Source organism: Microcaecilia unicolor, unplaced genomic scaffold (genome assembly GCF_901765095.1).
Source record: "Microcaecilia unicolor unplaced genomic scaffold, aMicUni1.1, whole genome shotgun sequence".
Lineage (NCBI taxonomy): Eukaryota > Metazoa > Chordata > Amphibia > Gymnophiona > Siphonopidae > Microcaecilia > Microcaecilia unicolor.
Window position 1 is genome coordinate 60443 of NW_021963093.1, and position 71870 is coordinate 132312.

General features: G+C 44.9%; 1 protein-coding gene across 2 annotated transcripts; it reads left to right on the top strand.

The window, feature by feature from the left end:
- The first annotated feature begins 3805 nt into the window (after positions 1-3805).
- On the top strand, positions 3806-44382 carry LOC115458925 (protein C3orf33 homolog). Of its 2 annotated transcripts, XM_030188781.1 has the most exons (6): positions 3806-3908; positions 11487-11546; positions 29112-29265; positions 36443-36603; positions 36763-36823; positions 43602-43723. In XM_030188781.1, exons 1-6 carry the CDS (start codon positions 3828-3830, stop codon positions 43628-43630), a joined length of 546 nt encoding a protein of 181 aa, XP_030044641.1. In that variant the 5' UTR covers positions 3806-3827; the 3' UTR covers positions 43631-43723. The 2 variants fall into 2 exon arrangements, with proteins under 2 accessions (XP_030044641.1, XP_030044640.1); XM_030188780.1 differs by lacking the exon at positions 36763-36823 and having other exon boundaries at positions 43602-44382.
- Positions 44383-71870: the final 27488 nt, after the last annotated feature.

The window sequence follows — 71870 nt, forward strand, 5'->3', positions numbered from 1 at the left end:
TTAATCAGGTAGGATCAATGATGCATCTAATTGTTCCAAAAGGTCACGACCCCATAAATTAAAGGGTACTTGTAAAATACAGGGCTTAATATGTCCTAGAACCTTGGTATCGTTAGGATATGTAATAGATAACCATTGAGAACTTTGGGAGGCTGACTGAGTTCCCCCTATTCCTGTCACATGTGAAGTATCTTCAATGGGCCATTCCACAGGCCATTGTTTATAAGCTATGACAGAAACATCCGCCCCGGTATCTAATATACCAACAAAGGGCTTTTGTTGCAATAAAAATTGAGCAGTGGGTCGTGCATTAGAAACCGGTTTTAAAACTGCACTTACCTGTCGCGTAGATCCAAAGCCCCCTGTACGAGAGACAGTAGAAGGAATAGGTGCTGTAAAATATGGTAAAATAATTAATTGTGCCCACGAGTCCCCGGGAGAAATTGTTAAAGGTGATGAGGACCATACTTGAATTTTAACAATGCCTGTGTAATCAGCATCAATAACTCCAGGGATAACATGAATACCTGCCTTCGATGCAGAGGAGCGAGGTAATACTAAACCTACAGTAGCCGCTGGAATGGGTCCTTTAAAGGTAGTATTATATACCAAAACTTCATGAGGTAAGATGGCAGTTTTACATTCCGCTGCAATAAGGTCAATTCCTGCACTACCTTGTGTAGCAGTAGTACTATGAGCAAAAGACCCTTGCACTCCCTTTGGACCGAGGTTAGGAGTTAACCCGGAGCAAAGTTTTTTGGGGGTGGCGGTGTGGAATTAATTGGATTAGAGCGACATTGATTGGCCCAATGATATCCTTTTTGACATCGAGGACATTTTCGAGAAGGTCGAGAAGGTCCTTTTGCAAAGTTGGCACCCCCTCCTGGGGCTCTACACTGAGCTCGAAAATGTCCTGGTTTCTTACAATTAAAACACGTCCCCTGTGGCTTATTACCTTTTTGTATAGCTCCTGCTAACAAATTCATAGAATAACCATGAGTCCCCACATCTGCACATGCGCTCAATAAATCTGCTAAAGTAATTCCTGGGCGATGAGCTACAGTCTGCAATGCCTTTTTGCAATCTGAATTTGCATTTTCTTGGGCTAATTTAATCAATAACTCTGTTTGCGCATCAAGATTATCAATTTGCCTAGTTACAGCTTCCTGCAATCGATTAACAAATTGAAGGTAAGATTCGGTTGCACCCTGTTTAATTGATGCAAAAGATTTTGTTGGTTTATTCCCTTCTGGTGTTCTTTTAAATGCTCGCAAGATACAAGTGCCTATGGCTTGAAAACAGGTATCGTTTTGTTGAATTTGCATATCAAGGGTTGAAAATGGTCCCGATCCATAAATTTGATCAGGCACCAAATTAGTCCCAGTGATAAGTTGTGCTGCTTGCTTATATTCATTATCCCACACTACATATTGCGCAGGAGTTAACAGCATACGGAAAAGGTCTTTCCAATCTTTTGGAGTCATTAAGTAACCGTTACTAATCCCTTCTATCATGCCTTGAACAAATGAACTTTTTAAACCTGATTCTACGATAGCTCTACGTAATTCTCTCAAAACTTGATAAGGTAGAGCAGTCCATTCTGCATGATGTGTTTCGTTCCCTGCCTCTATTGTTGTAGTTCTAGTAACTGGGTATAAATTAGGATTAGGTTCCGAATTATCCCATAGATCATCGTTCCAAATGAATTCACCATTTTTTCGTGCTTGCTGTATACCTAATTGAATTAAACTAGGTCGTTCTACGCTCTTTGGTGTTTTGGTAATAATAACGCTATCATTAGCGTTGTTGTTTTGGATATTTTCAATTGGTTTATTAGGGGTAGTAGTAGTAAAGTCAGGAGTTTTGTTTTGCTCTTCCCTTCCCATATCGGTGGCCAGCCGACAAGAAGGAGGAGAAGGTGTAGGTCCAAGAGTCGCGGGAGGTAAAAGAGACCAGGTCTTGCCTGGCAATTTGTTGGATATATTTTCGTTAGTAATGCCTGTCAATCCAGAAGAGAGAATTACTATAGTAGAATATATCTCTCTCCAAGTCAATAATATAGGAGTCGAAACTCTAGGCTCTAAACGAAACTGCTGCCCTATCTTTTCCCATGTTTGAGGATCGAATGATCCCTTCTCTGGATACCAGGGACATTGACAAACTATTTCCTCAATTAAACGCTCTATATCTTTAAGAGTTATTGGATTTCGGGAGGAACCATATCTTTGCGTTATAGTATATAGCTCCTGTGCATGTTGTTTATGTGATGATGTTAAATTTCCCCCCATACTTACAGTGTTCCGTAGAAGGAATGGCGCGCTGACTGTTCCAGTCGTAGTAAGTACGTCACGTTTTCACCGATCACGTCGGGGATCACCAGATGTTGCAAAATAACTCTCCTCTCGTGTGTCTGGGCAAAAAACCCTTTATTTGGGAGTCAATCCCCTTCTTATATACTCTATGAATATTCATGGATATTACATGTATTATCATTACTATTGGTTACATTTTGCTTACACAACCATGATCATGCATTGCTTACAAGAACAACTCTACATGAACAGCTCGTGAACCTGCTCAGGAATGTACAAACATCACCTGCTATTCTGCTACTTTCTCAGGAAAGAACAAAAACATCACATGCTAGATTCTCAGGAATATACAAAACATCATCTGCTGCCTGTATCCAAATACATTCTATCTACAGTTTTCCACCTAATTATGGGGTGTGTGAGAGGCCACAAATCAGTGTAACACTGTATTTTCACAGTGCAGATATTAATGCTTACAGTTCCAACTGGCTTCAGATTGCCTGACAAGTTCAGCCAGTTTTGTCCAGCATTGTTCCAAAAATCCAGAGCCAGTTGGTAATCTTTATTTTCCGGTTAATTAAAATGCCTGGCTTCTAATGTTGTTCAAAATGATGCAACTGAGCTTCTGGCTTTCTGGGCTCCATTTCTTAGTTTGCATCCTACAACCAGCGTGTGTTAACATGAGTCCTGCTTTGGAGAAAATATAAAATAAGTGGAAAAAGAATCCCTAGGATGTAGCTGTAAACGAAAGTCCATGGCAGATAATCCCAGCCCCTGTTCTTATTAATCAAGCTGATCAAATCAACAGAGCGGGCAGAAATTGACCGCAGTCAAAACAGCTCCGCTCCAAACCACACGGCAGCGTATAGTGTTTGGTCCAGGATCAACAGCTACTACTACTACTTGACATTTCTAGAGCGCTACTAGGGTTATGCAGCGCTGTACAGTTTAACAAAGGAGGACAGTCCCTGCTCAAAGGAGCTTACAATCTAAAGGACGAAATGTCAAATTGGGGCAGTGTAGATTTCCTGAATAGAGGTAAGTGGTTAGGTGCCGAAGGCGATATTGAAGAGGTGGGCTTTGAGCAAGGAGTTGAAGATGGGCAGGGAGGGGGCCTGGCGTATGGGCTAAGGGAGTTTATTCCAAGCATAGGGTGAGGCAAGGCAGAGAGAGCGAAGCCTGTGCTGCTGGTGTTCCGAAGAATTATCCTTGTCTGTAGAAAAGCTTGGTGCCTTTTTCTCTGTTCGTTATAGTATGTTTTTGTAAAATTGATTTTTTTTCTTGTTTCTGTTTGTTAATAAAATGTTTTGAGGAACAAAAGCTCAGTGCAAGGCAGGAAAGCTATACGTTTCTCTTCAGTGTTCAGGCAGGGGGAAGGGGGGCCACGCCTCCTACCATTACCGTGGTAACCAAGCTCCTCCTTGGCGGTGTTAAATTTCCCCGAAGTCCCATCTCCCCCGCCTTTCGGACGTGGTAACGTGACGTCACGGACGGTTAGGAGCGAGCCGCAAGGCTATGGCGCAGCGGTCCAGAGGTTCTGAGAACTTAGCCGCTCGGGTGTCCGAGTTTGTGGACGAGCACTTACAGTTATTAAGGGTACGGCCGTGGCTCTGAGGCTGCTTTCTTTTTTTCTGACTGGCGGAATCGCTTATTAGTGTCAAATGTTTCAGTTGTTTTGTTTGTTTATCGCGTGGCCTACCGCCAGATGTTGTTTCTGGGACAGACAGCGGTTAATGCGATTCTTTGAGGATGGTGCGCGACGACGTGAATCATCATCATTTGTGTCTGATTCCAGCTCTTTTTGACTTCTGTTTGCTGCTCATCGGCTTTTGATAGAGGGTGCACCCCATTACTGGTCTCTTAATTACGATGCCTGGTACTAACTACAATACTGGCAGCAGAATACAGACACTTCATTTTTTTCTCTTGCTCCACTTCTGATGCGCATACAATTTTTGGATATGTCTTCATTTGGCTATAATGATAATATACAAATTCTCACTCGTATAGATGCCTCTGATCCACATAATATAAGCTCTGTTAACCTGAAGTTAAATACAATTGCAGAATGGTTTTCCTCTAATTAGATGATTCCAAACCCAACCAAATCTAAAGCAGTTATTATTACAGAAGATGACACAAGAGAAACCCATTATTTCACTTAGTCTTAAACAACACTAACATACCAACTGTATCGGTTAAGAATCCAAGGTTTTACATTGGATAACATTCTCATATGTCGTACATAAATATCTTCGGTTGTGCAACGTTGTTTCTACAGACTAAAAATGTGCTCTGTTTGCACATTACTCTATCCACATATTCTTTGAATTCTAGTGCATGCTTTGCTGTTCAGCACAATGGATTTTTGTAATCCTTTATACCAAGGACTCTGGCTCTCAGGTGCTTGACATCTCCAGAATACCGCAATCAAACTCCTCTGTGGGGCTAGAAAATACAGCCATCAGGGCAATGTAACCACTTTGCGCAAACACGAGCATTGGCTACCATTCCCACATTATATCACATATAAAGTCTTGCTGTTGACCTATAAAATACAGCATGCTGGATAATCACTCTTTTTATCGCACCCTATATTACTCTACACCCCAGGCAGACCAATAAGATCTAGTCAATATTAGCTGTTTGTAGTGCCTACTTTTAGGCAGATAAGATTTTTATTTTGGTTGTCCCCAGGTTGTGAAATGCCCTTCCCACTGAGTTGAGATCTGAAACTAGTTAAAAAAAATTCCAAGCTTGTCTAAAAGCATTCTTATTTAGGGGTCTTTTTTTTACAAAGGCGTGTGCCAAATTGGCCCTACTGCTGGGGTAGCACAGGAGCCCGGTGGTAGTTCCAAAGTTGGCATGTGCAGTTTTCCGTGGGAAAAAAATATAGTTTTCTACAATAGGGGACGTTCCCAGCAGTAATCGACAGCATGGCCAGATTGCTGCATGCTTCCCAATTACTGCAGTGTTAGTACATGAGCCCTTACCACCAACTAATAGGAGTCTGTAAGGGCTCATGTAAATGGCCAGCACCTAATTTTGTACTTAGCGCCTGGCCATTATTGCCAAAAATAGAAATTTGGCTTTATAGCAGATGCGCTATAATGTGGCCTGAATGTGCAGAAAAATCACCCGCTAAAAGTAGCGCAGGCCACTTTTTAGCATGCCTTGCAAAAGGGCCCCTTAGAGATGCCTATTCAGATTAGTACAACTATCATCCTTTTCTTTTTTACATGTTTTATTTAGTAACTTTCATCCTTTTCTTTTTAAATTTTTTTATTTAGTAACTTTCAAATTATACAATCCCATTAAATAAATGCAATTCTTAGTAAATTGAAAAGCTCAGGAAATAGTAATCACCCATAAATGGGGAAGAAGAAAAGAAACAATCAAATAACATCGCCAACATTCAAAGGAAATGGATTCAAGAACAGGAAAAGAAAAAAATACTAAAAACACTTTACACAAAGTCATCATACAATCACTCTTAACCCTTCCTTGGAAACCACAAAATCTATTAATTGCTCAGATTCACTAAAGACATAGGATTTACCCTCAAAGGAAATACAGCATAAACAAGGAAATCATAATGGAAAAGACATTCCTAGAGCCTGCACTCTAGGGCGCAGTGCCAGAAACTCCTGGTGATGCTTCGGGGTACTCTTTGAATATCAGGAAGTATTCTAATGTTGGAACCTAAGAACATCTTATCCATATAACGAAAAAAATTTTGAACAACATTCCTGTCTGATTCCAAGGCACTACTGCGGAACTATTGTTAGTAATATGTAATTTATCTTTAAAATCGAACGTGGGACCGGAAGATTGGAGGGTGGCCAATGTAACGTCGATTTTTAAAAAAGGTTCCAGAGGAGATCCAGGAAATTATAAACCGGTGAGCCTGACGTCTTTGCTGGGCAAAATGGTAGAGACTATTATAAAGAACAAAATTACAGAGCATATTCAAAGGCATGGATTAATGAGACAAAGCCAACATGGATTTAGTGAAGGGAAATTTTGCCTCGCCAGTCTATTACATTTCTTTGAAGGGGTGAACAAACATGTGGATAAAGGTGAGCCGGTTGATACTTTGTATCTGGATTTTCAAAAGACGTTTGACAAAGTACCTCATGAAAGACTCGAGAGGAAATTGGAGAGTCATGGGATAGGAAGTAGTGTCCTATTGTGGGTTAAAAACTGTTTAAAAGATAGAAAACAGAGAGTGGGGTTAAATGGTCAGTATTCTCACTGGAGAAGGCTAGATAGTGGGGTTCCCCAGGGGTTTGTGCTGGGACCGCTGCTTTTTAACATACTTATAAATGATCTAGAGATGGCAGTAACTAGTGAGATATTCCAAAAATACTAGGACTAGGGGGCATGCGATGAAGCTATAATGTACTAAATTTAAAACGAATCGGAGAAAATGTTTCTTCATTCAACGTGTAATTAAACTCTGGAATTCGTTGCCAGAGAATGTGGTAAAGGCGGTTAGCTTAGCGGAGTTTAAAAAAGGTTTGGATAGCTTCCTAAAGGAAAAGTCCATAGACCATTATTAAATGGACTTGGGGAAAATCCACTATTTCTGGGATAAGCACTATAAAATGTTTTGTACTTTTTTGGGGACCTTGCCAGGTATTTGTGACCTGGATTGGCCAATGTTGGAAACAGGATACTGGGCTTGATGGACCTTTGGTCTTTCCCAGTATGGCAATACTTATGTACTTAAATTTGCTGAAGACACAAAGTTATTCAAAGTTGTTAAATCGCAAGAGGATTGTGAGAAATTACAAGAGGACCTTACGAGACTGGGAGTCTAAATGGCAGATGAAGTTTAATGAGAGCAAGTGCAAAGTGATGCACATGGGAAAGAGGAACCCGAATTATAGATGCAAGGTTCCATGTTAGGAGTCACCGACCAGGAAAAGGATCTAGGAATCATCGTTGGCGATACTTTGAAACCCTCTGCTCAGTGTGCTACGGTGACTAAGAAAGCAGATAGAATGTTAGGCATTATTAGGAAAGGAATGGGAAACAAAAATGAGGATGTTATATTGCCTTTGTATCGGTCCATGGTGCGACTACACCTTGAATATTCTATTCAGTTCTGCTCACTGCATCTCAAAAAAGATATAGTGAAATTAGAAAAGGTACAGAGAAGGGCTACGAAAAGGATAAAGGGGATGGGACTACTTCCCTTTGAGAAAAGGCTGAAGTGGGCTAGGGCTCTTCAGCTTGGAGAAAAGACGGCTGAGGGGATATATGATAGAGGTCTATAAAATGAGTGGAATGGAACGCATAGACGTGAATCGTTTGTTTACTCTTTCCAAAAATACTAAGACTAGGGGGCATGCAATGAAGCTACAAAGTAGTAAATTTAAAACGAATCAGAGAAAAGTTTTCTTCACTCAATATGTAATTAAACTCTGGATTTCGTTGCCAGAGAATGTAGTAAAGACAGTTAGCGGGGTTTAAAAAAGGTTTGGACAGCTTCCTAAAGGAAAAGTCCATAGATAAATTATTAAAATGGACTTGGGGAAAATCCTTATTTCTGGGATAAGCTGTATAAAATGTATTGAGCTTTTTTGGGATCTTGCCAGGTATTTGTGACCTGGATTCCACTGTTGGAAACAGGATGCTGGGCTTGATGGACCTTTGGTCTGTCCCAGTGTATCAACACTTATGTACCTAGGTACTTATTTTACAAGCAAGGTGGTTCTCTGGGTCACTATCCAACTCATTTTTGAAGGAGATCGCTGGCCATCTTCCGACACAAATCGGGAGATTGCTGGCGATCTGCTAAAGCTGGCCAAATCGGTATAATCGAAAGCTGATTTTGGCTGGCTTCAACTGTGTTCCGTCGCAGGGCAGGCGAAAGTTCAAGGGGGCGTGTCGGCACGGTAGCGAAGACGGGACGGGGGCGTGTGTTGAGATGGCCAGCTTCGCCCGATAATGGAAAAAAGAAAGCCGGCCTTGACGAGCATTTCGCCGGCTTCACTTGGTCCCTTTTTTTGTTTAGTTCAGAGTCCCAAAAAAGTGCCCGAACTGACCAGATGACCACCGGAGGGAATCGGGGATCACCTCCCCTGACTCCCCCAGTGGTCAGTAACCCCCTCCCACCCTCAAAAAAACAACTTTAAAAACTTTTTTTGCCAGCCTCAAATGTCATACTCAGGTCCAACGCAGCAGTATATAGGTCCCTGGAGCAGTTTTATTTATTTATTTGTTCGTTTGTTACATTTGTACCCCACATTTTCCCACCTATTTGCAGGCTCAATGTAGCTTAAATGGTACCGTATAGGCTGTTGCCAGTTCGGTTGGTAACAGATACAAAGTTGTGTTGTGAACAGATGAGGTAGGTTTGGATCAAGTATCATGGGGTCAAAAGAGGTGAAGATTATAAATTGTCCGGTACGATCAATTAGTTATGTTGTGTCACTGGGTGCTGGGATTTTATGTTGGATCGTTGGGATAGGCTTTTTTGAATAGGTGAGTCTTGAGTGATTTTCTGAAATTTAGGTGGTCATGGATTGTTCTCACTGTACTGTTTTAGTGGGTGCAGTGGACTTCAGGCAGGCAGACCCAGGCCCATTCCCCCCCCCCACCTGTTACACTTGTGGTGGAAAATGGGAGCCCTTCAAAACTCACCCGAAACCCACTGTACCCACATGTAGGTGCCCCCCTTCACCACTTAGGGCTATGGTAGTAATATATAGTTGTGGGGAGTGGGTTTTGGGGGGGCTCAGCACCCAAGGAAAGGGAGCTATGTACCTGAAAGCTATTTAAAATTTTTTTTAAAACTTTTTAAAAGTGCCCCCTAGGGTGCCCGGTTGGTGTCCTGGCATGTGAGGGGGACCAGTGCACTACGAATCCTGGCCCCTCCCATGACCAAATGCCTTGGATTTGGCCGGGTTTGAGATGGCTGGCTTCGGTTTCCATTATGGGCAAAAACCGAGGCCGGCCATCTCAAACCCGGCCATCTCTGACATTTGGGCGGCCCCAACCGTATTATCGAAAAAAAGATGGCTGGCTCTGCCCACTTGCGGAGCCGGCCATGGAGATGGCCGGTGCCGTTGGAAAATGCATCTAATGATGATTCCAAAAACTCAGTTAAATTAAGTCCAGATGCAGATATTCCATGCAAATTTCTCCTTCCTTAGGTCTTGATAGGGACAAATACTGAGCCCTCACAATTGGTGCCATTGGCTTCAGGTGGCATTAACAAAACTTACTTCAGATATTTTCTTACCATATCTATTGGTGTTACTAGTGGCGGTTTGGGGAAGTTAAAAAAAATCTCAGGGTATTTGTCCTTGACTGGTTTTCCAAATACCCCATTTTCCTTGCCATATCTGTTACTAAAGCATTGCACACTTGAAACTCAGAACTTAAGAGTGCAGAGCAGTCACCTTAAGACTTTCCTGACTTGTAGAAAAATTATTAACCACTTTAGACAACGAAGAGTTTAAAATTTGCATGGCATCCCAGAGTGAGTCTAAAGTCACTTTAGCTGGCCTCAGGAGCACAGCCACCGCATCGAAAGAAGATCCTTCTCTCAAAGATTGAGAAGTTCTCACTGTTTGATGACTGTGCTCTCATCTCTTCCCCGCTCATATGACAAATTTCAGGGGAGTATTCCAGGGCTAGCACGTGAAACTGAGACCCAACAACTTTCATACATGTATGAACAAGTGTCTACATACATCAGCACCTGTTCATCTGCCTCGCAAAAATTTTCAGTGCACAAAAAATCGTGTGAGGCTGATATTTATGCACAGAAAGATAGGCATTGATGTATGCTAATACTTTCATTTTTGTTCCAATATGTGCAGAAGCTCAGTTATTTTTAAACTTGCAGGCATTTCTGGCTACAGAGGAAAACAAAGCTGGCAATTACATCTTTAAACCTGACATTAAATCCTTTGTTAACTCTTCCTCACTTCCTTGAACCTGGTGAAAAATTTCTTGTGTTGTCCATGCGACACAAAAACACTGCTTACTTCTCTGCCTGCCACAGAATACTTTTAAGAACCTCATTACCACACATTGTAATACAATCTGCACCCATGTCTTCCACTTGAGTTAACATTTGTGCTTACTCTGTGTATGCATTGCTTGGCCCTTAACATGCACATACAATCCTGTGGCTAGGCTTACTGCAGCTTTCTGCATCAGCCTTTCAGTAAAGCTGGCTCATAGGATTCTAGTGTTAACATTTTTTTCTGAACAGAGGCCTCTAGGTGCATGGATCCTTATGGGGCACCTATCTTTAACTAAGAGATATGGCTTTTGATAAGTTACATCTACTGCTCTGGATTACAAAATTGCAGATAAAGATAATAGAAGATGCTCAATAGTTTAAAGAGAAAAAGAGGTTTTAAGTTTTATTAGGAGATATTTTTGTAATTTTGTATTGTAAGTCCAGAAATATTACATAACAAAATTATCACCAGTCACTATGTGGAAGTAAAAAAGTCTTACTGTCTTTACAGTATGTCTTAACAGATACAAACCAGTTGATATTGATAATTTGTTGTATTATGTAGTTTTCTTGTAAATTGTTAGCCACATTGAGCCCACAAAAGCTGGGAAAATGTGGGATACAAGTGGACCAAATAAATACATTTTTTTGAAGACTTCTGACACAAAAAATACATTTTAAAGAAGGATTATATATACACACTAGAATAGGTGTCTTAGTGGTCCTTATACTAAGCTAAAGCATGCTTACAGCAGCTTAAAATGTCTGAGGGATGCGCCGAGGCATCCTATGGTAAGTTCCAAATCGGCGCATTCTAAAAAAGATGTTCCTTTTTGGAGGGGACATGTCTGGGGAGGTGAGCAGGCGTTTCTGCGCTAATCAGCACTGTGCATTAACTGGGTAGCATAGGATTACCACATGAGCCCTTTTTAATGGCTGCGTGTTAATGGCAACATTAGAGCATGGCCATTAATAGAAAATTGGCCATTTTCCGGCTATGGTAAAAATGGTCTTGGCATATGGGAAAAACCCGCATAAGAGTTTGCTAAGACTACCTTTTACTCAGCTTAGTAAAAGAACCCCTTAGTTTCCAGTTGTCTCAGAGTGTTTTCCAGCAGTGAAATAAGTGTACTAGATAAGTTTCTAGCACTGCATGACCATGATCAAAAGCATTTCTTTTTTTTCTGTAGAATGTCAGCACTGGACTAGTAGTGGCTGGAGCCATTCTGTTTGCAAGAAGTATTAAAATGGTAAGTTGCAAAGTGGGCATGAGAATTAAACTAATTTCTGTATTTTCATAAGATGCATGGTTACGTTACATAGTAATGGTGCAAAACCAGATAGATTCCAAGCAAAGAAGTCTTTAGAAGAGACTTTTACTCATGCTTGGAAATTAGCAGGTAAGATCTAATTTCTCCTTGGTGCAGGGGAGGGATCCTGACTCCCTGCTTAGGACACATGCTGTGCTTGTGACAGGGTGAATGGTGACCCTGCGAAAGAAATTAAGTGGGGTTCCTGCTGTGGGATACACCAGTCAGTGTTGGGACATTGCAATGCGTACAAGCTGGGAATCCTGGGGATACAGAGGGAACGTGGCAGCACATCTTCAGATTTGGGGGAGCATCCGAATATCCTGGGGTCTTCGGATTCTCTGGCAGGGCCGATACGCAGTTTGATGTAGGAAAGTGTAGGAACAGGTGCCATTTTGTTGGGGCCGACTGGCAGTGAGGAGCTTCCTCTGTCTGATCATTTGTGGAGCACAGCCAGCATTTTACTGCCTCAGGGCCTGAGAGAGCATTCAATTGCATTGGGATCTTTGTTTTCTCTGAAGCAGGGACAGTCAGAGTTGCTGCTAGGTGCTTTAGTTTCTCACCCCGTTGCACCTTCGGCTCCTAAGCGATCTCCATCAGTGGGCAGATGAGGCTATCTCTGCTTCTCTTTCCTTATCTGGGCCTAGGTCTATTCAGAGGAGCCATCATTGAAGGAGCCATTAGACGAGGGAGAGCTCCCTCCTGAGAAGGGGGATGATCCGAAAGTACTGAGGTGGTTTAATAAAATACTCTTATTTCTGAGAAACTGGCAGTTCTTTCTAGTGAGCCTTCTGCTCGGTGTCAGGAGTTCCATCTTTCTTGATCATGAGGGGGCTTAGAGGTCCTTCTAAGACCTTCCTCATGCATCCAGATATTCAGGATGTGATTACAGTAGAATGGGTCTCACCAAATGAGGGCCTAATAGTTCCGGAGGAGAAAGATAAATTACAGCTTCCTGGTTACAGCAGTGACTAAGAAGTCCACCTTGCCGGTGGAAAGGGGCATTGCCCTAAATAACCTACAGGATAAGAAGCTAGAAGGCTCACTGAAACAAGCCTTTGAAGTGGCCTCTTTGAGCCTTCAAGCGACAGTATGCAGCTCATTCATGGCAAGACATGCCTGAAGTGACATCAGTAGTTAGCAACACAAGATGGGTTCCATGACTCCCTGCTGAAAGTGGGGTTGGCCTACTTGTTGGATGTTATTTGTGACATGTTATGGGTTACGGCCCACAGCATGTCTTTGGTTGCAGCATTGGATACAACGTTAAAGCCATGTCTAGTTAAATTGCTGTTTCTGTTTGGAGAAGATCTCAGTAACTTGATGAAAGAACTGGGGGAAACTAAGACACAGCAGTTGTCAGAGGATAAGCTGAGAGCCTCTAGTTGTCTGTCCTCAGGGGGCTCTCGATCTTGAGACAGCAGACAGTACTGGTCTGGTCGTCAGCAATATGATCAGAAGTTCTGCTTTCAGGCACACCAGTCTCCCTTTTGTGTGGACCAGAATTCCTCCTCTCAGCTAGAGTGCCCAGTGCCTCCAGAACTTCACAATGATGCGAAGCTGGTCCATTCTTCTCTTCCTCTGTCTTCAGGAGTTTTGGGAGGAGTGGGCCAAAATCACATCAGACCAGTGGGTTCTGGATATTCTTAAGAGAAGGTTACAAGTTTTTCTCCCCCCTAGTTGCTTCTCTCTTCTTGCAGTCTCCTTGTCGAAAGGGAACCAAGGTGATTGAGGTTCAGGTCACCGTAGATTTCTTGCTGGTGCTCCAGGCTACTGTTCTAGTACCGAAGGCCGAACAGGGACAAGGCAGTTACTCTATCTACTTCATTTCCCAAAGAAGGAAGATACCTTTTGTGTGGTCTTAAATTTCAAAGGTCTAAACTGCTACCTCCAAGTGTCCCGCTTTTGCATGGAGACACTAAAAGCAGTTATAGCCTTGATTCAAGTGGGAGAATTTCTCACTGCCCTCGATCTCAAGGAGGCACACTTTCATATACCCATATGGCCGCTGCATCAGAGGTTTCTACGTTTTGTGGTGCTGGCCATCACTTCAAGTTCAGAGCTTTGCCCCACAGCTCCAAGAATGTTTACCTAGGTTATGGTGGTGGTGGTGGTGGTGTTCTTCCTTCGGCGCCAGGGAAAAAGAGTTCACCTGTACCTCAATGACTGGCTCATTTGTGCTTCATCCTGTTTGGACAGCGTGGTGGTGAAGGACAAAGTTGTCAGTCTTCTGCAGTTGTTGTGTTGGGTGATCAATTTCAAGAAGAGCAGACTAACTCCATCGCAGACGCTGAAGTATCTGGGCGTTTTAGTAGACACAGCATGGGAGAGGATCTTTCTCACAGGAGCACAGGTTGAAGCTGGTTCAACAGATTAGCCGTCTTCTCAGTCAATGCCCAGGGTCTGGGACTACATTCAGGTTCTGGGGTCAGTGACAGAGGCGATGGAAGTGGTGCCAAGGGCAAGAACTCGTATGTGGCTATTACAGGAATTTCTCCGAGGACAAGCAGGCTGCTTGTTCTCACTGATGGGTGACGTCCACGGCAGCCCCTCCAATCGGAAACTTCACTAGCAAAGTCCTTTGCTAGCCCTCGCGCGCCCGCGCGCACCGCGCATGCGCGGCCGTCTTCCCGCCCGAAACCGGCTCGAGCCGGCCAGTCTTCTTTTGTCCGCACTCGGTACGGTCGTGTTTTCGCCGTGTCGAGCCCCGGAAAGTCGACCTCGCGCGTCCAATTTGTTTTGAACGTGTTTTTTTCCTTCGGGAAAGCTTTGTCCTAGTCGGGAAGTGCTCCGGAAACCCCCCGCCGGGTTTCGTGTAAATCCTCCCCGTACTTCCAGCTTTTTTGCCCCGGTAAGTTTTCTTTCGTCGTCGGGGTAGGCCTCTTTTCGGCCTCGGTCGAGATTTTTTCTCCCTCTAAATTTGGTGCTTCAAATTTCGCCATTTCGGCTTTTGATTTCGCCGGCGTGATTTTTCCGCCCATGACATCGAAGCCTTCCAGCGGCTTCAAGAAGTGCACCCAGTGCGCCCGGGTTATCTCGCTCACTGATCGACACTCGTCGTGTCTTCAGTGTCTGGGGGCCGAGCACCGCCCTCAGAACTGCAGTCTGTGTTCCCTGCTTCAAAGGCGGACTCAGGTAGCGAGACTAGCCCAGTGGAACGTGTTGTTCTCGGGCTCTTCGTCGGCATCGGCACCGGGATCTTCGAGTGCATCGACGTCGTCAGCGTCCAGACCATCTTCCTCGGCCGCCCCTGCATCGAGTGCATCGAGGCATCGGGCCTCTGCATCGGCGCCGAGACATCGGATAGCTGCATCGACGTCGGTGGTACCAGGACCTCGTCTGCTGATGTCGTCGGACGGTGGTGCATCGGGTGGAGTGCAGGTGAGGGCTGTCCATTCCCCTGCTGGTGGCGGTGAGCCCTCGGGTGGGTCTCCGCCTACCCTGAGGGCTCCTGCGGTACAGCCCCCCCGAGATCGACCTCCTTCAGTCTCGGCCCCGAGGAAGCGACGGATGGATTCGACGTCCTCCTCGTCGGTGCCGGGGAGCTCCGGTGACATGCTTCGGAAGAAATCGAAGAAGCATCGACACCGGTCTCCTCCCCGTGTCGGCACCGAGAGCTCTGGGTCGCCGAGGGATTCGGCACCCAGCAGGCATCGGCACCGAGAGGACCGCTCACCCTCTGTTCAGGAGGTGTCGATGCGCTCCGCTCTGGACAGCCCGGAACAGCCTCCACGCCCGGAACAGGTACTGACGTCGACGCCTGCATCGACCTCTCAGCCTTTCTCTGCAGCCGCTCTAAACGAGAGCCTCCGGGCCGTTCTCCCAGAGATTCTGGGAGAGCTGTTGCGCCCTACCCCTCCGGTACCGGCGGTGCTTGCGCCACCGGTACCGTCGAGCGTGGCGCCGGCTGGCCCATCGCCCAGGTTGAGGTCCCCGACGTCGGTACCGCGTGCGGTACCGACCGCGGCCACCTCCCAGGAAGGCTCCCCGACTACGTCGGCGGAGGGAGCTTCGCCGATGCGGGCGAGGGAGTCTACCTCTCGACGCCCCCATCATGGACGGGGTTCCACGGAGTCGAGCAGGGCGAGGTTGCAGACACAGGTCCGTGAACTTGTGTCTGACACCGAGGGTGAGGCCTCGTGGGAGGAAGAGGAAGATCCCAGATATTTCTCTGACGAGGAGTCTGAGGGTCTTCCGTCTGATCCCACTCCCTCTCCTGAGAGACAGCTTTCTCCTCCCGAGAGTCTGTCTTTTGCCTCCTTTGTCCGGGAGATGTCTACGGCCATCCCCTTCCCGGTGGTTGTGGAGGACGAGCCCAGGGCTGAAATGTTTGAGCTCCTGGACTATCCTTCTCCACCTAAGGAAGCGTCCACTGTTCCCTTGCACCATGTCCTGAAGAAGACATTGCTTGCGAACTGGACCAAGCCATTAACTAATCCCCACATTCCCAAGAAGATCGAGTCCCAGTACCGGATCCATGGGGACCCAGAGCTGATGCGCACTCAGTTGCCTCATGACTCTGGAGTTGTGGATTTGGCCCTAAAGAAGGCTAAGAGTTCTAGGGAACATGCTTCGGCGCCCCCGGGCAAGGACGCTAGAACCTTAGACTCCTTTGGGAGGAAGGCCTACCATTCCTCTATGCTCGTGTCCAAGATCCAGTCTTACCAGCTCTACACGAGCATACAGATGCGGAATAATGTGCGGCAGTTGGCGGGCTTGGTTGATGCTCTTCCCCCTGAGCAAGCCAAGCCTTTTCAGGAGGTGGTCAGGCAGCTGAAGGCGTGCAGAAAATTCCTGGCCAGAGGAGTTTATGACACTTTTGATGTTGCGTCCAGGGCCGCTGCTCAAGGTGTGGTGATGCGCAGGCTCTCATGGCTGCGTGCCGCCGACCTGGAGAATAGAATCCAGCAGCGGATTACGGACTTGCCTTGCCGTGCGGATAACATTTTTGGCGAAAAAGTCGAGCAGGTGGTAGAGTCTCTCCACCAGCGGGACACCGCATTCGACAAGTTCGCCCGCCGGCAGCCTTCAGCTTCTACCTCTACAGGTAGACGATTTTTCGGGGGAAGGAAGACTGTTCCCTATACTTCTGGCAAGCGTAGGTACAATCCTCCTTCCCGACAGCCTGCGGCCCAGGCTAAGCCCCAGCGCGCTCGCTCTCGTCAGCAGCGTGCGAATCAGCAAGGCCCCGCGGCTCCCCAGCAAAAGCAAGGGGCGAGCTTTTGACTGGCTCCAGCAGAGCATAGCCGACATCCAAGTGTCAGTGCCGGGCGACCTGCCTGTCGGAGGGAGGTTGAAAGCTTTTCACCAAAGGTGGCCTCTTATAACCTCCGATCAGTGGGTTCTCCAAATAGTCCGGCAAGGATACACCCTCAATTTGGCCTCTCAACCTCCAAATTGTCCACCGGGAGCTCAGTCCTACAGCTTCCAGCACAAGCAGGTACTTGCAGAGGAACTCTCCGCCCTTCTCAGCGCCAATGCGGTCGAGCCCGTGCCATCCGGGCAAGAAGGGCTGGGGTTCTATTCCAGGTACTTCCTTGTGGAAAAGAAAACAGGGGGGATGCGTCCCATCCTAGACCTAAGGGCCCTGAACAAATATCTCGTAAAAGAAAAGTTCAGGATGCTTTCCCTGGGCACCCTTCTCCCCATGATTCAGCAAAACGATTGGCTATGCTCTCTGGACTTGAAGGATGCCTACACACACATCCCGATACTGCCAGCTCACAGACAGTATCTGCGATTTCAGCTGGGCGCACGCCACTTCCAGTACTGTGTGCTACCCTTTGGGCTCGCCTCTGCGCCCAGGGTGTTCACAAAGTGCCTAGCTGTGGTAGCAGCGGCGCTTCGCAGGCTGGGGGTGCACGTGTTCCCATATCTCGACGATTGGCTGGTGAAGAACACATCCGAGGCAGGAGCCCTGCAGTCCATGCAGATGACTATTCGCCTCCTGGAGCTACTGGGGTTTGTGATAAATTACCCAAAGTCCCATCTTCTCCCAGTGCAGAAACTCGAATTCATCGGAGCCCTGCTGGATTCTCGGACGGCTCGCGCCTATCTCCCAGAGGCGAGGGCCAACAACTTGTTGTCCCTCGTCTCGCGGGTGCGAGCGTCCCAGCAGATCACAGCTCGGCAGATGTTGAGATTGCTGGGCCACATGGCTTCCACAGTTCATGTGACTCCCATGGCCCGCCTTCACATGAGATCTGCTCAATGGACCCTAGCCTCCCAGTGGTATCAGGCCGCCGGGGGTCTAGAGGACGTGATCCACCTGTCCACGAGTTTTCTCGAATCCCTGTATTGGTGGACGATTTGCTCCAATTTGACTCTGGGACGTCCCTTCCAAATTCCTCAGCCTCAAAAAGTGCTGACCACGGATGCGTCTCTCCTGGGATGGGGAGCTCATGTCGATGGGCTTCACACCCAAGGAAGGTGGTCCCTCCAAGAAAGCGATCTACAGATCAATCTTCTGGAGTTGCGAGCGATCTGGAACGCTCTGAAGGCTTTCAGAGATCGGCTGTCCCACCAAATTATCCAAATTCAGACAGACAATCAGGTTGCCATGTACTATGTCAACAAGCAGGGGGGCACCGGATCTCGCCCCCTGTGTCAGGAAGCCGTCAGCATGTGGCTCTGGGCTCGCCGTCAAGGCATGGTGCTCCAAGCCACATATCTGGCAGGCGTAAACAACAGTCTGGCCGACAGGTTGAGCAGGATTATGCAACCTCACGAGTGGTCGCTCAATTCCCGTGTGGTGCGACAGATCTTCCAGGCGTGGGGCACCCCCCTGGTGGATCTCTTCGCATCTCAAGTGAACCACAAGGTCCCTCAGTTCTGTTCCAGGCTTCAGGCCCACGGCAGACTGGCGTCGGATGCCTTCCTCCTGGATTGGGGGGAAGGTCTGCTGTATGCTTATCCTCCCATTCCTCTGGTGGGGAAGACTTTGTTGAAACTCAAGCAAGACCGAGGCACCATGATTCTGATTGCTCCCTTTTGGCCGCGTCAGATCTGGTTCCCTCTTCTTCTGGAGTTATCCTCCGAAGAACCGTGGAGATTGGAGTGTTTTCCGACCCTCATCACGCAGGACGAAGGGGCTCTGCTGCATCCCAACCTCCAGTCCCTGGCTCTCACGGCCTGGATGTTGAGGGCGTAGACTTTGCCTCTTTGGGTCTGCCAGAGGGTGTCTCCCGCATCTTGCTTGCTTCCAGGAAAGACTCCACTAAGAGAAGTTACTTCTTTCATTGGAGGAGGTTTGCCGTCTGGTGTGACAGCAAGGCCCTAGATCCTCGCTCTTGTCCTACACAGACCCTGCTTGAATACCTTCTCCACTTGTCTGAGTCTGGTCTGAAGACCAACTCCGTAAGGGTTCACCTTAGTGCAATCAGTGCATACCATTACCAAGTGGAAGGTAAGCCGATCTCAGGACAGCCTTTAGTTGTTCGCTTCATGAGAGGTTTGCTTTTGTCAAAGCCCCCTGTCAAGCCTCCTACAGTGTCATGGGATCTCAATGTCGTTCTCACCCAGCTGATGAAACCTCCTTTCGAGCCACTGAATTCCTGCCATCCGAAGTACTTGACCTGGAAGGTCATTTTCTTGGTGGCAGTTACCTCGGCTCGTAGAGTCAGTGAGCTTCAGGCCCTGGTAGCCCAGGCCCCTTACACCAAATTTCATCACAACAGAGTAGTCCTCCGCACTCACCCTAAGTTTCTGCCAAAGGTTGTGTCGGAGTTCCATCTGAACCAGTCAATTGTCTTGCCAACATTCTTTCCCCGTCCTCATTCCTGCCCTGCTGAACGTCAGCTGCACACATTGGACTGCAAGAGAGCATTGGCCTTCTATCTGGAGCGGACACAGCCCCACAGACAGTCCGCCCAATTGTTTGTTTCTTTTGATCCCAACAAGAGGGGAGTGGCTGTAGGGAAACGCACCATATCCAATTGGCTAGCAGATTGCATTTCCTTCACTTACGCCCAGGCTGGGCTGGCTCTTGAGGGTCATGTCACGGCTCATAATGTTAGAGCCATGGCAGCGTCGGTAGCCCACTTGAAGTCAGCCACCATGGAGGAAATTTGCAAAGCTGCGACGTGGTCATCTGTCCACACATTCACATCTCATTACTGCCTGCAGCAGGATACCCGACGTGACAGTCGGTTCGGGCAGTCAGTTCTTCAGAACCTGTTTGGGCTTTAGGATCCAACTCCACCCCCCGAGGGCCCTGTTTGTTCTGTTCCAGGCTACACTCTCAGTTAGTTGGTAAATTTTTTAGGTCAATCTCAGTTATGTCCTCGCCGTTGCGAGGCCCAATTGACCAATGTTGTTGTTTTGAGTGAGCCTGGGGGCTAGGGATACCCCATCAGTGAGAACAAGCAGCCTGCTTGTCCTCGGAGAAAGCGAATGCTACATACCTGTAGAAGGTATTCTCCGAGGACAGCAGGCTGATTGTTCTCACAAACCCGCCCGCCTCCCCTTTGGAGTTGTGTCTTCCCTTGAAGTGTATTGTCTTGCTACATACTGGACTGGCCGGCTCGAGCCGGTTTCGGGCGGGAAGACGGCCGCGCATGCGCGGTGCGCGCGGGCGCGCGAGGGCTAGCAAAGGACTTTGCTAGTGAAGTTTCCGATTGGAGGGGCTGCCGTGGACGTCACCCATCAGTGAGAACAATCAGCCTGCTGTCCTCGGAGAATACCTTCTACAGGTATGTAGCATTCGCTCTCTTCTCAGCCGCTGGATTCCGGTGTCACAAAGTATGACCTTTATCTTCCTTGGACACTGGTTGCCAGGCAGAGTATTCATTAGTGGTTGTCGCCCAGGAATTTGACCATTGGATCTCCCTTTCCAATAACACAAAGGGAGGTGGTAACAACAGACAGCAGCAAGTCAGGTTGGGGAGCACATTACAAGTTCCATCTGGCACAGGGCACCTGGATGGAGCAGGTGTCTGTGGTCGATGTCACGGAGCTCAGGATAGTGCAGAATGCCTTATGTGATTTAACTTCCTTTCTGGTGGGGTCCTGATCCATGTTTCCTCTAACAATGTGGTGGTGGTGGCTTATATCAACAAGCAAGATGGGACCTGCAGTCATCTGATAGTGGTAGAGGTGCCTCCCTCATGAGTTGGGCGGAGAAAAATCTCTGCTTGTCTGCAGCTCACATCGTTGGGTCCTTGAATGTGGAGGTGGGCTCTCAGCAGGCACTTCATGGACACATGAGAATGGGAGCTATCTAGCCATGGTTTTCAGCTGATAGTGGACTGATTAGGTTTCTCCACTTCTTGACTTGATGGCAATGAAAAGGAATGCCAAAGTGTCCAAGTTCTTCAACCGTTGGAAAGAATGGGCTCGATGGTGATTGATGCCCTACTGCAGCCCTGGCCAGAGGCATATCTACTGTATGCCTTCCCTCGGCCCATGGTGTGTTGAAAAGGATCACATTGCACTGGAGTCGAATAATTCTCATAACCACAGATTGGCTGTGGTAGGCGAACCTGATTTGACTGGTGGCTGGGGGTTGTTTCCGTCTTCTGCAGGTATATGGCCTACTGAAGGAAGGGCCAGTGCTCATGGTGGATCCATGTCCCTTTGGTCTTATGGCCTGGCCATTTAAAAGGTTGGTTGAGACAAAAAGGTTATTCTGATTTTGTCATTGCTACTTTTGCTTCAGTCTTGGAAATGCTGTACATCTATGGTGTATGAGGGTGTGGAGGACGTTCAAGGGTTGGTGTTCTGTCATGGACTTTCTCCCTCCTTTTCTTAGATTGCACATATCCTAGTGTTTCTTCAGGCAGATATTCAGAAAAGATTGACGTTGGGTTCTAAAACTTCAGTTTGAGGCTTTGGTCTGTTTCTGGGGCCAACTACAGAAGATGTTTCTTGCGGCTCACCCAGATATTTTTTGAGTTTTACGGGAAGTGGGCCACTTGCAGCCTTACTTTCATACACCATATCCAGAGTGGAACTTTAATTTAGTCCTTTTGAGCCACTCTAGAAGGCCTCCTTGAAAGATCTTATGCTAAACACAGCATTCTTGTTGGCTGTTGCTTCAGCATGTAAGGTTTTTGAGCCTCAGGCTCTCTTGTCAGGATTCCTTTTTTTGCTTTTTGGAGGTGGGGGTCTCCCTATGCATGATTCCTTCCTTTCTTCTGAAAGTGATAGCTGTGAGTATTTCATCTCAGCCAATCTGTGGCGCTTTCGCAAAGAGGACGAAGAAGCTTAGTATTCTTCCTTGAAGGTTCTCAATGTGAGTAGATCTGGAAGACACAAATGAGTTTCGCAAATCGGACAGACTGTTTATGCTTTTTGGTAAACAGAGGCTTGGCGTTATCACTTCCAAGCCCACAATTGCTAGATGGTTGCAGAAGACTATCACATCAGCTTATTTTCTTGCTGTGTAGCATGCTCCTCAAGCCTTGTGGGCTTATTCTACAAGGTGTACAGTGACATCCTGGGTGGAGACTACCTTACTGTCTCAGGTGGATATTTACAAGACGACAACATAGTCAATGCTGCATACCTTTGCCAAACACTACAGGGTGGATGTTGTGGTGTGCTCTGAAGCCAGTTTTGGGGCTTTGGTCCTCAGGGCAGTAGCGGCAGCAGTGCCCGGATCCCACCCACTCTAGGGATTCCTTTTGAACATCTCATGGGTTCCTGAATAGTGGGAAGCTATGTAATGGAAGGAGAAAATGATGTCTTACTGATAATTTTGTTTCCATTAGTCCTTCCCACTATTCCAGAGACCCACCTGAGGTTTCTGAGATGCTTAGTTAGTAATGGGTCAGATATCAACTGTCACCTTGCATGGTGCTTCCTACATATCTCATGTCTCTTTACAATTTATACAGAGATGGGAGAGATCTACACATGTTTGTTTAAGGTTATTGTGTTTATTCTGAGTGTTTCCTTCCTGCTTGTCTACATAAACACGGAGGAGCTGGACTAGAAGCCAAGAAAGATAGGTCTCAGATCAGTTTTCAATTTTCTATCTCCATTTGCTTGTTTAATAGTAGGAAGGACTAATGAAAAGAAAATTATCAGGTATAAAGACCTCATTTCTCCTTACTTTAGACTTCTCAATATGGATTCAGATGTTTTCATAGCACTGAGACCGTTTTGATTACATAACATAACATAACATAACATCTGGTCTTACATCCTGCTTACACCTTGCAGTTCAAAGTGGGTAACAGTAACATCAAGAGCCAGAACAATTCTCAGGGAGGACAGTTAAAAAAAAGAGTGAAAATTAATTTATGGTTGAACATTTTTGTAGTGCAAATGTCTGAAAGAGCAGAGTCTTAATATTCTTCCTAAATGACAGATAAGAATGAGATAACTGAAATATCCCTGCAGACTCTTTCCAGTGGCTGGAGGCTTGAAATGTCTGTTTCAGACATTTTTAGGGCCCTGTTTACTAAGCAGCACTAAGGGCTTGTTAGTGTTTTTAGTTCTCGCTAATGATTAGCACGGGCTAAACACTAAGTCACCCATAGGAGCATATGGGCGATTGTTTAGCACTTACTAAAAACGCTACAGCAGCTTAGTAAACAGGGCCCTTAGTCTTTTCCTTCCTCTTGGCGAGTAAAAGGAAAATACAGCTTAACTTCTGAAGTGAAAAGAGTCTTAAGGGTGGACAAATGGTCCTGTTGCAATTCCACATCTCAGCAGCATTCGATAACAATAGACCAAAAAATATTATAATCAAAACTATTGGAATTAGGGTTTACCAACACTGTATTTAAGTAGTTTAGTTTGTTTTTGAAGAATAGATGCTACCATGTATTCAAAGACAAAGAATCCTTGTTCTCTAGGATCCCCCAATGTGGTGGTCTACAGGGATCCCCTATTTCCCCACTCTTGTTTAACATATATATGAATTCATTAGGATCCATTGTTCTAGGAATAGGGGAAATAATATATTTATATGCAGACATCTTTGTTTTCCAGTCAGCCTGAATATCGATGATTCTGCAGTTGGTATCAATAATTGTATTAAACGGAAAAAAAAGGATCATTTTATTCCCTCAATGTTGATAAAACCAAAATTCTTTGGATTAGTTCAAATGTGAATGCAATTCCAAATTATATGCCAAATATGACAGGAGCTCCTTTTTAATATAGAAAAGGTTTCAAGAATTTTTGGGGATACTGTTAGATTCAACTTTGAGCATGAAACCTCAGTTTAATATCTGATGAAGAAAACATTTTTTTTAAACTTAAACTCCTCCATTTAGTCTGTTCTTACTTTGCTAATAACCATTTTACTATAATTGTCCAGTTCTTGGTTTTCTTGCAACTGGATTACTGTAATGCTGTTTATTCTGGTATTTAATTGAAACTTAAGAGCAGAATTCAGTTCATACAGAATACAACTGCCTGTCTGATATTAAAATCAAGATATGACCATGTATCTCCCCTCGTGATACTTCTGTACTGGTTACCTCCTGAAAGCCGTATTCTGTTTAAAATTTGTTTAGTCATTAAAACCTTAGAATGGCATTCTCCTGAAGTTTTATCTTTCTTCATACAACTGTTGAGCTTTAGTGATCATCACCATAATGTAGACTGTCTTCTGCTGCGTTTTCCTTCTATGAATGGTCTAAGACTTAAGACCTTTCATGAGAACTCATTTTTTTATACCAGTCTGTAAAGATCTAGAATTGTTTATTGCAGGAAATAGTCCAATTCTTCATATCTTCGATTTAGTAAAATGTTGAAGATAAGACTTCATCATAATTATTCATTAGAAAAATGCTTTGTTGTAATAATGTTACTATTGTATTATCCCAATTTGTTGATGTAAATCAGTTTTTTAATGTGTATTCCTGTTGTGAGCCCTGATCTTGGGGATATAGTGGGTTATAAAAACCTAACATAACATAGAAAAGTAATAGTGGTGTAACAGGCCTATAAAATTTACCTCTGGGAATGACCTCCAGTGTTTCTTCTCATCTGTGGGATATGTGCAAATGTGCTGTACTGTTATGTGTATTATTTTTGCAAGTGAGCATTGGGGGTCCTCTTCCCTCATCCGGCAAACATTAGCACACAACACCTTTAAATCCATGCTAAGATAGTCTGTACCAATGCAGTGAAGTGTGCAGAAGGTAAGAAGACTGTGTGCGACACCAGGGCTTTAACACAAGGTTTGAGGAGGAGTGAAAGCTTAACTGTTCTTCTGTGGTAGTGTGAACGAGGATTTCATGCCTGTTTTTACCCTTTACTATTGCAAACATAAGAACCAGCAGCTTTTTTTCTGCCTTCTATGAAGAGCATGGTTTAAAAAAAAAATAAAAAAAGACAAAGCTGAGGGGAGATGTGCCGAAGAAAGAGTAATGTGCTGGACTGCTGACAAATGGGTATTGACACTCATTGGATTGCAAGTAAATACATTAGTGCATATGTTGGAATGCTATCTGTGCGTGCAATCCAAAGAATGGTTATACTTTTTGTTTTCTTTTGTGCAAAGCGTAGTTGCCACTCATGTTAATGTACATCTTTTGTGCTCAGCCTGTTGCATGCTATGAGGAGCAAAGGTTTGTTTTAGACTTGTGTTTGGAAACCGTGTGACTACATTGGCCCCCATGTTAGCAAATGCTGATTGTAAAATTAATAGTTCCAATTCCAATGTCAATTCTCATAGGTGTATCTTAATGGAACCACAGTTATAATCCAACTCTCCGAGACAGGTTCCCACTTATTCAGTTTATACAAAACCACAGTTCATAATCACTTATTTTATTTATCAATTCTAATGGTGACCTCAGTGGTGCTCATGACTAATACAAGAGAATAGCAATGGATCCAGCACCCACCTCTTCATCGGCTCACCCGATTACCATACATCAAAAATATCTTGCACACTATTTTAACTCCTTCAAGTAATAAGTACTTATCTTTTATGTGTGTCAGACTGGGGGTTAAAAATGTCCGACATGCATGTTTCGCCCGTAAATGGGCTGTCTCAAGGACTCTTCCGCTAAGCCGTCATGAGCGTCAGCTTTGCTATAGCCTTTGTGGGATAAACCCTTTCGCAAGGGCTTAGGGGGAGAGTCCTTGAGAAAGCCCATTTATGGGTGAAACATGCATTTCCTTAGCGTCCCTCCGGACCGGACCAGGATTGGACTGTTGGGGTTGTGCCCGCCTACCAGCAGGTGGAGACTGAGAAAAACTCTGACTCTAGAGAGCCAATAGGAGCCCTGGCCATGTGACCTTAGCCTCAGTATTTTCTCAGTCTCTCAGCAGGTAGGAAGTGAGCCCATTAGTCTCTCTCTCTCTTTTTCACTATAAGATATTACAGATATATTTATAAAACTTCTTCTGTGCCTGGAATCGTAATTAGAGGCTTGACAGGGTTTCTTTTCTTTCTTTGACAGCCTCTGGGGTGTTAAACTCGGGTGTCTCGAGTCCACCCCCCTTCCTCCCCATCTCCCTGGCTTAGCAGGGAAGGGCCGTCCCTTTCTCTGGAAAGGTGTACCGTCTTTGGGAGAGGCAGCCACTTTTAATAGGCAGCTGTTTTTAAAGAATTAAATCAAGTAAAAGAAAATTAAAAGAATTAATTCAAATGAAAGGAATTGAAAGGAAGTAGTTTTTGCTTTCCCCAGGCTTATAACGAGCAGGTACCTCTTCTGTCTTATTCTGTTTGAAGAGTCTTTATTTTCTTTTCTGGCGGAGCTATTTAAAAAAAAAAAAGTGAAAAGTCAGCGTCTGTGACTTTAATCGGCGTTTTTTTTGTTACCTTCATTATTTTTCCTCTGCTATCCGGCGTTGTTAGCGGCGGTAGTTAAAAAAAAAAAAAAAAAAAAAAAAGAGGCGCGAACTGTTAAGTGCGTGCTCGCTCTTGGACGGGTCTGTATAGCTTGGGAGCTGTATTGACGGTTCCTGTTCGGGCCAGAGGCTAAACCATGTTTTGTGCGGCATCGGAGGCTATCTGTTTTTCGGCGGCACGGATTTCCTGCTTCTTCGTCGGTACAGTCCACGGCCAATCCAGACCATGAGCACCTGGCTAGCTTCCTAAACGTACAAACATTCTATACATGTTATTCCTGGAACTGTGTAGTGTTTTATGGACTTCTATATGTATCTAACAGATGAAAGGTACTAACAAGTGTCTACTGTTAATTTATTCCCGTTTTCACTAATTGGGGTTTACGACAAGAGTGTCAGGTGATCTGCTTGCAGAGGCAACAGCTACAGATGATTCTTTCTCTCTCATTTGAATTGCGCTCTGAGATATGTTTTCTTCATGTTGGGTAACTGCAGCGGCTGTCAGTTTATTTGCACCTTCAGTCTAGTTTGCAGCAGGGATTTAGGTACCTTCTTCTTCTGCATAGTATTTAACTGTATTCTTGTTTTTACCTATTTAGCTTCTAGTGATCAGGTACTTTCTCACTGACAGGCTTTACATACTTCCAATCTGTTGCTAGGTCAGCAATAGTCTACGATATCGGGAGTATTGTACTTCAGGATTTCGGTTTCCACTTTCTCAGCTGAGGTAGATTCATTGCAGTTTTTTGTTTACAGGCGGCTCTGCTTCTACCTTTGCCATCTTTCTTTCAGTCGTTTTTTTTTTGTTTTTCTCGAGTCTCTCTGTCCTTTGCGCTGCACTGATAGTGCAGTAGGGGGACATTATATAGCCGCCACTTGGTAGGGGACAATGTTCAGCGTCGCTTGGACTTTTCAGCTTTTTTGCTTTGTAGTTATTCTATTTAGTTTATTGGCGGTTCTTGGATCAAGCTTTTGGCTTCGTATTCATCCTAGTTTGGGTGTTTTCAGGGACTCTACCGCATTCTCAATGTCTGTCCCTCCCGTAAGATTACTGCTTTGGTACTTCCCAACAGTCCAATCCTGGTCCGGTCCGGAGGGACGCTAAGGAAGGAGAAATTAGATCTTACCTGCTAATTTTCTTTCCTTTAGTCCCTCCGGACCGGACCAGGCCCCTCCCATGTTCTATCAACTCTTTAGATTCTTTTATTAAGTTTGGAAGTGGAATGTTTCAAAAAAACAAACAAACAGATGATACTGTATATATATATAAAAAAAAAAAAAAAAGACTTTGCGTGGTCCATACCTCTTCTCTGGTGGTTGCTGGTGAGCTCGGTTGCTGGAATATATATAAAACCTTAAATATGTCATACCACTTCTCTGGTGAGAGTTGCTGGTGACTTCAGTTGCTGGAATATATATAAAGCCTTAAATATGTCATACCACTTCTCTGGTGAGAGTTGCTGGTGAGCTCAGTTGCTGGAATAGATATAAAGCCTTAAATATGTTATACCACTTCTCTGTTGAGAGTTGCTGGTGAGCTCAGTTGATGGAATATATATGAAACCTTAAGTGAGTGATACTACTTCTCTGGTGAGAGATGCTGGTGAGCTCTAATATGAATGGGCCATGCCACTTCTCTGGTGAGAGTTGCTGGCGAGCTCTAATACAAATGGGCCATACCACTTCTCTGGTGAGAGTTGCTGGTGAGCTCTAGTACTCGGTTTTGCCGAGGAATTTGTGGCTGCTAGGATTCCATACGGCACAGAAGTTCTTTCTTTCCTGCTTTGTTATTCAAATACTGATGCTAAGGTCACATGGCCAGGGCTCCTATTGGCTCTCTAGAGTCAGAGTTTTTCTCAGTCTCCACCTGCTGGTAGGCGGGCACAACCCCAACAGTCCAATCCTGGTCCGGTCCGGAGGGACTAAAGGAAAGAAAATTAGCAGGTAAGATCTAATTTCTCCTTCGGACGTTTTTAACCCCCCAGTCTGACACACATAAAAGATAAGTACTTATTACTTGAAGGAGTTAAAATAGTGTGCAAGATATTTTTGATGTATGGTAATCGGGTGAGCCGATGAAGAGGTGGGTGCTGGATCCATTGCTATTCTCTTGTATTAGTCATGAGCACCACTGAGGTCACCATTAGAACTGATAAATGATATAAGTGATTATGAACTGTGGTTTTGTACAAATTGAATAAGTGGGAACCTGTCTCAGAGAGTTGGATTGTAAAATTAAAGCATTTTCAGTCATTTACTATAAGTGAAGACTTTGGGGTCCTTTAACTAAGATGCGCTAACTGATAAGACGCCCATAGGAATAATCTTATCATTTAGCTCATGCTAAATCCATTAGCACACCTTAGTACAAGGACCCCTTTATCTTTGGAGATGTGCAAGCCAAATTTTTTAATTTTGTTTAGCTTCATGTGTCCTGTCATTTATGGGAATTTTGTAAATTTTGGGGATTTTTGTTTTTGTCATTTCAGGTTTAAAATGATATGAAATGAAAGAGGAAATATTTTTGGCATTTACTGTCTTTTCAAATGAGTGCACAAGACTAGAAAACACACGTCTGTGGTTTATAGCTTATGCAAATGTTATATAAAAATGTCCCTAAGAAATGGATGTAAATCTCTACAATTATTATTCAGGGGGTTTTTTTTTCCTTGTGGTTTTGTTCCTTAAATAGTCGTCACTTAATTATATTTCTCCCCTTTCTTTCTACATTTTCTTTTTAATTGACAGACAACTAAGTTTAAAAAGGCTGTTGATATTCCAGAGGAATTTATACTAAAGAATGTTAAGCTTCGAGGGAGATTACTTCATGTAACCGAGGAAGGACTAGAAGTGGAACATATACCTATTAGTCTTCCTTTTATGTCATCATGGCAAAGAAGATGTAAGTAAAAATGAAAGTAAATTGATTTATATAGTGTTACAAGGTATGCATTGTGCTATATTTATCTGTTCTGCAGATGCATATATAGATTGTAAGCACCATATCTGTATCTAGCCAGGAAAGACATGCATGAACACTCACATAGTAGGTTCTGTGGGCCTTTGTTACCTAGAAAATAGTTAATGATCATATCCAGGAAGAATGCTACATCATATTTAAAAAGGGTTTCAGGGGTGATCCGGGAAATTTACAGACCGGTAAGCCCGACGTCAGTGCTGGGCAAAATAGTGGAAACTATTATAAAGAACAAACTTACAGAACACATAGACAAACATGATTTAATGGGAAAGAGTCAGCATGGGTTCAGCCAAGGGAAATCTTACCTCACAAATTTGCTTCAGTTCTTTGAAGGTGTGAATAAACATGTGGATAATAGATAAAGGTGAGCAGGTTGATGTAGCGTATCTAGGTTTTCAGAAAGCTTTTGATAAAGTTCCTCATGAGAGACTTCTGAGAAAATTAAAGAGTCATGGGATAGAAGGCAAATTTCTGGTGTGAATTAAGAATTGGTTATTGGACAGAAAACAGAGGATAGGGTTAAATGGTCATTTCTCTCAGTGGAGGAGAGTGAATAGTGGAGTGCCGCAGGGACCAGTGCTATATTATCATTTATAAATGATACGGAAATTGGAATGACGAGTGAGGTGATTAAATTTGCAGTGACGCAAAACTATTCAAAGTTGTTAAAATACATGTAGACTGTGAAATATTGTAGGAAGACCTTAGAAAATTGTTAGACTGGGCACTCAAATGACAGATGACATTAAACGTGGACAAAAGCAATGTGATGCACATTGGAAAGAATAATCAAATTGTAGTTACCTGATGCTAGGGTCCACCTTGGGGGTCAGCACTCAAGAAAGATCTAGGTGTCGTTGTAGATAATACATTGAAATCTTCTGCTCAGTGTACGGTGGCAGCCAAAAAAGCAAACAGGATGCTAGGAATTATTAGGAAAGGGATGGTGAATAAGACCGAAAATACTAAAATGCCTCTGTATCGTTCCACTTTTGAGTATTGCATTCAGTTCTGGTCGCCATATCTCAAGAAAGATATAGCGGAATTAGAAAAGATTCAAAGAAGAGCATCCAAAATGATAAAGAGGATAGAACGCCTCTCATATGAGGAAAGGCTAAAGAGGTTAGGGCTCTTCAGCTTGGAAAAGAGGCGGATGAGGGGAGATATGATTGAGGTCTACGAAATCCTTAGTGGTGTAAAATGAGTAGAAGTAAATCAATTTTTTTTACTCATTCTTAAAGTACAAAGACTAAGAGACACTCAAAGAAGTTACATGGAAGTAAAACAAATAAGAGGAAATATTTTTTCACTCAATGAATAGTTAAGATCGGTAACTCTTTGCCAGAGGATGTGGTAACAGTAAGGAGCATGTTTGGGTTTAAAAAAGGTTTGGACAAATTCCTGGAGGAAACTGCTTGCCCTGGGATTTGTAGCATGGAATGTTGCCATGATTTGGGTTTCTGCCAGGTACTTCTGACCTGGCTTGGTCACTTTTGGAAACAGGATACTGGGCTAGATGGACCATTAGTCTGACTCATTGTGGCTACTCTTGTGTTCTTATGTTATTGAATCATTCTAACTGGCAAAAATATTACCTTATCAGTTGTTGTAGCTAAATCCTTAAATAATACTGTGTGTGCAAAAAGCTGCAACTAGAATTATTTTGTTTGGGCTGCTTTGCTGTCTTGGGCTATAGAGCTGTGGAGCAAGACACTCATGTTAGTTACCTCTTCCTTTGTGGCTGGCAGGGTTCAGGTGTGTTTATAAAAGCTTTGCCCTGTTTCTCATGAAGTAAGGAAGCACAGCTAGCCTAAGTCCTGCAAACTATGGGCTCCTTTTACTAAGCGGCAGTAAGCCCAACGCTGGTTTACCGCTCACTACACAGGAAGTACCGCCGGGCTACCGCAGCAGCCCGTTGGAACTTCCCACCCCTAGCATGTCATTCCCAGCTCTACAAAAATTTGTTTATTTATTTTTGTAGCGCTGGAGTGTACCGCCAAGTTAATGCGGGAGCCCTTACTACCTACCACCTCATTGGGTGGCGGTAAGGGCTCCCCCCCCCTTTGAAACGGCTGTGCAGCAAGTGCTTTACTTGCCACATGACCATTTCCTGCAGGAAGTTGAGACTTCCCTTTTACAATCTGCAGTTAAAAGGGGGCCTCGGCGCATGTGTAAAACACACGCTGACACCAGTACCGGCCCCCTTTTGAAGCAGTTTGGTAAAAGGGGCCCCAAGGGAGTAGCACTACATATAAGCCTTTTAGAAGATTTACATTTAACCCATCTAGCCAGCAGAGAGACACATGTTGCTCTGGCTTGCTCTCTGCAGGGGGGAGATCTAATAGAGACTGAAAAATGAGGGAAAAATAATTGTATTGTTTGTTTACAGACCAACCTTTTCATTATTGATTGACTAAAATTATGTAAATACTAGAATAAAGGCCCGTTTCTGAAACCAATGAAACGGGCGCTAGCAAGGTATTGCATTTCTGCAATTAAATGTTTTGAAAGAGATTGTTAGGCTAAATGTGTTCCACCCTCTGAGTTGCAGGGATGTTCCCTCCCTCCCTCCCTCCCTCCGAGTTGCAGGGCCGTTCCCTCCCTCCCTCCCTCCCTCCCTCCCTCCCTCCGAGTTGCAGGGCCGTTCCCTCCCTCCGAGTTGCAGGGCCATGTCCCCCCCTCCCTGCCTCCTTCCGTCCAAGTTCCAGGGTCCCCCCCCTCCCTCCAAGTTCCAGAGCAGGGTCCCCCTTCCCTCCCTCCAAGTTCCAGTGTCTTCCTCCCTCCCTTCTCTCCAAGTTCCAGGGTCCCCCCCTTCCCTCCAAGTTTCAGTGTCCCCCTCCCTCCCTTCCCTCCAAGGTCCCCCCTTCCCTCCCAGGGTCCCCCCTCTTCCTCCCTCCCTCCCTCCCTCGCAGTTCCAGGGTCCCCCCTCCCTCCGATTTCCAAGGTCCTCCCGGCTTCCCTCCGAGTTGCAGCAGCTGCTGATATTCCTTACTTTTTTCATGGCCGTCGTTCTCATAGGTCCGTGATGCATGTGACGTTACGTTTCGTGGCATAGCGACGGGTGAGCGATGCGATTCGGTGAGTGTCAGTGCTCCGCCCTCTACGTCATCATGTTGTGACTCGAGGGCGGGGCAGACACTCGTGAGCAAAAAGCGATCTACACAACTACATCTTCGGTTTCAGGCTTCCTTCCGGGTTCATTAGAACGTTGGAGGTGCGTTTTATATAGAGAGATACCTGGTGGTAAAACAGAATTTCATATGTGGAAAAGCCTTTTTTTCAGAGGACCATAGTACGATTTGCATGTTAGAATTGCAGTAGGAAATTCAGACACAATTGATATCCGGTCCATTATCGTATGAACAGCAGTATCTAAGTCCTAAATAGTTGTTTGGGTGAAAACATAATAACTTGATCTCAAATACATCGCAAATCTGTACGGTATATCTACTTATCTATCTATAGATAACAGTATCTATCTGTATATACACACATACATACATACATATATATATATATATATATATATATATATATATATATATATATATATATATCTCCAAGAAAAACTCTTGTAACAGAAACAGCAAGGCATTAACATCAGTTAGAAAAATACAGGAAATTAAATATTAAAGAAGACATACCCCAAATGCCCTACTCAGTCCACCACATGGAGAAGAGGCAAAACCCAATATAAAGAAAAAAAATAAACAGGAGTCTTGTTTATTTTTTAAGAGTATGTTTGTTAGATCAGGCAGTATGTTTTTGGTTTTTTTTTTAAGTATGGAGCCCTTTTACTAAGCTACTGCAAAAAGTGACCTGTGGTAGTGCGAGCACATCTTTTGGGTTGGGCTAGTTTTTGCTGCATCCTGGAAAAAGGGCCTTGTTTAACCGTTTAGTGTCCAATGTTCCCATCAATCTGTTCCCATATGGCTTATGGGAACATTGGACTCTAAAATTAAGAGGCCGGAAAATGGACATGCAGCAAAATAAAAACCAGCATGCACCCATTTTCGGCTTGAGACCTTACTGCCACGTATTGACTTAGTGGTAAGGTTTTACATGCTACCCGGGCGTTAGGCGTGCAGCACACATTTACTGCTGGGTAAGCACCACGCGGTAGAAAATAGAAAATAATTTCTACGTGTTTTTGGCGTGCGCCAATTCAGAATACTACCCAGGGCACGCGGTAACCAGACAGTAATTCTGATTTGGCGCATGCTGGACGTGCGTAGGCCTTACATACCTTTGTAAAAGGTCCCCTATGTTTGTTAGATCAGGCAGTATGTTTGATTGGAATTGTTGTGCCAAAATAATTTCTTCAAAAAGTTTTTATTTAAAAAATTATTTTTCAAAAGACTATTAGGGAGAAAAAGGCCTGATCAGGGCCAAAAAAAAGAACTCTATAAATTTGTACCTCACACTTGATGGTTTCCAATTTTCTAATATATTGCGCAGAGGTTTCAAAAAACAGTGAATTCTACAATGAATACTCACATCTGTTCAATGGGAAAAATTAAAGAAATTTGTACATTTTTTTTAAAGAAAATTGATTTTGAAACTACGGTAGATGAGTTGTAGTTCCAGTGATTGTATAATGACCCTAGTATGCTTATGTCATTACAAGGTAAGCGTGGGTTTCTGAGGATTCTGCTCTCTTATACTATAGTTTGTAAAGTTTTAGCTTGGTTTGTTGAATTGAGTACTTCTACGCTGTGGGGTTCCATTTGTAACATTTTTTTTTATGGTGGTTGGGGTAATTGAAATCACCTGTTACAGTAGAAGTATAGAAATCTGGACCTTTTAAAATTGCCTGCCAACCACCTGAGAATCTGGACGGCCATCCAATAATCTGGTCTTCCGGCCCCCCCGTACAGCTTTTCTCCCTCCGTTCTGAGCCCTGCGCTTGCTTCTCGCACTCTCCCAGGCTCTGTGTTATTAGCTTACCAAGTTTGCTAGCTTCCCTAGGGCTCCTTTTACTAAGCTGTGGTAAACGCTAGCGTGTGCGTAAACCACACACTAACATTTTTAAAAGTTTTTCTCGAGGGGGTGTGTCTAGGGGCAGAGAGTGAGCATGATAGCATGAATCAGCGCAGCTACAAGACTGCGATAACTGATTATTATGGAATTGTCATGCGAGCCTGTACTGTCTTCAGAATAAGTGGTGATAAGGGCTTGTGCACTAGTTTTACTAATGGCCACATTAGCACATGGCAAAATGCAAAATAGGCCATTTTCCGGCTGTGGGGTAAAAACAGCCTTAGTGTGCGGGAAAAATCCACGTAAGGACACGCTGAGGCCACTTTGTATCTTAGTTTTGTAAAAGGACCCCCTAATTTCTGCTAACATTTCAACATCAATATGTAAAAGGCCTTCTTATTTTGTAATCTTTTCTTTATCTGCTACTAATCCAGTTCTTCAGGTATATTCCCTTACCCTTCAATTGTTCGGTCTGTCTGCCTGCCTGCCTTATCTAGATTGTAAGCTCTTTGAGCAGGGACTGTCTTTTTTGTGCATGGTGTACAGCGCTGCGTATGCCTTGCAGCGCTATAGAAATGATAAGTAGTAGTAGTATATTCCCTGTTTTTACCACCACATCTTTCCCCTTTCCTCTACCTATTTCTAACAACTATTGCACTGAAAGATTTTGGACAGGAACCACAGACGTACCACAGTCCCTTTTGGAGCCTGGTATATTTGTACTCTGTCCAGCCACCAGTTATGACTTTTGTGCAACGGTCAATATTTTTCCACGATGCTCATGCATCATCTGAAAAGTGTTTTTCATAGTTGCGCTGCTTATTGAGAGATTGGAAACATTAGTTCAAAGAAAACCAAGAAGGTTAACAAATGTTTAAACATGCAGGGCTGGCAAAATCAGGAAGACAGACTGTCTTTAGATGCACAACTTAATTACATACCAAGCTAAATAAGATCAAATGATTACATTGTGGATCTAAAAAAATGACCATCTTCCTCTCTAAATTGATGCTTTAGATGCTTTTGTTAATTATGACATTTTTCCTATTTTTGCTAATATACTAGTGTATTGAACCAAAAAAATTAACTTGAAAGTAGTTGTTCAGGACCTGAAAGTAGGCTTAGTATCTCCTCCAGCTATCAGACTAGTAAAACAGTTCAAGTCCTCCTGCTTATAATTAGAGCCAGCTTCTCTCTTCACAGTCACTTTTCTAAGGAAGTACAAAACATAAGGTTCTGTGCAGATTCATTGAGTCTTATTCAATAGATATTCTCCATAGGCACAGAATAGGAAGGTTCTTTTGAATAACGCCATTGTTTCTTCAGTATGTTTGCTTCCTCACAATATATTTAATCCCTCTTTTTTTTGGAGATTTTATTAATATAGTACTGATTGGCAAGTATTGCTGTAGTCCAAGGTGGTAATGGGATTGGAATAGCTGTAATTGTAGAAAGAAGAGAAGTTCACATTATTCATTAGTACCATATTTGCCTGGGTTTCCTACTCCTTATCCTTTCCACTTTGCGGTTTCCACAGTTTGCTCTCAGTAGCTGGCATGCTACTCGGGAGTTCCGTCTGGTTCCCATTTTGGATTCTTTCCTGAGCTCTAGGGGCCAAAACATCCTGACTGTCTGAGGATGCAGATCAAGCTATCTTGGGCGATTTCCTTGTGTGTTTCTAGATGGGGTCCCATGTCAGCGCAGGTACTGGACGGCGGCGGGGGACAGTTTTCGCCGAGAAGGGGGGTCGACTGGGTCGCGGAAAGGGGGGGTGAAAACGGAGGGACGGCAGAGTCTGGAACAGCGAGGGAGGGAGGGAGGGTGGGGGTTGGCCTTGCTAGCGCCCGTTTCCTTCCCTTTTAAACCGGCATTTTTTACTAGTTTGAAATAATGTGGAATATAAGTTTTTACACTAAAAGTCCCCTACTAATAGTCTTCCAAGAAACCATCTTGCAAGTAGCAGTTCCATTACTGACTTGGTACTTGAGTATAGGGGACTACCTTTGCGATGTGTTTAAATCACAATTTTTGAGCAGTGTGGTTCCTCTAAAGATGTCATCACTGGTTATTGTTTTGGTGGCAAGCTTTGAAATAAAGGAAAATCCCTCTTTTTATTTAGTGCAATCTAATGGCAAGTTGCTGGTTAGACTAGCCGGAGTGGAACTGACCCAGAATGGCAAGCTCTGGTTACATGAATATCTGAAACCCTCAGAAATGCTGTGGTTCCAACTTCTTAGAAGAGATGATTCAGTACTTGACTGCTTCATTTTAGTGAACCGGGTAAGTGTTGTAAAGACATCTTTGTTTTTGTATTTCTGTGAGCTGAGTTTGTCAGAGTGGCCATTATAATTGTTAATTCATCATTTAGAACAGTTGGGCTTATACTTCTTGCAGTTACATTTTTCTGTACTTTATTGCATATTTTCTCCACCGGAAAAGTACTTTCTCCATGGGCAAGCAGATAAATCAGTCACACACATGGGTGACATCACCCTTACAGGTAGGTAACTTACTTTGAGTTACTTTAGAACTATTAATTTATTGCAATTGTATTGTTTTACTATATAAGAAAGGTATTCCTTAATTATTATGTATTTCCACTTATTGAAGGACTGGTTTTGTTACTTTGAAATAGTTTGGCTAGGTGTATGTGTAGAAACAAGTCAAGCTAAAAACAATTAAGGTGATGCCTTTTTTGGAATAACTTAATTAATTTAGAGGGACATTTTCGATATGACATCTAAATCTGATTTTGGACGTTTTGCTGAAAATATCCAAAAATCAAGTGACGAACATAGCAATTTTTGAACCAGAAAAACTTCTCTTTTTTTTGTTTCACAAAAGGCCATTTGCTAGATGTTTTGTAGACGTTTTCCCCCGATTCTATATAGCACACCTGACGTTCCATGCTGAAATCCAGGCGTGTTCTAAAACAGCGTTCATAACTTGGCTTAACAAGCTAACTCGCTAAGCATATTCTGTAATGCAGTATGCCTAACTTCTAACGCACGCAGGCAAATAGGGGCATGGTTATGGATGGGGAAATGGGCGTTTTGTGGGGATTCCAAAATTTAAGCGCATTGTTATAGAATATGGCCCTCTGTTGCTAAATCTATGCACCAGGATTTACGGTGTATTCTATATATCATGCCTAAATCTAGGTGCTGTTTATAGATTGTGCTTAGGCGGAAATGTTTTCTGCACAGATTTTTTAAGCTCCATATATAGAATCTGGCTCTTTGTGCTCAGTGTGTTTTATTTTTTTGGGGAAAAAACAACATACAGGGGAAAAACATACAAAAACAAACAGTTGGAATTTCTGGGGGGGCCAGTATTCTTAGTAGACTGACACCACAGACATCCCAGCAGAGCAGTGGGGCACTGCAGTAGACTTCACATAAAAGGTCTCAGGTACACATCTTACTGCCCTTATATTTTATGGGTAGCCCTCCAAAACCCACCAAAACCTTCTGTACCTAACTGTACACCATTACAATAGCCCTTATGTCTGCAGTTGTCACCTATATGTGGGTACAGTAGGTTTTTGGTGGATTTTGGAGGTCTCACACTTTCCACCACAAGTGTAACAATTGGCGTGGGATATGGGCCTGGCTCCCCTTCTCTACAGTGCACTGCACCGACACTAGGCTATTCCAGGGACCTGCTTGCTGCTGTAATAGGAATGGCCATCCTATCTGAAGCTGTCATAGATCCTGGTATGTGCTGTTTCATTCACATCTTTGGGAGGTGGAAGGGGGGTTAGTGCCCACTGTGGGAATAAGGGGGGTTCATGCCTTAATCCCTCCAGTGATGAGTTTGTCATTTAGGGCACCTTTTTATGACTTAGTCATGATTGAAACAAGTCTAGACCAAAATGTCTAACTTTTAGCTTTGTTCCATTATGGTAGAAAAACATGCACATTTTGGGAACACCAGATCCCGCCCCTAACATGCCCCCTTGTGATTTGGACATACTGTAGACAAAATGCATAGAAAAACATCTTAAAAATGGGTTCCGAAAATAGCGTTTTGGACTAAAAAGTTCATCTGCTGTTTTGTGCCACTTTTTGGACGTTTTTCAGTTTTGAAAAAATTAGGCCATGCAGTAATTTTCAGAAGCTAGCATTCCCTCAGCTCAAAACAGAATGACAAGGTCAGGGCAAACAATTACATTGCTTTTGCTATACAAATTAATCATGGAATACTTTACAATGATGTGAAGGGGAAAGAAAAGGAGCGAGGGGCTGACGTGTTAGAAAGGTAAAGTGGCTGGCAGTGAGTTTAAAACCCTGTTCAATCTTTGTTACAGTTGAAGTGTTGATTATTTTAACTTCAAAAGGTCTGTGATCCTGGACTGCAGGGGAGGACTAACCATTTTGGCAACTGGGCAGTGCCCAGGGGCCCAGAGGCTCTGCCTGGTTGCCCGCCGCCAGCGCACATTACAGCCCTCTCTAGTCCTACTTTTGAAGGGCCCTGGTGGTCTAGTGGCTTCTGTGGAGGCAGGAAAGAATCAAACTTTTTTCCTGCCCACCGCCACTACTTTGCCTGGTGGTGCTGCCGTGTTTTAAAAATGGCTGCAGAGACTGCTGAGACCCCTGAGACTACCGTGGTAAGTCTCGGCAGCCATATTGAAAACACGGCGGAGTGGGGTTCTTTCCTGCCTCCCCAAGAAGACACTGGTCCACTAGGACCCTTCAAGGTAGAACCAGGGCAAGCCTACTTTGGCTCAGGGTGTATGGGAGGGGAGCGGCGTTAGGGGAGGGGGCCCAATGACCTTTACAGCCCAGGGGCCCCAATTACTTTTACAGCCCGGGGACCCCGACTACTGTCAGTCCACCCCTGCTAGACTGTTTTGAATTTCACTTTTAGTATCCTGATTATAAAGTCATTGAAGTAGTGATCTGGTCTGAAAAAAATATTCCCTCAAGGAGGAGTTGGCTTGGTTTTTTTTATTTGTAATGTTTGCCCATAAGTTTATTCTTGTCTTTAACTTCAGGCCTGTTTTGCTAGTGTTGCATGCTTTTTCACATTTTCTACATTGAATAATATATTACATTAGTTGCAATGTTATCTTCTCAATTTTCAATGTTCCCTTGTGGTCAGAGCTAAAATATTGCATGCAAATAAAGGGATTTCACAAGTTTCAAGGCTAAGGGTGGTAATTGAGTTGTGTTAGGGCACTAACCTGCATTATGTGCCCCTTAACATGTGTCTAAAGGGCTCCAACACTGCTTTTGGTGCCCTAGTGCATCGTTATTTTGATTACCCTGTGGTACATTGTAATGAGATGCAAATATATGTAAAGCCATGCATTACTATGTAAATACTGTATTGCATCATGTGGTGTACACTGAGTGCACTGCATTGTAGCCGGTAAAATAACTAGCTAAAAGTTGGTGTTATTTTTCAGCCTGGGAGCAATGGACCACCAAGCTGTGGTCTGATGCTTCTGGGCTGCATCTTAAAGGGGTCAGCAACCTTACAAAAAATTGTGGCCAAAGCACCCCTTCCCGCACCATAAACCCCCTCTCAGGCCTATCTTTGAAATTCCTTGGTACTAGTGGTCCTTTATACGAGTGGGCTGGGCTGGGCAGGAGTGATCCTCAGTCGTTCTTGCCAGTGCTGCGATCCAAAATAGCACTGGCGACCCTAGTGGCCATCTCACAGTACTGCCACAAGGAGTCATGGTCTTAAATGTTTTGGAAAAGCATAATAAAACACACACACCTACTCACACTATGGTATAGCCTAGGAGCATCCCAAGCCAGAATTGTGCTTTGTGAGATGCCCTTTAATGCCCTGCCTCACCCATAACAACAAAAGAGTTGCCCTGCTGGGTCAGACCAAGAGTCCATCTAATCCAGTATATCCTGTTTCCAACAGTGGCCAGTCCAGGTTACAAGTACCTGGCACAGTTCTACCCACTGCACCACAGCCACTGCAGTGGAGACAGTGGATGGGGAGATTTTTGTACCCTATCTCCTTTGTGCCTTGTGTGGTCACACCAGCTGCATAGCCTTCAAGATGGCCCTGGTATAGTTCTTATATATTTTGTGACTCTGTAAGCTCAAAGTATATAAAGACTGCCTAGACACCAATTACAGATTAAAGTGGAAGAGTTATTACACACTTTAACGACTACTAGGAAGATGACTGGATAAAGCTATAGAACAATTCAAGCCACTACTAAAATATAAAAAAATCCCTTATACAAATATGTGAGGCTGAAAAACAACAACAACAAAGAAAGGACGTGCTCTTTTACGTGCCAAACAGGATTATTATATCCAACTGACCAACTCTCTTGGCTCTAATCCTCGACTTCTCTTCACCACACTGAACTCTCTCCTCAAGGTGCCCCCTCCCCCAACTCCCCCTTCACTATCTCCTCAGACCCTTGCTGAATTCTTTCACAACAAGGTTCAAAAGATAAACCTTGCTTTCTCTACCTCACCAGCTCTCCCTCCACTAGTCCGTTCCCCTCTCTCTCCTTCCCCTCATTCCCTTTCCTCCTTTCCTGAAGTTACTATTGAGGAAACTACACTTCTCCTTTCTTCCTCAAAATGTACCACCTGTTCCTCTGATCCCATTCCCACCCACCTTCTTAATGCCATCTCTCCTACTCTTATTCCTTTTATCTGTCACATTCTCAACCTCTCACTTTCCACTGCGACTGTCCCTGCTGCCTTTAAACATGCTGTGGTCACACCTCTCCTTAAGAAGCCTTCACTTGACCCTACTTGTCCCTCTAATTACCGACCCATCTCCCTCCTTCCTTTTCTCTCCAAATTACTTGAGCGTGCTGTTCACCGCCGCTGCCTTGATTTTCTCTCCTCACATGCTATTCTTGACCCATTACAATCTGGTTTTCGCCCTCTCCACTCAACCGAAACTGCGCTTACTAAAGTCTCCAATGACCTATTACTGGCTAAATCCAGAGGTCAATATTCCATCCTCATTCTTCTTGATCTTTCCGCTGCTTTTGACACTGTCGATCACAGCATACTTCTCGATACCCTGTCCTCACTTGGATTCCAGGGCTCTGTCCTTTCCTGGTTCTCTTCCTACCTCTCCCTCCGCACCTTTAGTGTTCACTCTGGTGGATCCTCTTCTACTTCTATCCCTCTGCCTGTCGGCGTACCCCAGGGTTCTGTTCTTGGTCCCCTCCTCTTTTCTATCTACACTTCTTCCCTTGGTTCATTAATCTCATCCCATGGCTTTTCCTACCACCTCTATGCTGATGACTCCCAAATCTACCTTTCTACCCCTGATATCTCACCTTGCATCCAAACCAAAGTTTCAGCGTGCTTGTCTGACATTGCTGCCTGGATGTCTCAACGCCACCTGAAATTAAATATGACCAAAACCGAGCTTCTCATTTTCCCCCCCAAACCCACCTCCCCGCTCCCCCCATTTTCTATTTCTGTTGATGGCTCTCTCATTCTCCCTGTCTCCTCAGCTCGAAACCTTGGGGTCATCTTTGACTCTTCTCTCTCCTTCTCTGCTCATATCCAGCAGACCGCCAAGACCTGTCGTTTCTTTCTTTACAACATCCGTAAAATCCGCCCCTTTCTTTCCGAGCACTCTACCAAAACCCTCATCCACACCCTTGTCACCTCTCGTTTAGACTACTGCAATCTGCTTCTTGCTGGCCTCCCACTTAGTCACCTCTCCCCTCTCCAGTCAGTTCAAAACTCTGCTGCCCGTCTCATCTTCCGCCAGGGTCGCTTTACTCATACTACACCTCTCCTCAAGACCCTTCACTGGCTCCCTATCCGTTTTCGCATCCTGTTCAAACTTCTTCTACTAACCTATAAATGTACTCACTCTGCTGCTCCCCAGTATCTCTCCACACTCGTCCTTCCCTACACCCCTTCCCGTGCACTCCGCTCCATGGATAAATCCTTCTTATCTGTTCCCTTCTCCACTACTGCCAACTCCAGACTTCGCGCCTTCTGTCTCGCTGCACCCTACGCCTGGAATAAACTTCCTGAGCCCCTACGTCTTGCCCCATCCTTGGCCACCTTTAAATCTAGACTGAAAACCCACCTCTTTGACATTGCTTTTGACTCGTAACCACTTGTAACCACTCGCCTCCACCTACCCCCTCCTCTCTTCCTTCCCGTTCACATTAATTGATTTGATTTGCTTACTTTATTTATTTTTTGTCTATTAGATTGTAAGCTCTTTGAGCAGGGACTGTCTTTCTTCTATGTTTGTACAGCGCTGCGTATGCCTTGTAGCGCTATAGAAATGCTAAATAGTAGTAGTAGTAGTAGTAGTTTCATTTCCTGTGAGGCAGACTAGGAAAGCCTTGCAGCACAGAACACTGGCTAAAGGGAATGACTAGAAATACAGTAAGTAGTAAGCTATCAAAGCTGAAAATTTCTGAGCAATGCTGTAAAAAAACTCTTAGGGGTCGTTTTACTAAGCTGCGTGATGCAGCAGTTTGTTTACTTAGAGAAGGCTGTGGAGTCTGAAGCAATTTCGGTTGGAGTCAGAGTGGATAATATAATAGAAAAAGTATTATCAATGGGCACTGATGTTCTTTAAGAAAGGAGCCTTTGTAGTCCTAAAAGCCTACCTCTCTAGACTAATAATGACTTCATTTAGTTGGCAAAAATAGTTCTTCCCATATCATTTTTCAGGTGTACAAAATATGAATCTTCACATGTTATTTATTAGCTGCTTTAATCCACCATACATTGATTCCTTTATCAAGTACTATTTCCTCTGAAAATCCAAAATCACTAGAGGATAATTGACAATAAAAATAGAGCTTTCACTCAGGTTTGTTTTTACCCTGTGTTCTGAAAGAGAAGAAAGACTGAGATCATTTTGTCTTATCTCCCTAATACTCTTCATATTTGATGTCCTATCATACCAAATTTTCAGGACATGTCAGGGGGACATGAGGATTGTGACTGGTGATTTTTTTTATTGTTTTATTTATTTTTAAGAGCCATATATATTTATGGTAACTTGAATTCATAATGGCTAAAAATGCCAACTACAAGAAAAAAATGGACAATCTTCCATTTATCATAAGTTTAATGGGTGTGAGGTTTTGAAAGTTAAAAATGAGGAATGTTTATTAAAGAAAGATTGCATTAATAGTGTTAAAAAAAATCCCTTCCAGTTCAACTCAAATTGTAGTTGCAGTACCAACATAGCAGTGCTGCATACGTCTAGTAGTAGTAGTAACTGTTTTTGTCATGTTTCAATGCTCAAATTGTAGCATTCATTCACATCTTCAAATGTGTTGCTTTATTTTGTAGGGCAGATTTTTCAGTGTGTGCCTAAATGAAGAGGTTTTGAGACAAGGACTCGGCAGAGCAATTGCTATTGAAGGGCTGCCTCAAGATTCTAAACGACACTGGAAATTTCAGACAAGACTCCTTCAGGCAGAGCTGAAAGCTCAGAAGAAAGGAAGAGGATTATGGAAAGAAGCAAGTGTTCTGGAAAAACTGACCAAAAGTATAAGCACCAATACTGCGGTACAACAGCTAAAACGATTTATAAAGTGGATGGCAAATCCTTTTAAAAACTGAAGTGCTATACTGTCTGGATTTGAGTTGTAAAAAAAAATTGCATAAAAGTCAAAACTGAAGTACATACTTTGAGACAGAAGCTGTCTACTTACCATGCACAGAAAGGACTGTAGATATCAGCTTCTGATCTCCAACACGCGGCCCCAGAACTCCTCTGTTGCAGCCCTCAGACAGGAGAAATGGTGTACACCCCTCTGCGGTCCGCGTCCTCTCTCAGCTCTGTCTACCTGCCCATCTTGGCCCTCCGCACGCATGCTGCTTCTCTTACCTGCCTGAAGTCTCTCTAGCGTCCCACCCAGAAACAGGACCTTATGTCAGAGGAGGAAGGATGCTACAGAGAGAAGCAGCATTCCTTCAGAGGCAGTTGCTCAGCACTGTACTGAACAGTGCTGGAGAAATACTGCCAAATTGGTGCAGAAGAATAACTCCCTAATGCACAATGCTAATGAGATGCAAATATAGGTGCGCTCATAGCTTTGAGCATTAGGGAGTTTGGCGGGAGGACAGTATCTGGTGCATGGGGGAGGGAGGAGCCCAGGATAGGGGGTCTGTAAATGTTTGCCAATGGACCAATATAGTGTTAGTCTGGAGCTGCTGATCTCAGCAGTAGTGGCTATCTATAGTATCCCTTAGCTTTGTCAGGTCTCTCTGTAGGTCAGCCAGTGTATGGATGCATCAGACTGAAACTAGCTTACACACTGGAAGACAGTTAAACCCACCTGGTTGGAAGTCAGACTGTTATTTTATTATAAGCTTGGCCTTGAGCACAGCCAGCTGAAACTGGCTAACAGTGTTGTGTCCTTAACAACAGCTGGACCATGCTACAGGTTAATAACATTTTCTCCGAGGACAAGCAGGCTGCTTGTTCTCACTGATGGGTTGACGTCCTCGGCAGCCCCCTCCATCGGAAAGTTTACTAGCAAAGGCCTTTGCTAGTCCTCGCGCGCCCATGCGCACCGCGCATGCGCGGCCGTCTTCCCGCCCGAAACCGGCTCGAGCCGGCCAGTCTTCTTTCGTCCGCGCTCGGTACGGTCGTGTTACGCCGTTCGTGCCCCAGAGAGTCGACCTCGCGCGTCCTTTTCGACGTGTTTTTTCCTTGTTTTTCTTTAAAAAAAAAAAAGTTCGGGAAGCGCTCCGGAAGTGTTCCGGAAGACCCTTTCGGGTTTTCTGCCCTTCCCGTAATTTTCTCAACTTTTGCCCCGTAAGTTTTCTTTCGTTGTCGGGGTAGGCCTAGTTTGGCCTCGGTCGAGATTTTCTCCCTTTAAATTTTGGTGCTTCAATTTTCGCCATTTCGGCCTTTGATTTCGCCGGCGTGATTTTTCCGCCCATGACATCGAAGCCTTCCAGCGGCTTCAAGAAGTGCACCCAGTGCGCCCGGGCTAATCTCGCTCACTGATAGGCACTCTGCGTGTCTTCAGTGTCTAGGGGCCCAGCACCGCCCTCAGAACTGCAGTCTGTGTTCCCTGTTACAAAGGCGGACTCAGGTAGCGAGGTTAGCCCAGTGGAACGTTTTGTTCTCGGGGTCTTCGTCGACATCGGCACCGGAGGCATCGAGTGCATCGACGTCGTCAGCGTCCGGACCATCTTCCTTGGCTGCCGCTCCATCGACTGCATCGAGGCATCGGACCTCTGCATCGGCGCCGAGGCATCGGGCGACTGCATCGACGTCGGTGGTACCGAGACTTCGTCTGCTGATGTCGTCGGACGGAGGTGCATCGTCAGGAGTGCAGGTGAGGGCTGTCCATTCCCCTGCTGGTGGCGGTGAGCCTTCGGGTGGGTCTCCTCCTACCCTGAGGGCTCCTGCGGTACAGCCCCCCCGGGATCGACCCTCTTCGGTCTCGGCCCCGAGGAAGCGACGGATGGATTCTACGTCCTCCTCGTCGGTGCCGGGGAGCTCTGGTGACATGCTTCGGAAGAAGTCGAAGAAGCATCGACACCGGTCTCCTCCCCGTGTCGGCACCGAGAGCTCTGGGTCGCCGAGGGATTCGGCACCCAGCAGGCATCGGCACCGAGAGGACCGCTCACCCTCTGTTCAGGAGGTGTCGATGCGCTCCACTCTGGACAGCCCGGAACAGCCTCCTCGCCCGGAACAGGTTCTGACGTCGACGCCTGAATCGACCTCTCAGCCTTTTTCTGCAGCCACTCTGAACGAGAGCCTCCGGGCCGTTCTCCCAGAGATTCTGGGAGAGCTGTTGCGCCCTACCCCTCCGGTACCGGCGGTGCTTGCGCCTCCAGTACCGTCGAGCGTGGCGCCGGCTGGTCCATCGCCCAGGTTGAGGTCCCCGACGTCGGTACCGCGTGCGGTGCCGACCGCAGCCACCTCCCAGGAAGGCTCCCCGACTACGTCGGCGGAGGGAGCTTCGCCGATGCGGGCGAGGGAGTCTACCTCTCGACGCTCCCATCGTGGACGTGGTTCCACGGAGTCGAGCCGGGCGAGGTTGCAGACACAGGTCCGTGAACTTGTGTCTGACACCGAGGGTGAGGCCTCGTGGGAGGACGAAGCAGACCCCAGATATTTCTCTGACGAGGAGTCTGAGGGTCTTCCTTCTGATCCCACTCCCTCTCCTGAAAGGCAGCTTTCTCCTCCTGAGAGTCTGTCTTTCGCTTCCTTTGTCCGGGAGATGTCTACGGCCATCCCCTTCCCGGTGGTTGTGGAGGACGAGCCCAGGGCTGAAATGTTTGAGCTCCTGGACTATCCTTCTCCACCTAAGGAAGCGTCCACTGTTCCCTTGCACCATGTCCTGAAAAAGACATTGCTTGCGAACTGGACCAAGCCATTAAGTAATCCCCACATTCCCAAGAAGATCGAGTCCCAGTACCGGATCCATGGGGACCCAGAGCTGATGCGCACTCAGTTGCCTCATGACTCTGGAGTTGTGGATTTGGCCCTAAAGAAGGCTAAGAGTTCTAGGGAGCATGCTTCGGCGCCCCCGGGCAAAGACCCTAGAACCTTAGACTCCTTTGGGAGGAAGGCCTACCATTCTTCTATGCTCGTGGCCAAGACCCAGTCTTACCAGCTCTACACGAGCATACACATGCGGAACAATGTGCGGCAGTTGGCGGGCTTGGTTGATGCTCTTCCCCCTGAGCAAGCCAAGCCTTTTCAGGAGGTGGTCAGGCAGCTGAAGGCGTGCAGAAAATTCCTGGCCAGAGGAGTTTATGACACTTTTGATGTTGCGTCCAGGGCCGCTGCTCAAGGTGTGGTGATGCGCAGGCTCTCATGGCTGCGTGCCGCCGACCTGGAGAATAGACTCCAGCAGCGGATTGCGGACTCGCCTTGCCGTGCGGACAACATTTTTGGGGAAAAAGTCGAGCAGGTGGTAGAGTCTCTCCACCAGCGGGACACCGCATTCGACAAGTTCTCCCGCCGGCAGCCTTCAGCATCTACCTCTACAGGTAGAAGATTTTTCGGGGGAAGGAAGACTGGTCCCTATGCTTCTGGTAAGCGTAGGTACAATCCTCCTTCCCGACAGCCTGCGGCCCAGGCTAAGCCCCAGCGCGCTCGCTCTCGTCAGCAGCGTGCGCCTCAGCAAGGCCCCGCGGCTCCCCAGCAAAAGCAAGGGGCGAGCTTTTGACTGGCTCCAGCAGAGCATAGCCGACATCCCAGTGTCAGTGCCGGGCGACCTGCCGGTCGGGGGGAGGTTAATAGCTTTTCACCAAAGGTGGCCTCTCATAACCTCCGATCAGTGGGTTCTGCAAATAGTCCGGCAAGGATACACCCTCAATTTGGCCTCAAAACCTCCAAATTGTCCACCGGGAGCTCAGTCTTACAGCTTCCAGCACAAGCAGGTACTTGCAGAGGAACTCTCCGCCCTTCTCAGCGCCAATGCGGTCGAGCCCGTGCCATCCGGGCAGGAAGGGCTGGGATTCTATTCCAGGTACTTCCTTGTGGAAAAGAAAACAGGGGGGATGCGTCCCATCCTAGACCTAAGGGCCCTGAACAAATATCTCGTAAAAGAAAAGTTCAGGATGCTTTCCCTGGGCACCCTCCTCCCCATGATTCAGCAAAACGATTGGCTATGCTCTCTGGACTTGAAGGACGCCTACACTCACATCCCGATACTGCCAGCTCACAGGCAGTATCTGCAATTTCAGCTGGGCACACGCCACTTCCAGTACTGTGTGCTACCCTTTGGGCTCGCCTCTGCGCCCAGGGTGTTCACAAAGTGCCTAGCTGTGGTAGCAGCGGCACTTCGCAGGCTGGGGGTGCATGTGTTCCCATATCTCGACGATTGGCTGGTGAAGAACACATCCGAGGCAGGAGCCCTGCAGTCCATGCAGATGACTATTCGCCTACTGGAGCTACTGGGGTTTGTGATAAATTATCCAAAGTCCCATCTTCTCCCAATGCAGAGTCTCGAATTCATAGGAGCTCTGCTGGATTCTCGGACGGCTCGCGCCTATCTCCCAGAGACGAGAGCCAACAACTTGTTGTCCCTCGTCTCGCGGGTGCGAGCGTCCCAGCAGATCACAGCTCGGCAGATGTTGAGATTGCTGGGCCACATGGCCTCCACAGTTCATGTGACTCCCATGGCCCGCCTTCACTAGAGATCTGCTCAATGGACCCTAGCCTCCCAGTGGTATCAGGCCGCTGGGGGTCTAGAGGACGTGATCCACCTGTCCACGAGTTTTCTCAAATCCCTATATTGGTGGACGATTTGCTCCAATTTGACTCTGGGACGTCCCTTCCAAATTCCTCAGCCACAAAAGGTGCTGACCACGGATGCGTCCCTCCTGGGATGGGGAGCTCATGTCGATGGGCTTCACACCCAAGGAAGCTGGTCCCTCCAGGAACGCGATCTGCAGATCAATCTTCTGGAGTTACGAGCGATCTGGAACGCTCTGAAGGCTTTCAGAGATCGGCTGTCCCACCAAATTATCCAAATTCAGACAGACAACCAGGTTGCCATGTACTATGTCAACAAGCAGGGGGGCACCGGATCTCGCCCCCTGTGTCAGGAAGCCGTCAGCATGTGGCTCTGGGCTCGCCGTCACGACATGGTGCTCCAAGCCACATATCTGGCAGGCGTAAACAACAGTCTGGCCGACAGGTTGAGCAGGATTATGCAACCTCACGAGTGGTCGCTCAATTCCAGAGTGGTGCGCCAGATCTTCCAAGCGTGGGGCACCCCCTTGGTGGATCTCTTCGCATCTCGAGTGAACCACAAAGTCCCTCAGTTCTGTTCCAGGCTTCAGGCCCCCGGCAGACTAGCATCGGATGCCTTCCTCCTGGATTGGGGGGAGGGCCTGCTGTATGCTTATCCTCCCATCCCTCTGGTGGGGAGGACTTTGTTGAAACTCAAGCAAGACCGAGGCACCATGATTCTGATTGCTCCTTTTTGGCCGCGTCAGATCTGGTTCCCCCTTCTTCTGGAGTTATCCTCCGAAGAACCGTGGAGATTGGAGTGTTTTCCGACCCTCATCACACAGGACGAGGGGGCGCTTCTGCATCCCAACCTCCGGTCTCTGGCTCTCACGGCCTGGATGTTGAGGGCGTAGACTTTGCCTCTTTGGGTCTGTCAGAGGGTGTCTCCCGCATCTTGCTTGCTTCCAGGAAAGACTCCACTAAGAGAAGTTACTTCTTCCATTGGAGGAGGTTTGCCGTCTGGTGTGACAGCAAGGCCCTAGATCCTCGCTCTTGTCCTACACAGACCCTGCTTGAATACCTTCTGCACTTGTCTGAGTCTGGTCTCAAGACCAACTCTGTAAGGGTTCACCTTAGCGCAATCAGTGCATACCATTACCGTGTGGAAGGTAAGCCGATCTCAGGACAGCCTTTAGTTGTTCGCTTCATGAGAGGTTTGCTTTTGTCAAAGCCCCCTGTCAAGCCTCCTACAGTGTCATGGGATCTCAATGTCGTTCTCACCCAGCTGATGAAACCTCCTTTTGAGCCACTGAATTCCTGCCATCTGAAGTACTTGACCTGGAAGGTCATTTTCTTGGTGGCAGTTACTTCAGCTCGTAGAGTCAGTGAGCTTCAGGCCCTGGTAGCCCAGGCCCCTTACACCAAATTTCATCATAACAGAGTAGTCCTCCGCACTCACCCTAAGTTCTTGCCAAAGGTCGTGTCGGAGTTCCATCTGAACCAGTCAATTGTCTTGCCAACATTTCTTTCCCCGTCCTCATTCCTGCCCTGCTGAACGTCAGCTGCACACATTGGACTGCAAGAGAGCATTGGCCTTCTACCTGGAGCGGACACAGCCCCACAGACAGTCCGCCCAATTGTTTGTTTCTTTTGATCCCAATAGGAGGGGAGTGGCTGTAGGGAAACGCACCATATCCAATTGGCTAGCAGATTGCATTTCCTTCACTTACGCCCAGGCGGGGCTGGCTCTTGAGGGTCATGTCACGGCTCATAATGTTAGAGCCATGGCTGCGTCGGTAGCCCACTTGAAGTCAGCCTCCATTGAAGAAATTTGCAAAGCTGCGACGTGGTCATCTGTCCACACATTCACATCTCATTACTGCCTGCAGCAGGATACCCGACGCGACAGTCGGTTCGGGCAGTCAGTTCTTCAGAACCTGTTTGTGCTTTAGGATCCAACTCCACCCCCCGAGGGCCCTGTTTGTTCTGTTCCAGGCTGCACTCTCAGTTAGTTGGTAAATTTTTAGGTCAATCTCTTTAATGTCCTCGCCGTTGCGAGGCCCAATTGACCATGGTTGTTGTTTTGAGTGAGCCTGGGGGCTAGGGATACCCCATCAGTGAGAACAAGCAGCCTGCTTGTCCTCGGAGAAAGCGAATGCTACATACCTGTAGAAGGTATTCTCCGAGGACAGCAGGCTGATTGTTCTCACAAACCCGCCCGCCTCCCCTTTGGAGTTGAGTCTTCCCTTGAAGTGTATTGTCTTGCTACATACTGGACTGGCCGGCTCGAGCCGGTTTCGGGCGGGAAGACGGCCGCGCATGCGCGGTGCGCATGGGCGCGCGAGGACTAGCAAAGGCCTTTGCTAGTAAACTTTCCGATGGAGGGGGCTGCCGAGGACGTCAACCCATCAGTGAGAACAATCAGCCTGCTGTCCTCGGAGAATACCTTCTACAGGTATGTAGCATTCGCTTTATATTAACTGTAGACAGAAGTTCCAATGAAAATCCACACTACCACGATGTTGTAAAGGATGTCAGTCATCACTTTATTCAGCATGATGTGGATGCTGTGTTTATTGCAAAAACAAATGTTCATGGATAAAATGCTGTGAGGGAGTGTATAGGAAGTTGCCAGTCTCCCTTAATAACACTTCCTCACTGGATCACTTTAAGAGGTTAGAGAAGTGTATAGAACAAAGGGGTGGTTCAGCCATTCAACCAGGCACAGCTAGCTTGCTGAGCCTGGAGGGTGGTACCCAGACTGAGTTAAAATCCCCAGAGGGGGAATAGAACAATGAGGCAGGGTCCTCTAGGGGGTTCCCAGGAAGATCTGCAGTGTCTGAAGATGGGCTCCGAAGAAGAAGAAGGGACCTACTCTCCACTATATGCCAAAGGAGGAAATCATTTCCTGGAGACTTTGAACCTGTGTGGCCGGGCTGGGGGTAGGCCTGGATTAGAGAAAAGATGTCTTTAACCTGCTGTATCCTGTTTTGGGGGCTGGGCAGGAAGGTAGCCCTGGGAGGACTTTTCACTGACTTTATAAGCAACTGTATGTGTAAGACAGCCTGCCTTTGTAGTAAACAAGCTTCAGTATATGGTGATTTAAGAAATAAAGAATTCTTGTTTAAATATTTGGTCCTGCTGTTCTGTGAAGGCTCAGTGTTCAACCTTCGCTCACACAATTACAAAAGCACTACATGAAAGATGGCATCATTAAGTAAAGAACTAAGTGGACTGATCCTGCCTCACAATCACTCGGTTCTTTACTTAATGGCGCCATTGTAGATAAAAGATGCATCACCAGTCTTGGATTATAATGAGTTCAGTGTTTGAGGTCCATCTAGGTTGAGCAGTGCAAAATCATAATAGTTGTTATATTAAGACTTTTGTGATATCACAATAGTTCAACTCCCTCCACCTAGTCATACATTGTCTTAACCCCCTCCCCTTCTCAGAGCATGACATCATTTATGGATGAGCACATATAAGCAATTTAGTTGTATTGCATAAATCTTTATGAGAAGATGGTTGAAAAAGTCTATCATTGTCTTATCTCACTCAATAAGTACTGACTTGCTCCTCAGGAAGTGCATACCTGGTCTTCACCTGTAAATACCAATGTTGAAGATAGCATAATTAACATGTAGTGATATGAAAAGATCTATAATGAAAAAAAATACTTTTAACCAAAGAACACAGAGTAGCACTGACCTCCCCCCACTCTTAATCCCACCATATAGATAAAACTTATGAAATAGAGAACAAAATAATTTTTCCAAGATCTCCAGCTAACTTTTAAAAGTAAGGTGCTTGAAGTTGTAAAAACAAAGTAATGTACACCACCCTTTATGATTTACATAAAACATATAAACAAATATGCCCTACAAATGCATGTTTTGTAATCCTACTGTTGTTTCCATCACTAACATAATTTAGTTCTGCAGTTCAGAAACAAACTTAGCAGGACTTCAATATCAGGTAAGGGAGCTGGGGTCTGAAGCCACAGAATCTATTCTACAGGGAGAATTTTCATATTTGTAGAGCCAGTGCAACATGGAAAGCAAGGTATGTATGGCCGGGCAGGAATGGAGCCCCCCCCCCCCCCCTGCTATGTTTACCTTGTGCTAGCCCTTGCCCAAGGCCATACTCAAGCCTCCCAACTATTGTCAGAGAGGGTGGGGTGTGGGAGCATGGGTGATGGGATTGTGCTGGAAGGACCCAAGCTGCACAGATTTCCTCTGGGCAGAGGTAGAATGGCAGTGGAGGCAAACCTGGTGGGGTGGGGTGGGCAAGGAAAGGATACTGGACATAGAGGAAGGGAGGTGTTTTAAGTTTAAACTATATTTGACTAGAAAGTTTGCATGTGAAATACAATAAAATGTTAGGAAGAGTGATTAAATAAATAAATAAATAAATACAATCATTATGGGATAGCTGGGGATAATAGAAAATCTGCTATTGTTATTTTCAGGTCACAATCACCCCACATGCCCACCAGGCAGTCCAGCAAGGAAAAATAATTAGATATTAGATCTGAGGGAGGGGATAAGGGAAGGAGAGATGAGATATTGAACATGGGGGAGGGGATTGGGGAGGGAGAAAGGAGGCATTACTGGGAGGGGTGCAGAGTAGGGAAGTTTAGATGGGATGAGCTGTGGGATACAAGTGCAATAAATAAATAAAAATACAGCATATGGAGGAGGAGGGAAGGTAAAAGTAAATACTGCATGTGTGTGAGGGGGGTGGGGGAGGAAGAGGGAGGGAGGGAGTGCCAAAATCTCCAGCTCCATTCCTACATACTACTGCTATTTATCTTTTCTATAGTGTTAGTAGATATGTACTGTACCACATTGATGAGTTAGGTTTATGTAGTACTTAGAAAAATAAATTATGCCATACTACAGCAACAGAGGCACAAAACAAGCAGGAGGTGTGGTTTCACGAGACCATCTATTGTCATTTTCTGTGTTCAAGTTTGCTGGTCTAGTGAAACCTCACATCTAGTGCTCCTGTGGTATTTAGCCAAGTTTATGGTGCCTTTCAAGTGTCACTTTTTCAGCATCAAAATGTAGCTGTTCTATTTCTCACGCTGACATGGTAGCTCTCTAAGGAGTTCTTTTACAAAGCTGCCATTAGCACTAGTATGTCTGATACTCTCAATAATTGCCCAGCGCCACAAGATTTTTCAAAATTTCAAAACATTCATAATGTGTTATCTTCCCTAATGTCCTTTAACTGTGTTCTTTCAACCAGTTTTACAAATAAATCAATTATCCCCACTTCTACGTTTGTCGTGACTAATGGACCTCAGTAGCATAATGTGTACTGCAGCGGCGTTTCATTTGTCAGAAGACACGAATGCTCCCAACTCTTAATACGCAATTAGCTCCTCATTGGTCCCCTCACCATCCTTCCTAAATTCTTTAATTTCGTAAATGTTCAACATCATAACTTTTCTGAGGTCTGTTTGGGAGTCTTGCCAGTTGCCTGGTGGCCTGTAAAGTAGGATTGCGTTAAGGTGTTCCTGCAAGTTTGGGTGATTGATTCTTACCGAGGCAATTTCAAGTTGAGGTAGGATGGATTCAGCTGTGGTTGTGATAGTGAACTCGGATTTGTATATTATGGCTATTCCACCTCTTTTCCCATTTCTTGTCCAGTGGGTAATTTTGTATCCTGGTGGGCATAAATCTAAGATTATGGGATCTTTAAGGTCGTGGATCCAGGTTTCAGTGATGAATAGGAGGTCAAGATTGTCTGTGGTGATCCAGTCTGTTATAATCTCTGTTTTGTTTACTACTGACCTGGCGTTTATGTATCCCAGTTGGATTGGATAATAAGGTTCGATTCGGGCCGTAATTTTTATTAGTTGCCTGTTTTCCTGGTATTTGGTTTTGTTGTTTCCTTTCTTCCCTTTCTGTTGGTTATTACCTTATGTATTTGTTTTTCCTTTTAGTTGGTTGTTATTCTTTTGGTCTGGTAAGTTGTAGATGGGTTGTCTGTAGGGTTTATGTATTGTAGGTAGGTTGTTGTTTAAGTTGGGAGTGGTCCATGCGTGGTAGATTAGGGGGAGGAAGTAAATTATCATGAGTAGTTTTTTGGTGTTCATGTTGGCTATGGGTCGTGGTGTTTGGTTGTGCTTGAAGGTATTAGTGAATAAAATTTTGTGCGAACAGTAGGCAGTGTCGCATCTAAAGGATGATCTAAAGGATATTTAGAGGGTAGAGGTTGGAGAGCATATTAGACATTATTATAATAAGTCGTTACAGTATTGCTATAGTTCACTAATATTGAGAGTGTTGCCATGACCAATATGGTAGTGAGCAGTGTTGTATAGGCAGTACAACATAAGCAGTGCAGTACAGTATGAGCAGTATAGTATAGGCAGTGCAGTATAAGCAGTGCAACTTAAACAGTAAGCAGTACAGTATACACAGTACAATATAAACAGTAAGTTAGTGCAAAGTTAAAGTTCTTTAAAGCAGTATTAAGGTAATACAGTTCTGATATACCGAGTTGGATTTGGTTTTTTGGGGGTTTTTTTTCCAGCTGATCAAGTAGTTTACCTGGAGAAGTGTTATTCTGCAGCTGCCCTCATAGTTTGTCTGCAGCATGTGGTTTGTAGCAGGACAAAGGGTTCAATGTAGGATGTGGCAGGCTGAGTCTGTCTCTTCACTGGATGGTTAGCTCCTTGGTTGGGTTGTAGGCAATTCAGAGGATCCCCACCTGGTGCATCTCCCTGTGTGCTTCGGTCGCTGATTTCCACCTTTGGCTCGCCTGATAGTTTGTGGTCCGGTGCCCCTGTGTGTAGGCTCGTGTTTGGTGTCCCTCTCTCCTCCGCTACGGAGTCTAGCGCCTCTCCTGTTTCCTATCTCTACACTTTAGCCGATGCTCCGGGGACCAACTCAGCATGGTGAGCCTGGGTTGAGGGCTCACCGTGGGCTGCAGGCTGGCCTGGGTGGGGACGGAGGGGAGGGAGTTGATGCTCCGAGGACCAGCTCGGCGTGGTGAACTCGATCTGAGGGTTCCTTGGCTTCGGTCCTGTTGGATTCTGTTGGATCTGTTCCGGTCAGGATCTGGTCCGGTCTGGGTCGCCTCATGGCGAAAGATTAGCAGAGAGCCTCGTTCAGTTTGTGGGCCTTTGTTCGTGCTGGGTTCGGCGGGTCGGAGGGTCAGGCCTCTGAGTTTCGCACTCAACAGCACCCCTCCGCAATAAGCCGCGATGTAGGTAGTAAGCCGCGATTGGCTTGCGTGTCGTCTGTTTGTACTGGGGTTCAGCTGGATGGATCGGTGATCCCCGCGCTTAGCGACACCCTTTGTACACTGTTACGGTGATCAAGTGGCTCCTTTTTGGCCGTTTACCGGTCGGGGTCATCGGAGCAGTATCTCCGTGACTCTCCTGTCGGCGGCCATCTTGATTGAATACCACACGTGAATACCACGTGTGATACTGGACATGTAGTTTATGCCATCTTTTGCCTTTTTGACCTAATTGATGTGTGTCATTCATTGCGCCCCATAAAACAAAGATTATCTGAACATAAATCACGTATATATACTTCCACAATTTCAGTTCCTCTGGTACAACACTGGTTAGAAAAAGCTCATGAGATATCGGATTTAAGATGGAGAATTATTGATGTGGTTGAGGTGGGACAGGAGGGTGGAGAAATAGCCAGAATTCTTAATTTAGACACTGTAGCCCCCTTGGGATTTAACAACCAATTAGAATGGAGTTCGCTTCTCTGACAGAGGCAAATAGAATATTTTGATAAGTCTGACAGAGGAGGTGGTGATTGGATGGAATTGGGGGCAGTACTATTTAAAGCATAAGTTAGTGGCAGCCATTTTAAGAGTTAAATTTGTGATGGCGTGCTTAAGAGTAAGTAGTTTTGTGGTGGATTATTGTGATGTGACACATGCTGTTTGGGAGTATATTTTATTGAGTATAACGTGTATCTTTCTTTGATTACCCTTCACAGACCCTGACACAGCTTCTGCAAAATATTCCGCATGTCGGTCATATTGATTAATGGGTTATATTGGTTACATTGAACTGCTATCAAGCAGCTACTAAAAACTAAGTTAAATTTCTTTTTAAAAGAAAAGTTATGATGTTGAAAATGTACAAAATTAAAGAATTTTAGGAAGGATGGTGAGGGGACCAATGAGGAACTAATGGCATATTAGAGTCGGGAGCATTCATGTCTTCTGACAAATAAAACGCTGCTGCAGTACACATGTAGAAGTGGGGATAATTTTATTTATTTGTAAAACTGATTGAAAGAACACAGTTAATGGACATTAGGGAAGATAGCACATTATGAATGTTTTGAAATTTTGAAAAACCTTGTGGCACTGGGCAATTATTGAGAGTATTAGATGTAGCTATAGAGCCTCCGCCAGTTAGAATTGAGATAACATTTCTATCAAGTCCATGTGCTAGAATTAGCACTAGTATGTGCATACCATAGCTGAAAAGGGCTTACCGCAGGGGGCATGCTGAGGCATCCTGTGGTAATTTTACAATGTGCGAGTGCAAGCTGTGTGCTAATATGTATATTTTGCCAATGGGGTGGAGCAGAGAGCATTTCTGTGCCAATCAATTAGTGCATCTGCATTCCCGCATGATAATTGATTAGCATGTGATTAATGTGCGAGCCCTTACTGCTTACAAAATAGGTGGTGGTAAGGGCTCATGCACTAATCTTTTTTAATGGCCACATGCTAACGGCATAATTAGTGTGTGACAATTCAGAAAATGGAAAATTGGCCTTTTTCCGGCTGCACTAAAAAATGGCCTTTTGGCACACGGGAAAAACCCGCGTAAGGTGCACTAAGGCCACTTTTTAACATAGCTTAATAAAAAGGAGCTTTAGGACTTTATATAGACGAATCTTTGATTTGATTTTGACCATTAGACTGTCTTTTCACTTGTAGAAAGGGCATACTTCAGTTTTAAGATTAGAGGGCTGAAAGTGAATTTTAAAGAGAGTTTCCTATACAACCCTGTTTGCTTGTTCACAAGAATCCCAAACCATTTCTCCATTGTGCAAAATGCGCACTTTTGGTTAATTTTATAACATGATTCCTATATGAAAGCCCCAAAAAGCACTTATTTTATAAAGGCAACATAGGCCCCTATTTATAAAATAGATGATCAGATTCAGCCCCAATAGCCAATGAGCATTTACATGTGCTTTGAAGGTGTAAATTTGTGTATGCTGTCTAGTCTTATACATGCACATTAAATAAATGTGCATGTATAAGACTAGGAGTGGCCTAGTGGTTTGAGCACTGGTCTTGCAATCCAGAGGTGGCTGGTTCAAATCCCACTGCTGCTCCTTGTGCTCTTGGGCAAGTCACTTAACCCTCCATTGCCTCAGGTACAAACTTACATTGTGAGCCCTCCCAGAACAGAGAAATATCCAGTGTACCTGAATGTAACTCACCTTGAGCTACTACTGAAAAAGGTGCTCTGGGAAGATCTATGAGCAAAGCCTGTAAAAGCAGGCACACACATCCTACATGTATAATTTTGATGAATGTATATGGTCCTCTGCAATTTTAAAAGCCCCTTTTTTCTGTGTAAAAAGCTTTATAAAATTATGCTGTTAACTACTCTTTTCCCTCTGCTAGCTGCCAAGTTACACCTACAATTGTTTTCAGGGTAAAGTTTCTCTGCCCATGCACATATATAGTGCCTGTGCCTTGCTGTGAAACTGTGTACTTGTCTTGCTGAGTTAAATAACAAAAACCAGACTGTTTCTATAGCAGCAGCCAATCAGCTCAGCCAGAGAGATCAAAGGTGAAACCTAAGAAGCTGCTTTAAGAGGTCATTCTTCTGGATAGTGTTCTCAGCAGAGACCAGACTTAAGTTTCACAATCGGGAGGGGGGGGGGGGGCGTTTCAATCGTCCTTCATTTGGAAGCACGCTCCTGCCCCCGCCCCAACAAATTATCTATACACATACAAGTATTTATATCCCACTAAGTTTATTCGTTGTTATTAATATTGTTCTAAAACATAACAATACTGCCTTCTAATTTTCAAGCTTTCAAAACTTTAAATTTTAATCGAGTTTGGAGCATCGACAAGAGCCTCGATACAGAAGTGTATGCATAATTAGATTCAAAATAATTTGAGTCCATACGGTATAGCTCCCCCCCCCCCCACTTCATAAATCCACACTACCCTGGAGCTATGTTTCTGTGTAGAAACAAAATGTAAGTATGTCGTGTATGATTGACCAGCTGTCATTCGATTTTTCCTATTAAAGTGTGTGACGCTATATATTAGTGCAGACTTTAGACCAGCAAACTCTGTCTGCTGGATCAAATTGCCATAAAGAGATTTGGAAATACCTAGGACTAGCACTTTTAAAAACCGAGATAAAACTGAAAAGCAGTTCTCTTGTGTGTTTGTGTGTGCATTTCACTCATAAATGTGGCCTCTTCAATTAAAAAACAAACAAACCACAAACACACACACACACACACTAAAGAAAAACCAACAAAAAAACTCGTCAAAACATATTTACAGAGCAAAATCAATCAGATTTTCTGCAAAATGAAAACAGCTGATTGAGGGAAACTATAAACGCACGGTTTTAGTACAGCACCACTACCAGATGTACGGTGAGACAATCTCACTCTGGCTCACTGGAGTTTATATATCTGGCCAAGCGAACCAATCAGACACCCCCCCCTCCCAAAAAAAAAAAAAAAAAAAAGAGGATTTAAGTTAAGGTAGAAATCAAACAAAATAAAACATGGAAAAGAAAATAAGATGATACCTTTTTTATTGGACATAACTTAATACATTTCTTGATTAGCTTTTGAAGAAATGTATTAAGTTATGTCCAATAAAAAAGGTATCATCTTATTTTCTTTTCCATGTTTTATTTTGTTTGATTTCTATTGATAACCTTAAGAGTGGACTAACACGGCTACCACACTCCTCTAGTTAAGGTAGAGAGACCATGCTGCTATTACAGTAACTAAACACGTAGGCACAGAAGCACAAAGTGAGAGAAACATGCACAAGTTGAATTTTCTGGTGCACAGCTGTTTTGTAAGGTGTGCGAAAGAAGGGGGTGGGGTAAACCGAGGGCAGCATATGGTGCAACCGTGCAAGAACATCGCATCCCCTCGCTCCCTCCTCCCCCACCGGTGAGACTCCTTGTGTACACACGGCGGACATACACTAGGTGGAGAGACCTGCCTCCTTCCAGTGGGGGGATCCCTCCCTCAGATTAGAAGACACACTGTAGTAGTCCGCTCCGCACCCCTCCCCTCCCCCAGTGGGCTGCAGCTGAGCTCCCAGCAGGTTTCGCTCGTCTCTCGCGCGTGCGCTCGCTCTCCGGCTGCAGCTCGTGTGCGTTTGAATGAGAGGAGCAGGTTGTGGCGGCAGAAGACGGGTCCGTCTTTGGGAGCTGGACTAACAATGAGCCTCGCGTGTAGGAAAACCAAGTTCTGACCGGGAAAAGTCCCGTTTCCGTGCCTGGCAGGTAAACTCTGCTCTCTTTACTATAGTTATGCTTTGAGGGGGGTGGGCAGGGTTTGGAAATGGAGTAATAGCACATTTCCACTTGTAAACAGAACAGCATTCCTCGCCAGCCTGATTGCATTGAGTTTCGCTTACTTGTTTTTAACCATGTTTTGAAGTATTTGCACACACTAATCCTGTATGTTTGCCGCCTTTTTTTTTTAATAAGCAACTGTACTGCCTACGCCTGACCTATCAAACACTGGTTATCCTGAATGCTTTATCGACTTAAAACGTGAAGTGAACTAAACTTTATTTTTGTTGCACTTCTAATGTATCCAGTTCTACAGACGTTTGAATGAATTCTTTGTTAGAAGGTAAACTTATCACGTGATTCCCTTTTGGTTTACCTTGAGTATTACAATCAAGGAGGTTTACAATAGGTTCAGTAACGCTCTTGAGCTAGTCTGAAATGTTAAAGATGTGGCTACAGTAGATTAGACATGAATACACGAATAAATGTTAAAGTTCTGTTAACAAGTACACTGCTAAAAGTAGAAGGACTTTAAAATAATGTCACGTTTCTTTTTACATCCGTTTGCCCTAGTGATGAGAAAGTACCAATGTTGACTGTGACAGTAGTGGATTGATCGTCTGTAGAGAAAGATCAGACAACTGGGTAATCACAGTACTGAAGTATTTAATCTAAGAGATCTTCTGTATCCCATGTTTTAGCTATAAGGCTGCTGCTGCTGAACTTCCTCAGACTTCTTATTCAATCACTTAAAATATTACTTTACTGGAATAGGATTCTTAACAATGAAAGCCAACTGTCTATAGTGGACACTCAATGGGACCTAATGTTGCATTGTCTGGAAATTCGGCTTTTGCACATACTAGAACGTCATGGGGCTAATCATAGGTACCAACATTTTAAAATGATTGGGGGTGCCAAATGCAGTGCATTTTTTCCTATCAAAAAAAGGTGCCTGTACTCAAGTGCCAGGTCACCCTCCAGGGATGGGGTGATCACTGAGGGACCCACCCCACAATAGCCAGGCCCCCTGCAACCAGTCACAGAATCTATGAAAAAAGACAGAAGTGGTGTGTAGAGCCTGAGCTCTTTCATTAAAACTTGGGGACCATGGGTCAATTTTAGCAGACAATGGAAAAGGTGCCGGTACTCAGTACCCCCTCAAAAAAAGCCCTGGCCAAATGCATTATGAATTAACCCTCCCTAGACACAATGAAAGGACTTTTTAATACTGGGCTGCTCAGCACCCACTGGTACCCACAGAGCAGGCCATGGGGATAATTTTAGAAAGGATCTTCCATAAGTATAAAGGCATTTTATAAAATTACCTGTGGGATTATACATGATGAGAAGAAGGCATGCGTGGGAATGTTCAATGTTGAGTGCAGGCAGAGTTGGGATTTATAAGCGTTGTTTATGAACAAATATTTATGCCTGTTCCTGAGCAGCAGGCGTGCATCTACCTATGATGTCTGCTGGTTAACCCCTAGGAGGGCCAGCCCAACCATTAGCCAAGACTCGGCATTCAACTAGGGGGCACCAAAGAGCAGCTGCAGTTAAAGCAAAACAATAAGTCCTGAGATCCATACAGACTCAAAGAAACAGTATAAGGTACTTTAACCAATACAAAGGATGGGCAATTTTAAATAGCCTATTTTCTAAAATGTATTCTGGGAGGGGTGGTGCTGGGCGATTGTGATTGTTGGGTAGGGAGAACAAGGAGTCTAAAGGTGAATGGAGGAATGCATGGCTGAAGGTTAGTCTAGGGTACCTCATTTCTTTGTTTTGCCTTGACCCCTAGTATTTTATAAAAACATATTGGTTCTTATGTTGTCTTTGTAAAATAGGCTGGAAATAGGCACCTAGTTGGCCTTTGCATATAGGCAACCTGTTATAAAATTACCCTTAATAGAGGTAATTCTAATAAAATGGGGGGGGGGGGGGGGGTTTACGCTAAAAGGGCACTACTATGGGACACGCCAAGGCATCTGTATTTTCCTGCTTAGCGCGTGCTAATCCTACATGGGAAAATATATATATATTTTTTTCCCGCATGGGAGGTGTGCCCATGGGCAGAGTGTAGGTGTGGCTGCGCTAATCAGGTAGCGGGGCACATTACCGTGCGCTACCCAATTAGCATGGGAGTAACATGGGAGCCCTTACTGTCTCCTAAATAGGTGGCGGTAAGGGCTCTGTGCTAATGGCTACGCCCTAATGGGAAAATTAACATGTAACCATTATTAAAAAAAATATATGGTGAGGCAGCCATTTTACCACTGTGCTTAAAGTGACCACAGTGTGCAGAAAACCCACGTGTCGACACCAGTGCTTGCCACATTTTAGCGCAGCTTGGTAAAAGGACCCTTAGGTGCAAACATTTATATGTATAAATTTATTTATTTGGATTTTGCTCACACCTTTTCAGTAGTAGCTCAAGGTGAGTTACATTTAGGTACACTGGGTATTTCTCTGTCCCTGGAGGGCTCACAATTTAATTGTTTACCTGAGGCAATGGAGGGTTAAGTGACTTGCCCAGGATCATAAGGAGCAGCAGTGGGATTTGAACTGGCCACCTCTGGATGTCAAGACTGGTGCTCTAACCACTAGGCCACTCCTCCATTCAAGCCAGGATGTTTAGAATCCCAACATACATTAACATATGTTTGCACATACCCATATAAATGACAAAAAATCCATCTAAGCACAATTGTGTAAATATGTTGCCAGTTCAGAGTAGAATACAGTTTAAATGTTTTTTTGTTTTGTTATGTGCATCAGGCTGTTTATAGATCTGCACCAAAGTACTTGAAAGATAGTTTTGTTGTGCATCGCCCTGTTGGGAGTTTGAGGTCTGAGACCACAATGCATTTGTCATTTGATGTGGTGTCCCATATAAGATATTGTGAGACTAGATCTGCCACTTTTTCTATGGCTAGGGTACAGCTATGGGAATGCTTTAAAAGGCCAATTAAGATTGTGCTCTGAAATTCTGCAGTTTAAGTGGTTACTAAAGACTTCTTTCTTTGTGGAATCATTTATGTAAAGATGGCTGTTACAGTGGTGCAGTTCTGTTGCAAGTCATGGATATGAGACATCAGTGGTAGTGTATGCTTTTCATGTATTTTATTGACTTTATTATTGGTGCTATATGTATGTTGCATTGTATGTTTTTTTTTAAACCTGCTTTGATTTAAGCGGTCTGTAAATGTTTAAAATAAATAAATGTGCATATCTTACAAAGCACAATCCTGTTCAGAAGGAATGGATCCTAAGGAGCTTAGCCGAGATTGGGTGGCAGAGCCAGTGGCGGGAGGCGGGGATGGTGCTGGGCAGACTTATACGGTCTGTGCCCTGAAAAAGACAGGTACAAATCAAGGTAAGGTATACACAAAAAGTAGCACATATGAGTTTATCTTGTTGGGCAGACTGGATGGACCGTGCAGGTCTTTTTCTACCATCATCTACTATGTTACTATGTTATATGTTACATTTATAAAGGTAAGCATACACATAGGCAAAGCCTGGGCAGGACTCATACTTATGTGCTAGTATTTTAGAAAAGAATGTAGGTGAGACTGGGCGGCTAAATGGCAGATGATGTTTAATGTGAGCAAGTGCAAGGTGATGCATGTGGGAAAAAAGAACCCGAATTATAGCTACGTCATGCAAGGTTCCACGTTAGGAGTTACGGACCAAGAAAGGGATCTGGGTGTCGTCGTCGATAACACACTGAAACCTTCTGCTCAGTGTGCTGCTGCGGCTAAGAAAGCGAATAGAATGTTGGGTATTATTAGGAAAGGTATGGAAAACAGGTGTGAGGATGTTATAATGCCGTTGTATCGCTCCATGGTGCGACCGCACCTTGAGTATTGTGTTCAATTCTGGTCGCCGCATCTCAAGAAAGATATAGTAGAATTGGAAAAGGTGCAGCGAAGGGCGACTAAAATGATAGCGGGGATGGGACGACTTCCCTATGAAGAAAGACTAAGGAGGCTAGGGCTATACAGCTTGGAGAAGAGACGGCTGAGGGGAGACATGATAGAGGTATATAAAATAATGAGTGGAGTGGAACAGGTGGATGTGAAGCGTCTGTTCATGCTTTCCAAAAATACTAGGACTAGGGGGCATGCGATGAAACTACAGTGTAGTAAATTTAAAACAAATCGGAAAAAATTTTTCTTCACCCAACGTGTAATTAAACTCTGGAATTCGTTGCCGGAGAAAGTGGTGAAGGCGGTTAGCTTAGCAGAGTTTAAAAAGGGGTTGGACGGTTTCCTAAAGGACAAGTCCATAAACCGCTACTAAACGGACTTGGAAAAATCCAAAATTCCAGGAATAACATGTATAGAATGTTTGTACATTTGGGAAGCTTGCCAGGTGCCCTTGGCCTGGATTGGCCGCTGTCGTGGACAGGATGCTGGGCTCGATGGACCCTTGGTCTTTTCCCAGTATGGCATTACTTATGTACTTATATGTACTTATGTACCTACTTTCCTTTATAGAATAGGCACCTATATAGGGACAGCATTATAGAATTACCCTAATATGCACAAAAATGAATCAGGTTAAGTGCAATTTCATTTTATGCTATATATTGACTTCCTTCCCTTTCACCTCCAGTTCCAAGGGACTGCACATGTTTTACCCTACCCAGGAGAGCCATAAACCAGACAATAATCCAGCATGATGCTTTCTTTCATTCTGACTCTGTATTTCAAGAAAGGACTGTTGACTTTCAAATGCTAGTCATGAGTTAGTCAAATTAAAAATGTATAATTTTATATTTTTACTGTTTGTGGACCCTTATGTCTGGGACTTTGTATACAGAATGCTTTCTGAGTTATCATTTTAAGCAATCAATTGCCTTCAGTTGTCCTCCCATAATTGAATGTTTGCTGACTTTCTTACTCTGGCTTTGGGTAAACATGCCTTAGTTTACTTTTGAATAGTCTTAAATTTCAAGCTCCATCTAACCTCTTTATTTTTTCCTCCTTTCTGAGAACTAGCTTTGTTACCGACTACATAAAATCCTTTATTTTTCTTGTAAGTGGTGGGTGTTTTGATTGCTCTTTCACCTCAAAAATATATATTTGGCTGATTGCAATGTATTTATGTTTTCTAATCTGGTGCGCTCTTCTCTGGAAAAGGAATTGAGTTACCGGGGATTTACTGTTTATTGTGTTAATCAATGGCATTTTGTATTCCTAAATAATTGTTAACCTATATCTTTATAAGAGGAGATACACAAATGCTCTGTTTATAACCAGGAGGGGTGATGCAATATAAAGAATGATACTGGCCACACTGCCTTATTTTGCACATTATTTTTCAAGGCAAGTAAGCAGTGCAGTTTTGGTGATTTATGGTCACATTAAGCATTTGATGTCTTGCTAAAATTCCCTAATTCCCAACAACATTTGTTCCAAGGGGATCCTGCAGGCAAACAGTAGAGGATCCTATTCATGGGGCGTTAGATAATTAGAAAGGAGAAGCTGGGGGAGGGGAAGAAACAAAAGCAAAGGGTTTGATGCAGTCTAGGTTTACAATATACTAGATTTGGCAAAAGATTTAATGTTTGATTCATTTAGGGGTTGAATTTGTACTTTTTTCTTTTACTTTGATTTTGGTGCATTTGATCAGAGTAAACTGTTTAATATTTATTTACACATGCTTGATGCAGCACTGATGGGTATAGCATAGTGCTTCACAAAACAAAAAGACATGAGGCCTAAAGAGACAAAAAGAAAAAGAGAAAAATAGAAGTGAGCAAAAAGTTCAAAGAGCTGCAGAGACCCGTTAAAGGCTGGAGAGTGAGGTAAAGAAGAGGATGAAAAGCCAAGTTTTTTTTTTTACTTTTTTTTTAAATATTGAATTATTTTAAGATTTAAATTTCTCATCTTTTGCTCACTTTTTCTTTAAATCTGACAACGGGAGTGGTAACTCACAAAAGGTAGCCAAGAAGTAGAACGTTTTGCATTATAGTTTTTATATTTAACTTATATTTCCAAAGATTTAATTGGTTAGAGATCATTTTTCTTTACTACCCTTTTGCCTAGAATGTGTTCACTCATCACCTAAGATCCCTTGTCCAAGGCTACTTTGTAACCATTTTTTTACTAAAGAAACTCTGTACACTGTTGAAAGCCATATTTATTTTGGTCTCCGATGTCTAAGAAGAATCTGAGTAGAGTTTATATTGCCATGAAGATATGAGGTCTAGTGCTTGGGATTTGGGGCTGCTTTTGGGATAGTGATCAATATAAAACTGGGTAGTTTATCTTTGTTTAAAATAAAAGTCTCTCTTTAGGCATGTTTCATTGGAGCAGAGCATTTCTTACCGTTGCTATGTGTGTCCGTATACAGGGACATTGGATACTCTTCATAGACCGATTTGCCTGTAGTTTGGTAGGTGGGTTTCTTCCTGAAGTGGAATTACTGGTACTTCTGTCAAATGTTAGATATGTTGGCAGAGGATGAGAGCTCACCAATTCATGTGGTAGAAAAGTGGAGTTGTCCAAGGGGCAGGTGGAACATGTGGCTCATATTCTATCTGCTACCGTTCAGTAATAAATAATATTTCATAGTTCCTAAAAACACTGGCTAAACAAAGAGACTGCATCTACTTATGCTTTGTGCTCACTTCTCCAGCGTTTATTTTGATGTGCATAGTTATGTAGTAAATGATGGTTAAAAAAAAAAAAAAGTCAAGCAAATGCATTCAGTCTGCCCAGCCATCCTGTCCACAATGCAAAAGTATATTCTTACTACTACTACTATTTAACATTTCTAAAGCACTGCTATTAGATTGTAAGCTCTTTGAGCAGGGACTGTCTTTCTTCTATGTTTGTGCAGCGCTGTACAATTTAACACAGAAGGACAGTCCCTGCTCAAAGAGCTTACAATTTAATGGACAAATGTACAGTCAGTCAAGTAGGGGCAGTCAAATTGGGGCAGTCTAAATTTCTTGAAAGGTATAAAGGTTAGGTGCCAAAAGCAACATTGAAGAGGTGGGCTTTGAGCAATGATTTGAAGATGGGTAGGGAAGGGGCTTGGCGTAGGGGCTCAGGAAGTTTGTTCCAGGCATAGGGTGAGGCGAGGCAGAATGGGCGGAGCCTGGAGTTGGCGGTGGTGGAGAAGGGTACTGAGAGGAGGGATTTGTCCTGTGAGCGGAGGTTTCGGGCGGGAACGTAAGGGGAGATGAGGGTAGAGAGGTAAGGAGGGGCTGCAGACTGAGTGCATTTGTAGGTAAGAAGGAGAAGCTTGAACTGTACGCGGTATCTGATCGGAAGCCAGTGAAGTGACCTGAGGAGAGGGGTGATATGAGTATATCGGTTCAGGCGGAATATAAGATGTGCAGCAGAGTTCTGAACGGATTGAAGGGGGGATAGATGGTTAAGTGGGAGGCCAGTGAGGAGTAAGTTGCAGTAGTCAAGGCGAGAGGTAATGAGAGTGTGGATGAGAGTTCGGGTGGTGTGCTCAGAGAGGAAAGGGCAAATTTTGCTGATGTTAAAGAGGAAGAAGCGACAGGTCTTGGCTATCTGCTGGATATGCGCAGAGAAGGAGAGGGAAGAGTCGAAGATGACTCCGAGGTTGCGGGCAGATGAGACGGGGAGGATGAGGGTGTTATATTCTAGCTGTTTGCAACAAAGTGTGACTACCTACAGAATATCTCACCTTGTCCAGGGTAAGCATTGTCTTCCTTATTGATACAGAGCCATCTTGGGTAGATGAGCGCACAAGATCTTCTCTTAATTTCCTCCAGTGCCCTTCCAATGTCTAACCAAAAGTTAATGTCCAGCATTCCAGGTCCCCTGTGTAACCTACCTTAGCATCTGTGTTTCCTGTAGGTTGTGATACTGTGGTGTAGCATCGCCAGACAAGGTTGTAAACATAAACTAAGGGCTTTATTAAACTTCGGTCTGAGACATGTTATTTCACAGGCCCAGGAACAAAGGTAACATCTCTTCATTTCGGAGAAGAAAGTCTTAACCAGGGTCGTGGCCGACAGGGCCAAAAGCACAGTCTGTAGTTTGTGATTGTCACATCCCAAACACAGTCTGTAAGTTTCTGCTCTCTCCGGGTTTCTAGGTATGGCCCCAGCCAGCCCTCAGAACAAGGCTTACAGGTCTTCAAATCAAAAGTTGGCTTACCTCAGCCAGGTCACAGTAGTTAAGCATATGCTGGTACTTCACCTCTTCCCTCCCTAGACCTCCTTAACCCCACTCTGGCCCTGCCTTTTATACTTCCTGGTTTCTGTCCTTTGGGCTTCACCCCTCCTGTTTTAAGGTGGCTCACAGTACCTGAGGTATAAGTATATAAGTACGTACTGTGACAAGGCTAGCTCCCGGGGCCCTGCAGAGAGGCAGTTAATTCCCAAACTACAATTCCCAGAAGCCCTTTCAAGAAGGAGAGAGAAAGTTAGCCCCAAAAGGGTGGAACGGATTTCCAGCCCCAGCAGGGGGAGCAGTGGCTCAGTGCTAGGTGAGCCAGTTGCTCCCTTCACCACTAGAGGGAGAAGGGGAGGTGAAGCTCAGTCCCTTGGCTGCATCGCCAGTATATAATTCCCCCAGCTGTGAGAGAGGGAGAGAGATTTCCTGGTGGTTCCCACCCGGAGGGAGAGGAAACTGATCGAGAGAGAAGCTGCCGTGGAGGATGGAAAGGGCCTGCCACTGGAGCTTCCGGGGGGGGGGGGGGGGGGGGGGGGGGGGGGGGAAGATTAAGCTGCCATCCAGTGTGAGAATGTAAATGTAGACCAGTCCAGCACATGAAGGCAGTGTGAGAGGCCACAGGGATTGTGGTGCTGTGAGGTAGGAGGAAAACTGCCAGGCCTGCTCAGTGCAGGGTCCTCCTGGGTGCCATGAAGAGGACAGGTGAATTAAGTATTGGTTTCCTCTGAAGAGACTGTTTGTGAAAGTTTGGGAATTGTTGGGGAGGGGAAGGTAGTGCAAAGGAAGTAGGCCTGGACTATTAAGGAACTGAATGTTGGCTGGAGTTTTGAACCCGGCCTGAACCCTTTTTGTAAACTGCATTTTGGGAGTGGAATTGCATTGAGAATAAAACACTTTGGCCCTAAGTCCAAATGGCAGTCTTCTTTACCGGAAACCTGTGAGCCTAACAGGGCTGCCGGCACCAATCCAGAGCGGAGGAAGCGGACCCCTTTACAATACATAAGGTCCGTCAAGCCCAGTATCCTGTTTTCAACAGTGGCCAATCCAGATCACAAGTACCTGGCAAGATCCCAAAACAGTACAATACATTTCATGCTGCTTATCCTAGAAATAAGCAGTGGATTTTCCCAAGTCCATTTTAATAATGGCTTATAGACTTTTCTTAAGCAATCTAAACCTTTTTTAAAACCCGCTAAGCTAACTGCTTTTACCACATTCTCTGGCAATGAATTCCAGAGTTTAATTACACGTTGAATTAAGAAACATTTTCTCTGATTTGTTTTAAATTTACTACTTTGTAGCTTCATTGTGTGCCCCCTCTTCCTAGTATTTTTGGAAAGAGTAAACAAGCGATTCATGTCTACCTGTTCCACTCCACTCATTATTTTATAGACCTCTATCATATCTCCCCTCAACCGTCTTTTCTCCAAGCTGAAGAGCCCAAACCATTTCAGCCTTTCCCATAGGGAAGTTGTCCTATGACCTTTATCATTTTCGTCACCCTTCTCTGTACCTTTTCTAATTCCACTATATCTTTTTTTTTTTTTTTTCTTAAGGGTGAGGCGCAGTGATCTGTATACCCTTCACATAGGTCTTCTAGTTCAGTGTTTCTCAATGAATATGCATGGAAGAGATTTGCATAAAACAGAGGCAGTGTATGCAAATCAATTTCATACATATTCATTGTGGATATCCTGAAAACCTGACTGGCAAGGGGGTACTCCAGGACTGACTTGGGGAAATACTGTTCTAGTTACTTCTGTTCCTGCAGCCAGAAAAGCTGAACAGCTAGTAAGACTTTTTTCCCCCTCACAACTTGATCTTAATAGCTATCATTGTAGTAAGCCTGCTTAATTGATATTTGTGATGTTTTTAAGACACTTTTCAGAAAATAGGCTTCACATCTGTTGCCACTGGTATGTCCTGCTATATATGCATGTGTATGGATGATTCAGGTGCTGGTGTACAGGAGTTAGAAGAATATAACTAACATACACTGCTCATTACATATGCATTTTCCAATTTGTGTCACTAAAGAGTACACCATGAAGGTAATTTTATAAAGGGGAGTCTACTTTAAGCATGAAAATAGGCACCCACTTAAGCACAATTTCATAAAAGCACATGGCTCCTGTGTCTTCATAAAATATTAGCATAGATAGTGCCAACATTGCAGGCAAATCACATTTTTTTTTATCATGTGCATGTAAATTGAAGTATTTTATAATCTATATATGTGCTTGTGTGCTCTGTCCAAACTCCACCCAGGTGCATGCCTGCTGACAAAGTATGTGCCATTATTTCATGGCATGCACTTTTATGCTGGTTGGAATGGATCCTCAGGAGCTTAGCCGAGATTGGATGGCAGAGCCGGTAGTGGGAGGAGGGGCTGGTGGTTGGGAGGCGGGGATAGTGCTGGGCAGACTTGTACGGTCTGTGCCCTGAAAAAGACAGGTACAAATCAAGGTAAGGTATACACAAAAAGTGGCACATATGAGTTTATCTTCTTGGGCAGACTGGATGGACCGTGCAGGTCTTTTTCTGTCGTCATCTACTATGTTACTATGTTACTCCTGTTCTGTATTTTAAAACTGTAGGCACTTCTTATAGTTGCAAAAAAAAAAAAGGCAACCCTTGCATTAAATCCTCTCATCTAACTCTTCTACATGGCCTTGGATCTGGTACTATGTCATTTATCTGCAAAACTGGTTTAAAGTTACTCTCCACATGTCCTGATGATTTGCCTTGCTGCGGGTTAGACCTGAGGCACATCTTTCTGCATGGGTTGAACTTATATCACAATTGGGTAGTTACATAGTGCCTGACAGCGCCTCTCACCTCCGTGTGAAAGCGCTGCAGGCAGCAGCAGATCGCTCTGCTGCTGCCTGCAGCGCTTCCACACGGAGGTGAGAGATCAGTGCAGGGGGCCCGATGCGGAGGAGGGCGGGAGCGGTGGCGGGGGGGGGGGGGGGGGGGGGGGGAGGTTGGTGTGTGCACTGTTCGTTTCCAGGCGGCAGCGTCCGACAGTCCGACTTCGTTTCCCTCTCTGTTCCGCCCTCTGATGGAGTGGTAGCGAGCTCGGCGGTTCCCTCGTGGTGCACTCCTCAGCGCAGTTTCCCTCTCTGTCCGTCATCACGTCTTGACGCGAGGGCGGGACAGAGAGGGAAGTCTCTACTGCGCATTTGCAGGTGAGTCGGTCACTTGCCGTTTATATGTTTGACAAGCCGTTAAGCCCATTAAAACGAGCGAGTATTGGTATGTTCTATTTTGATGTCTTCCCTCCGCCCTCCCCTCCCAGCTGCAAGGCCCCCCGCCCTTCCTCCTTCCCTCCCAGCTCCAAGGGCCCCCCTCTGTCCCTTCCTCCCAGCCAGCTCCAAGGCCCCCCTCTGTCCATCCCTCCCAGCTCCAAGGCCCCCCTCTGTCTATCCCTCCCAGCTCCAAGGCCCCCCTCCTTCTGACCTCCCATGTCCAGCATCCTCCCTCCTTCGCTGCCAGCTGCAAGGCCCTCTGTCCCTCCCTCCCAGCTCCAAGGCCCTCTTCCCTGTCCCTCCCTCCCAGCTCCAAGGCCCCCCTCTGTCCATCCCTCCCAGCTCCAAGGGCCCTCCTCTGTCCATCCCTCCCAGCTCCAAGGCCCCCCTCTGTCCATCCCTCCCAGCTCCATGGCCCCCCTCCTTCTGAGACCTCCCGTGTTCAGCATTTCTCCTGCCCCACCCTGAGGTCGCCGC

Coding starts and splice junctions, on each gene's coding strand:
- LOC115458925 (XM_030188780.1), top strand. CDS start 3,828: ATGGCGCAGCGGTCCAGAGGTTCTGAGAACTTAGCCGCTCGGGTGTCC. Junction 3,909..11,486: donor AGCACTTACAGTTATTAAGG/GTACGGCCGTGG, acceptor TTTTTTCTGTAG/AATGTCAGCACTGGACTAGT. Junction 29,266..36,442: donor GTCATCATGGCAAAGAAGAT/GTAAGTAAAAAT, acceptor CTTTTTATTTAG/TGCAATCTAATGGCAAGTTG.